The sequence below is a fragment of the Triticum urartu genome, chromosome 2A, assembly GCF_056163025.1.
Source record: "Triticum urartu cultivar PI428250 chromosome 2A, HENAU_Tu73, whole genome shotgun sequence".
Lineage (NCBI taxonomy): Eukaryota > Viridiplantae > Streptophyta > Magnoliopsida > Poales > Poaceae > Triticum > Triticum urartu.
Genome location: NC_141874.1, coordinates 515,152,441 through 515,224,529, shown reverse-complemented (window position 1 = coordinate 515,224,529; position 72,089 = coordinate 515,152,441). Strand labels below are relative to the sequence as shown.

Genomic DNA, 72,089 nt, shown 5'->3' with positions numbered 1-72,089 from the left:
TTTACCTACTATGCTAGTCCACATGATTAGTTTAATCTCTGTTATAGTCGTCATGATTTATTTTGTGCTTATTCGGACTAAATCTCATAGTAACTTGCTCATATATTCAACTGGCGGAACGTCCCCAACAGCCACTCCCATTTCATGGACGGCCTGGTCGATGCCTCCAAGGAGCCCTTCGTCTACTGCTATGAGTGCCCAATGCCATTTTGGGGCTCACGGCAGACATCTTGCATCACCTCACGCAGGCGTGCGACGATCACTACTGGCCCTTGGTGGAGAACATCAAGTATGAGACGTGCTACCCGTTCACCGTGCCGGAGTCGCTGGAGGATCACCGCCGCCTGCTAGTCTTGGAGGAGGACGGCAGCGTCTTCCTCTTGATCGTGGGCACCAGTGAGGCCCGCGCAGGCCGCTGCCCCGTCTCTGTAGTGTGCGTTAGGGGCGATGCCGCTGACGCTGACACTGACACGAGGCCGATGTATGGGTGCGTGCTCACTATTACTACCCCTCGGAGGTACGTGGGCGGCGACACTGGCTATGTCGAGCTGACATGGACTCTGCCGAGCCGGGACCTTCCCGTCGATGTGGACATGGAAGACGCATGGTATGATTTGACCCCCAACAATGTGCACGGGGACTCCAACGAGGTTCACCTGGACATCTGCATTACCAAGTTAAATGTTGATCATTAGTATTTGCTCAATGTAATCTGCTGTCTAAGGATGTGGAGACTTCCATGCATGATCTTGCTCTATTGGAGTGTCGCGCATGAATAAAAGTGTATCCATTTATGGTTTAGTCTAGAATCTTCCATGTACGAATTTTTACTACAGTACTGGTGAAATACTTATGATGAACCATTTCTTACATCTCCTCTGCCCCCTTCCAAGTCATCCTGATTTAATCCCTCTGTCTAGGTGTATAAGGGCATGGTTAATACTTAAATAGTATAGCCAACTGTTGACTATAAAAAAGTGCCATGTCATCTGTAGCCAACATGTATAACAATGGATACTCAAAAAATAATTCTTGAAGATCATTTCTTGCAAAGCACAATAAGTGTTATTTCTTCACAAGTTTTGGATGAAGGTTGAACAGTTGAACGCTTTTGTTTGCAAAAGATACTTTTTATCTATTTTACCCGGATGTTTGTGAGCTCTAGAGATGAAATAATATCCGAAGAAACCTATCGATACCCATTACACATGCGATGACCCCCACATCCTTTGTCAAAATAAACAACTTCCCGATCAATGTATTTCACTCTTCCATGCAACGCACGGGCACCTTACTATAGATTAGTATTACCAAAAATTGAACTAACATTATATATAGTACGATAAATGCTGATGCATGTCACCTAAAATTATATCATTGAAAACTATGTTCAAATACGAATCCAACGATATTGTTTTTGTTGACATGCACTAACATTTTGTGAGTTAAATCTTCAGTCAAATTCAATGGGGGATAAACCACGACTGATGTAGTACTAGTGTAGAGGGCGGCGCTGCACAGGAGTCTCACCCCGCTCGTGGCGCGGCAGTAAAGCCGTCATATCACAAAACCCAACCACTCCCAGTAATAAGTGGCCTGGTAAAATAAACGGACAAGCAACCATCACATCCCTCCGCCTTTTTTGCATTTCATCTCTCTGCATTTACTTTCTCCGGTTCATCTCGCACACTCGATCCCTAGCTAATACTCCTAGTATCCCTAGCTACTACTCCTAGGGCCAGTTCTTTTGGCGGCTTAAAAATAAGCCGTCTCTTCCCCAGCTTTTCCCATAAGACTAGTCACAGTGGAGAGTAACATTAAGGCGCCTCACTCATTTATTTGGGCTTCACAACTTGTTAGGCAAAAAAATTCGATACATGGTGTAGGAAGCGGTTTGGGAATTTGCATGCCTTTCCGACCAGTGAGATACTCCGTACAAAGTACGACAGAGAAATAACCACAGAGAAGGAATATAAAGGTAAACAATCAAACGAGCATTTTTGCATTGAATCATTTCACAAGCTTGACTAGTGCTATTTTCTACTTTTACAAAAACCGCATCGTAATGTTAAAACGTGCATTTGCATGTACATAAGTAATAGTAGTACTCCCTCCGTCTAGGTGTATAAAGTCTTCCCTCCTTCTTGGTCACGGTGCACAACCAAAGATGACTTATTCACCTAGACGGAGGGAGTGGCAGAGTCTGCAAGCATATATAGAGAGAGACGTGTAGTGCGATAGTATATAGTAAAGTTTGTGCTATATGCACCTACTTACAAAATGCGTACGGATACACAAGGTTTCCAAACTTTCCCTCTTACATACTTAATTAAGGATGCTAATAATTCCCAAACGTTCGGGATTTATCATTTGCGTCCCAAAACTAATGAGATCACCTTACGAAACTAAATTATACTCCTACTAAAAGCAACAACGCTCGCAGGAGCGCTTGCGGCGCGCCAGGAGTGCCCTGGTGCGCGGCCGTTTCCTAGCGCGCCGACACAATGCCTCTTCCTCAGCCTCACAACTCGTGATGTGCTGATTGGCGGCTTGCCCGCGGGCGAGCGCGATCTCACCGGTGTGGTGATCCGGCGCCAACAGGTACTCCTCCTTGCTGGAAGCGTGCACCCGGTCCACGTACCGCCAAGCGTAGATGAGGCGCTTGGGCCCGACTGCACTCAGTGCTTTGGCACGGGCGTCCTCCGCCACCCTCACGACCCTTGCACGAGCCTTCTGCCAAAGAGCCAATTGCCTGACTCTCTCGGACGCGTCATAGACCAGCCAGGCAGCTTGCCCCGCGGCGCGCTTCTCTTCCTCGGCCTTCTTCTCCGCCTCTATTTTGGCTTTCTTTGCCGGCGGCAAAGCCTCCCACATGGCGACATCCATTTCTTTCCAAAGCTCCTCAAGGCTGGGGGGGCGGTGGGCGACACGACGTTCTCCTCGTAGCGGGGAGCCGACGCGAACTCCGACGCGTGTGCTGGCGAGATTGGGAACGCAGAGGCATACACCTTGATGCGTCGCAGCGAGGAGTGGAATGCCCACGCGCCCTCCTCGATTAGTGGCGACGAGGAACGGAACGGCGACGCCTGACCGTCCAGGCGGTGCAGCAAGGGGCACCTAGGGCTTGGGAGGGGTGATGCCATGGTGGTCGACGTGAGAGGGAGGGGGAGGAGATAGCGATGAACGTGAGCGTTCTTCTGAATGCCATGGGAGGCATAGTATTTATAGCGAGCAATGGCACACCTACGCAAGATATGGACTGAGCTGCAATGACTTAACTGCAGGTCCAGTTGCGTCAGTGACATGTGGGCCAGACCCCTGGTGGGCCCATATGTCAGTGACCCAATGCACCTGCAGCTAAGTAACTGAAGCAGTGTCCCGGAAGATATGTTGTGTGATTAACGTAACAGCTACTCCCATCACATGCTCAGATTTCAAGGTGCATTAATTCATCGCATGCGAGGATTATGAGAAACTTGACCAATGCATGTACTTCATGTATGCATGCATTACACTTAATGCATTGGTAAACACAATTCTTTGAGAAAAACAAGCGCATTAATTGAGTGCTTTTACAAACTATGAAAATTATTCCACCACTCAGCATCTACCTTGGTTGGTGAGATTTTTGAATTGAGCCCTATAAACCGGAAAGGAGGTAGTATGTGGGCATATTTGTTGGAGTAAATTACGGGGGAGGGAAGGGGTGGAAATATTGCTGGTCACAACGGATTGGACGAGCGCGGGGGGAGGAGAGTCATGCATGTAGATTTTTTCCACATGGGGTGGAGTGGTGGGACCGCCGGAGGGAGAAGGAGAGTCTGGCAGGCATATTGTTTCCACACATGGAGAGGAAAAGATTTGGAGACGAATGGGCTTCCTGCATGTATGGGGAACGGTGCATAATAAGTCTCATCTTGCATGTTGGGCTAGGTATAGTCTCAAGTCATTACAAACATACACGCCCCACACATGTTCATATTTCAAGGTGCACTAAATTATTGCATGCGATGATTAAGGCTGGCCATAATGGTGGTATCTTAGCTGGTATCATGCACACGGGAATAACAAACATGCTGATGTGGCAAAGAATTAAAGAAGAGAGGGGGGTTAGAGTAACTAGTGTTCATGCATGCATTGGTAAACACATTTTTTTGTGAAGAACAACAACATTAGTTGAGTACTTTTGCAGACTACAAAAACTATTCCATCGCCTCTATCTTGCTAAGAGTAGGTGAAAATTTTGAATCGAGCCCTTTAAACTAGAAGGGAGGTAGTAGTACTCTAATAGCTCTTGTTGTGATGACAAGATAGGACATGGCACACACTTGGACAGAGGAACTAGTAGTCTGCATTGTGCATTTAAGTTTTGTCTGAAGTCAATGTACCTCTACTTTGACCAAACTTATAGAAAAATGTATCAACATTCACAATGTCAAATCAATATTTTTATACTCATTATAAAACGTAGTTCTTATACTCATTATAATAAGTATTGTAGATATTGATATTTTTAGTATAAATTTGGTCAAACACTTTGCAAACGGTTGACGGAAGTAAAAAGGACCAGAGGGAGTATCATGCATGCGGAGTAGGAAAAAAATTGCTCATTTATAGCCGGTTGAAGTCTCAAAGGGCGCGACCGCGCGAGGGAGGCGAAGGTCGTGGGAGGCGCGACGGTTGACGGAATTCAGTGAAGTTACCCACGCGCCAGCATGGCGTGCGAACATGCAGAAGCTATACCGTTAGGCCTACGATATGGGTCTAGTAGACATGACATCTAGTGGGTCCCGCATAGTTCTCGAGAACTCTTTGGGGGCTTGCAGCCATTTATCCATCGGGCAAGCCAGCAACCCCACGTTGTTCGCACGCCCTACTCGTCCCCACCTTCTACTAGTACAGTACCTTACAACAGTTCGCTCCCAGTCGTCCTGTCCTTTCACATTACACTAGTTCAACTTCTCCTAACCCTCCTCCAAAATCCATGGCCTCCCAAATCTCCATGGTCGCCGCTGAGTACTAGGTTAGAGCCATCACCGGCGATGAGTTCATCGTCATCTACACACGTGGATCCGTGACGGTGAAAGCATGCTTTGCTCACTTCCTACGCATGTTCAACAGTTCAACGGATGAGTGGGTCGCTGGGCTAGATGTTGAGTACACCACAGTCCTGCAAGGAGAGAAGATTCTAAAGGAGGCAGAGAAGAAGAAGCCCGCCGTGATCCAGGTTTGCGTACATAATGTGTGCTTGGTCTACCACATATGCCATGCTGACGTTGAGTGCCAGGATTTTAAGAACTTCCTCAAGGATGAAAGAATGAAATTCCTTACTATAGACTTTAGGAACGATAGGGATGTCCTGGGTCGGATAGGCCTCGTTGTAAGCCAGCCTTCGATCTCTAGAAGGCAAGCCTGGTGTCCTCCTCTCAGCCTTCAATGCTGACCCTGACAGCAGCAAATTTAATCCTTCATACGCTAAACTGAAGAAACCTCACCACGAGTTTCATCATGCATGGGAGTGTAACGACCCGACCTTAGACGGTCAAGTATCTGTGCTTAAGTGTCATCCCTGGATCGGTATGCTGACACACACAGTACTCGACGATTTATAACAAAGGTAAATCACATGTATAAGATAACGTAAATACTATTACCTCAATCCAAATAGCGGAAGTAACAACATGGTTGTGGATTCCCATCAACACCAACGACAAAGTTGAGTGTAGAAATCGTAACCCTAACGTATCACTTGCTCGTCGTAAGATTCCTGCAACATGAGACGTTGCAGCCACAAAGGGTCAGTACATTGAATGTACTGGCAAATTCACACCACAGGATAATGATGAATAATGACTATCACTATATGCATATATGGCTGGTGGAGGCTCTATGGTTATAATGTTTTTGCGAAAAGCCAATGTTTCCCTACTGCAAAGTAATATATTTTATTTAACTACAAAGTTGGTTGAAAACATTGAGTATTGTGAACCCCATCTCAATCCCAATTAAAAGGTAATTAATAACCCAACAAAATTAATTTAGAGTGATGAGATAAACATGATAATCCAAGAACCAGATACTCAAGATGTCCATAACTGGGGACACGGCTAATCATGATTAGTTTGTACACTCTGCAGAGGTTTGTGCACTTTTCCCCACAAGACTCGATCTCCTCCATTGGATTTCTCGCACTACATGATGTTTGAGAAATAGATGACCGAGACACAGTCTTTCCGAAGAGGTCCCCTTAACCGATAGATAGGCCGGTACACCTATAATCCCCTACATCTGCTAGCCCATCATGGAAAGGTTTCCCACAACTTACTCAACTATGCCAGAGCCCATAATGGCATGTGGCAGCACACAGAAATTTCCAGCATGAATAATCTTATGATCCCTTTGAGCCTGGGTGGCGGTCCATAGGAAAATCACACGGTACCCCGGGATTTCCAAAAATACAGGCAATCACTGGGTTCCCAAGGTGCCTCAATCCACCCAGATGTGTATTAAAGTTGCCACCTTAAGTTAACCATTAATTAACAACTCACATCTGTCATGGACACTCTTAAACCCAATCCACGTCTACGAGCATAGCATGGCAATATAAGCATAACGTAGAAGTAACTTGCAAGGTTTGATAATAAAACAGGTGAATAGGTACTACCTCAATCTACTTCCCAACCCACAATTTATTCAGACCCTAACCATGCAATTGTTTGAGGGTTGATCTAATGCAATAAAACTGGGTAGTAAAGAGGTATGATCAAAGTATGAACTTGCCTTGTACTGTTGATGAAGATGATTCACACTCATAACTCTTGATAGTTCTACTCGTCATACTCCGTTCAATCTATCGTGAGCAAGCAATAGTAACCACACATAAGCAATCACTCAAAAGATCGGGAAGAACGAAGAAGACAGTTCGGAAAACATCAAAACCAAGCAAATAACTCTTGCAACATAAAACAATTTCTAACAGTACCAAAATTATGTGAATTTGGCCTTATCAGATAGTTTAGGTCAAGAGCTTCGATTTGCAAAAAGAATCAACTAAATCGGAGTTACAAAACTCAAGTTATGTTCAAAAGAAGTTCGAATACAAATCTGTTTGAATTCAAATTTGAAAACTTTCAAAAACATATTTAAGTTGATTTACTGGATAGAGGGGTTCGTAATGAAGAAGTGGGCGTTGGTTTCATTGGATTTGGACAAACGAGTAAGAAGTAGCGTAGGTTTGAAGAACAGGGACTAGCGTGTAAAGAAAATAATCACAGATAGGTCATTGACCGAAATTAAAAGAAAAAGAAAAAAAAACTATCGAGCGAACACTCGCTAATAGAACCTAAATGATGAAACCGTTTGCTCTAGAGGTTTAGAAAACGAACGTTCTCTAAATAGAAAAAAATGCTTAGAGAAAAAAATGGATCTGGATCCTTAGATCCAGATTGGACGGACGAGGAGGGGCGGCGGTTACCGCGGCGATTGGAGTCGCCGGCGACGGAGAAGACGGCGGCGGCGGCGTCTTCGGACGAGACGGCGACTTCGGGGCTCGGCGGCGCCGGGCAGAGGCACCAGGAGGAGCGGCGCGTCGCGGCGAGGATGATGGCGGCGTCGGCGGCGGTCCACGGCGACGGGACGGAGCGGGGTGGAGGCGGCTCCAACGAGATGTGTGGCGGCGGTGGCGGCGCAAGATACGGCGCAAAGCAAGGAGAGAGAGGGGTCGGCGGCGCGCGGTATTTAAGGAGGGCGGGGCGACTCCGTGGCGTGGGTGAGGGGGCAGAGGAGGCCGGGGCGGGCACGACCTCCCATGGCGACGCGGCGTGCGTGCAGTGGAGTCCGGCTGGAGCTCAAGGACGCGCTACGTTGGGCTGGGCTGGGCCTGCTAGCTGGGCCGGCCCAGTCGGAGGGAAAGGGTTTTTTTAAAACATTTTTCCAAACAAACAAAAATAACAAAACCAAAATAAATAAAAATATTATATAGGCATATAATATATCAAAAAAATTAGAAAAAGATTTTCTACAACGTGAACATTTTTCTTGCATCAAATAAAATCCACAAAAAGTTAAATAAAGCAAAGAGTGCTACTAGTCTAATAAAATCTAATAAAAATCATTTTAAAAATACCTAAATTAATTAAAAAAAATTCCAATTTTCTGATGTAGGGAATCATGTTACCCTATTTTCCATATATTTTTGTTTTGGAGAAAAATAATTTGAATAAAACTCAAATAACTCCAAATTGAAAATAATTTCAAATGGACTTTAAATTTGAGTTCTTTGAAACTTCCAACTCATATTTGATATGTTCTGAAGAAGTCATTTTATCTTCTCTCATGAAAATCATTGAGTTGCTTAAAGTTTCTGAATTGGAAAATATTTCCAAAAAATATTCAAATCTCTTCAAAACCCTTTTCATTTATTCAAATGGAGGAAGTCATGTCATCTTCTCTCTAGGGTTTTATATTTGAAAAGAATTTGAATTCACGGAGATCATAAATGCAAAATGAAAGTTTGGGAAAGTCCTTTTATTCCCTCTCATTTAACTTCCAAAAAGTTTCGAATTACACTCAATTTCACTCAAGCAATCACACCACAATCAAATATATCTATTTATTATAACATTCCAAAATTTATAATTTTGGGATGTTACAAACCTACCACCCTTAAAATGAATCTCATCCTCGAGATTCGGAGAGGCTAGAAAGAAATAGGTTAGGGTCGGGGTCTTCTCAAAATCCATCGATCGTCTCCAGGGGTATGGAGTGCTACCACCCTTAGAAACATGGTAACGGTTCCAGGTAAACTCATATACTCCATCCTTATTCTTGACGGGGCCGGTCTTCTTAGATTTTTGGGAAAACTCCTTCTCTGGGCTCTTCCGGTAGCGGCATAACCTTTTCCACAATTCTTCTGTCCTTTCATCTTGGTAAGGTTATTCCAAGACTGGGTCTTCTTAGCTGACGGGTCTGGCGCCAATACTAAACAACTATCGATATCTCATGGTGGTCATCAATTTATGGTTTCTCCTGCAGGGAATGAGTCTGGGCTTCATTCTCACCGTATATCCTACGTGTGGCAAAAGCTGCCTTGTACAAGGGAAAAAATTGCTATACCATTCTAAGGTTTAAAAAAGGTTTAATATCGTCGTCTCTCTACTATAGGTAAGTCACTCAGATTTACCATCCCATATAGCAAGGCGAATAATAAGAGTAAGTCGGTATGGTGATCAATCCATCCCGCACCCAAATCATTACCTTGTATACGGTTTAGCGAATCTCGCATTCTAACACTCAGTCATCCTCACAAGCATTGCAGAATTTTTCTTGTCGACGAACTAGGTTCGGATAAATCCATTGATTCTGCAATCCAAACAAACATCTATCGTTCCTTCGCAACTCCCAGGTTTTGCGTAAACTCCTATAAAAATCGTCTATTGCTAAAATCGTAACTTCTTCCAGGGTTTTTCCTTCAGCAAGGGTGTGCTTGCTTCTTGGCAGGTCCTGGGGCCTGTGGGTTATGGCTCATCTCATCACTTGTAAACCTTTAACTCATCATCAGGGCAACTGATCACTACTCCAACATCCAACCTCCCAGCATTCTTAAATCCATCCGATTCTACTATCTTTCTTTCTTCTATTGGCACCAAACTAAGACGTGATTACTCCGTCTCATCATGGAGTTACAATTGCTCCATATTACCAACATCATACCTCCTTTATATCAAATAGTACTTCCTCCCTTCATACTCTCGAGGTATCGCACATATCGAGATAAAACTCGTACTTAATTTTGTCCAAAATCCACTTCGTGGAATATCCTCATCCTTTCCAGGGGTCAAGTGTCCTCACAGGGTACTACCACCCTTAAAATGCACAAATCTTCCATAGAACATATTTCTCATATCCTCGAAAATGGTCAAAATCTTTCTTCACAGAGTAACAACTCATAAAATCCATCAGTACTGACGATGCTAACTTTATTGATCCTCAAATTACTACAATCTCCTGCATATCCATTACATGCCTCAACTCAACACCTCAATACTGAAAACGAAATGTTCTCACTACTACTACTATATTCCTTTTTCATCACAACTATTTACCATGAGTCTCCTTCTCATTGGGACAATCTCTGGCAAAGTGCCCTGCTTTATTGCAGCAGAAACATATTACTTCTGACAAGTCTCTAGGTTTCCTTTTTGGGCAACTGTTGCAGTAGTGCCCTGACTCCCTGCACCTGAAACAGGTGATATGACCCAGGTCCTTCCTGGATTCCAATCTATTTCTCTTCCTGGACCTTTCCGTTCCAATCAGGGCTTCTATTTCCTATGGGTCATACTCTACTTCCTCTGTCGGGAATTCTACTAGATCCCCATTCAAACAATTCTGGGAGATGTGTCCTTCTTCTCCACATGAATAGCATGACTTGGTGCAGGGTTTAATTGGGCCTTCTTCGGGTGTGTCCTCCACCTCTTCCTTCATCACAGGTTCTTCTAAAATTTCCATTAAGGCTCCTTTCATTGCTTCTTTCTTCTGCTGGATGGTTCTTTGTACCATGGGGTAAATGCGACACTGAGCAGGGTAGTGGGTAGTCCCTTCACACAAGAAACAAGTGATCTGCCTAGTTGGGCATTCTTCAGTTGGGTGACTTCCTTCACAATGAGGGCATTCATCCCTGTGTTCCTTATGGTTGTGTCCTATTTCTCCACAAATCTTGCATGCACAAGGTTTCTTCATATCCTTTCCATAAGGCTTCAACTTCCGGGACACAAGACGAGATCTTTGCAGAGTCAACTTAAATTCTTTCCAAGTGGTTACTCCTTGACATCCATTGATGGTTTGGTACATCCTCCACCTAATAGCATCACCTCTTTCAAAGCACTGAAGAGCATGCTGGGTCATATCCTTTCCGGCTACAGAGTTATTCTCCATATGATCCTCCATGTTCTGAATCCATCGGTCTGTCTCCAATTGACTCATCGGTCCAGAAAATATGGTTTCATCTCCGTTCATCCTCTATTGGGTCCATGGGTTTTGGGGGTGAGATGAGAGAGATGGAGAGGGATACACACAATACAAACAATAGTTTTGAAAAGACAAATTTTATTTTGTGGCTGTCGAAAAAACATCAAACAAATGACATCTCACAATCGTTGCATCTAACGTAGGTATATAACAGGGGTTTGGTCTTCTAAAGGCCAATAAATCTTCAAGGTCGTCTAACTCTTCAAGTCTTGTTCATGCCTCCAATGGCTTCTTCCGATCATGCTTGTCTTTCTCAAATTTTTTTGCCAGATCCTATTTGTTGACAAAAAGTTTCTCGTGACATCCTTAAATATTCTTGGTGTTGCGTTCCAAACTTCTGGGTTTCAACATCCTTGGCATTAACCATGGCCCTACTGTCCTTCAGTTCCCGACGAATCTCCGGTATCTTGAGGTTTTGCTCCTCCAGCTTGGCTACTTTCAGCTTCTGGGTCCCGAGTTTTTCACGAAACACTTCTTTGTCAAAATACGGCTTCCTGAAGGTCCATCAAAAATTTCTTCATGTAATACTCCAGATCCTGGCGATACACCAACTAAGGTTAAAACTGCATACTTTGCTAATAGATGCCCCATCAGCCTTCTTGTCATCCAATCCTTCCAAAGAAATGCATGCTTACTCAGCGCGGTGGCAATAGCATAAGCGGCCGATATAGCCGTGTTTCTGCTCTTGTCATTTCCATGAGCTATCATTCCATAGTTGATATCTCTTGCCTTAGGGTTTTCTTGACAAAATCTTTGAGTTCTAATGCTCTATGTTCTGGTCTTTCTTCGACACACCTTGATCTTGGGTATTGACAGCTCCAATAGTCTGCCAAGTTCCATAAGGGTAATCTTCCTAGGTCATACAAATCTGGAAAATTCTATAGGGTCTTCAAATTCTCCTAGTCTTCGGAGTCTTCAACCGTTGTAGTTTCCATTATTATAATGCACGGTAAAATCCTCTTCATTCCGAAATGATCTTACTTGTCCGATATCTTGTCCTTCTCGGAGTGGTCTCATCAGCTGAATCTTCGCATGGTCAAAAGGGGAAAAGGGGGGTATGGTCTCACTACAAGGGAATATTTGAATAAGCTCAGAAGAGAACAGAGATAAAAGATCTTTTAAAAAAAAGTTGTAGAGAAAAATCTTTCCCTATGGGCTTGCCAGTTTCTAGGGGTCACGTCCTACAGTCAACATGTGCTCTGATACCATCTTGTAGAGACCCGACCTCAGACGGTCAAGTCTCTATGCTTAAGTGTCATCCCTGGATCGGTATGCTGACACACACAGTACTTGAGGATTTATAACAGAGGTAAATCACATGAATAAAATAACGTAAATACTATTACCTCAATCCAAATAGGGGAAGTAACAACATGGTTGTGGATTCCCATCAACACCAATGGCAAAATTGAGTGTAGAAATCGTAACCCTAACGTATCACTTACTCGTTGTAAGATTCCTGCAACATGAGACGTTGCAGCCACAAAGGGTCAGTGCATTGAATGTACTGGCAAATTCACACCAGAGGATAATGATGAATAATGACTATCACTACATGCATATATGGCTGGTGGACGCTCTATGGTTATAATGTTTTTGCGAAAAGCCAATTTTTCCCTACTGCAAAGGAATATATTCTATTTAACTACAAAGTTGGTTGAAAACATTGAGAATGGTAAACCCCATCTCAATTCCAAATTAAAAGGTAATTAATAACCCAACAAAATTAATTTAGAGTGATGAGATCAACATGATAATCCAAGAACCAGATACTCAAGATGTCCATAACTGGGGACACGGCTAATCATGATTAGTTTGTACACTTAGTAGAGGTTTGTGCACTTTTCCCCACAAGACTCGATCTCCTTCGTTGGATTTCTCGCACTACATGATGTTTGAGAAAGGGATGACCGAGACACAGTCTTTCCGAAGAGGTCCCCTTAACCGATAGATAGGTCGGTACACCTACAATCCCCTACATCTGCTAGCCCATCATGGAAAGGTTTTCCACAACTTACTTGATGAGGACATCAATACCATTGTTACACCCATAGCCCCTACTGTTACATATACTGGACCAATTACTAGAGCTCACGCACGCCAATTAAATTACCAGGTACTTTCGTTTCTTGGTAATGATTCTAATGTTCATGAGATTATGATGCTTCCTAAATTAGATACATTTGTTTTGCTTACAAATGAAGGGCCTAGCTTGGAGAAGGATGAACATTGGAGCAAGAACACGCATGGAGTTGATGGCATGCGCAAGGGGATCAAGAACGGAGTTACAAGTGATGATTTCAGGACTTTGAAGCCGCCATAAGGAGTGCATGAAGCCTTGGACGAAATATACAAGATGCCACTTCATAATATTCGTCCATAGGCTATTGTAGGTGCTGCGTCACCTTATTAATGGGCCAGGCCCATGTAATTTCAAAATACTTAAGTATAGGCTATTTTTAGAGTCCGTATGTGTGGGGAAACAAGAGTTAGGGTTGGTTTCGGACCCCACCCTCAAGGGCCACGAAATTCCCCCCTCTTCCTCCATATATACAGCCCTTAGGGCGTCGTTTAGACTGTGGGGTTTTGTTTAGATTAAAAGTTCGCCATAGCTGCAACTTCGCGTACTTCGTTTGTGTCGAACGACCAGACCAAGACGTCACAGAACCCCACCTTGATCAATAAAGCTTTCATCTTATATTCGCAATATCCCGATTGCAATCTCAGTTTCTTGCTTGTTCTTCGTTTGCTCGCAGGAAACAGACCCTCGTGGTCAGGTTGATCGTGCTCCGGCGTGGTCAATAACCCTCGGAAGTTGGTTTAGCGATTGCTAAGGCGCGACGTCTTGCACGTTCGTAGTCGGATCGTCAAGGTCGACTCCCACAGAAAACGATAGCCACCATCTCATCGAAACATCGGGACACCTTATCCTCTATCAAGTGGTATCAGATTTCCAGGTTGCTCGGTGAGATTTTACAGTTTTTCATAGATTAGATCGAGTCTGTTCTTCATACCTACAGTCCACGAAAAAGCCAAAAAAAATTAGGGTTAGTTCATCATATCCGAACCAATCTGAGCCTTTGCATAATCTTTTTAGGGTTTTTGCTTTGTTGAATTTGCGGTTGCATCGTCGTGTCAAGTTGCTGGTCTTAGAGTCTAGTCTTTTAGAGTTTCGAGTTCTGGTCATAAGTTGTCACGCCGCCGCCGCACCATCATCATCGCCCATCTACCACTTTTGCTTATCCGCCACCGATCTGAATCCATATCCATATACCACCACCAATCCGTATCCATATACCACCACCAATCTGTATCCATATACCACCACCAATCTGTATCCATATACCACCACCGCTACCATATACCACCATCGCTGCCATATACCACAACCATATATCCACCACCAATCCGAGTTCTTCTCATATTAGGTTTGTTCTTGAGATCAATCTAAATTCTGATTCGTGTTTCCTTGCCTGCGTAGGTCTCGAAAAAAAAGAGTTTGGAGACCCCCGGGCAGTTTTTAGGCCAAAATTTTCACGGGCAATTTTTTTTTCCCTATCCTATTTTTAGGCTTTTCTGAGTTTTTTGAGCCACGTGCCATCATAGTGATTTTTTGTCGCACTTTTTCGTCGTCGCTCCCCTGATTTCCGAAAAAAAGTGAAAAAAAATTTCATGCCCATCCTATCAGTTTGACGAGGGAAGTGTTTTGAGACACTCGCCATTATAGTGATTTTTCGCAAAAAAAAGAGGAGCGCAAAAAAAAGAGCGAAAAAAAAGAGTTCCAGAGTGTGCTTTTTCCTTATTTACGTGCAGCGCCGTGATTTTGTTAGTGTTCTAGGCTCGCGTCTCTAGCACGGTCTAGCCTAGGACCAGCACAGTACCGTCGTTGAGCGTTTATTCAACTTTGCATCTCTGAATTGATTATTGCTGACCCTTTTTGCTACCATACTATAAGCCTTCCCAGCTCCACATACATCTACGTCGTGCGTTTGACTCTCCCTGGAAATCGCTCTATCCAAGCTTTTGAGAGTTTTGACTACAACGGTTGCCGATCACCGCCTGCTGCTGGGTAAGAACTGGTAAGAATTTGAGATTTGCTTGACGGATTTGTGACACCCGCCACCACCACCACTTGTTAGTAGTCTGTAGGATCATATTCTTGTGTGTTTCTATTGCTGCTAACCATGCCAGGATCACAAGCCGACGAGACTGACTGGGAGAACTTGACGAACAAGGAGCTTCATGATACGTTTCAACAAATGATGAGTGGACAGGTGCAAGATGTGATAAACAGATTTGAAGAGGCCATGGAGAAGATAGATGGCATGGAGAAGACGTTTGAAACAAAGCTCGATAACAAGTTTGCTGAATTGCTTTCGCGTTTTCCACCACCACCACCGGCTGCTCCTGCCGCACCTCTGCAACAACAGCAACAACATCGACTACCTCCACGTCGGGAAACAGCCCTCCGCCAAGCGAGCCGTGTCCCTCTTCAGTCGGGCCAAACTGCTGGTGCTGCTGTTGATACTTCTGTGGCTCCTACTGCTGCTGTGGAGGAGGATGATTATGTGGGAGATTATGAGGATGAGGTTGATCAAAATCAGAACTACGTGCCACCAGCAGCACAACAACCACCAGGTCGTCCACATGCAAATAATGGCAATGGTAGGGCTCACCCTCAGGTACGAGATCATGACCATCTCCCTAAACCAAAATTGAATATTCCACCATTTGAGGGTAGATATGTTCCTGATATATATCTTACTTGGGAGTTAGAAACTGAACAACGATTTACATGTTTACAATATCCCGAGGAGAGACGTGTTCCTGCTGTTGTTTGTGCATTCACTAGTTTTGCATGTGTTTGGTGGTCTGAGCATTGTAGATTATATCCTATTCCGGCTACTTGGGCTGCTTTGAAAACTGCTATGCGTACTCGTTGGGTTCCACCATATTATCAACGTGAATTACTTCAAAAATTGCAGCGCTTAAGACAGGGAAAAAAATTCTGTAGAAGAATATTATCAGGAATTACAAACTGGCATGATTAGATGTGGTATTGTTGAGGAGAATGAAGCTATGCTTGCATGTTTTATGGGTGGATTAAATAGAGAGATTCAGACGATTCTAGAGTATAAGGAGTATACTAATATCACTCGTTTATTCCATCTTTCTTGTAAAGCTGAACGTGAAGTGCAGGATCGACAGGCATTGGCGCGGACTAACTTTTCTGCAGGTCGACCTTCATCATGGACACCACGTGCATCATCTACTTCCACATGTTCTGCTACACCGGCGCCTCCGTCGGCTGCCACCTCCAACCGTGATACAATAAAGCAGGCACAATCACCACTATCTGCCAAGAGCACACCTTCTGGGCCTGCAAAGAGCTCTTCTTCATCCATGGCATCAACAGGGCAAACACATGATATTATTTGTCGACGTTGCAAGGGTGGAGGTCATTATGCGAGAGAATGCCCATCTAAGCGTGTGATGATTGTTACTGAGGATGGTGGGTATGAGTCCGCTAGTGACTATGATGAGGAGACTTTGGCTCTTATTACACGTGAAGAACACGGTGGAGACGATTCTGATCATGAGACGCAATACATGGCTCCTGAAGATGCTGACAGGTATGAATGTTTAGTTGCTCAACGTGTTTTGAGTGTGCAGGTTACACAAGCTGAGCAAAATCAGAGGCATAATTTGTTCCATACAAAGGGAGTTGTGAAGGAACGTTCTGTTCGTGTGATCATAGATGGAGGGAGCTGCAATAACTTGGCTAGCATGGAGATGGTGGAGAAGCTATCTCTCACCACAAGACCACATCCACATCCTTACTACATCCAATGGTTCAACAACAGCGGCAAGGTTAAGGTAACACGTACTGTTCGTGTGCATTTTAGTATCTCTACATATGCTGATTATGTTGATTGTGATGTGGTACCTATGCAAGCATGTTCCTTATTACTTGGTAGACCATGGCAATTTGATAAAAATTCTGTACACCATGGTAGAAACAATCAGTATACTCTTGTTCATAACGATAAAAATATTACTTTGCTTCCTATGACTCCTGATTCCATTTTGAAAGATGATATTAATAGAGCTAATAAAGCAAAACAGGAGACAAATAAGAGTGAAAATCAGATTGTGGCAAAAGAATTTGAGCACCAAATGAAGCCTAATAATAAACCATCTACTGTTGTTTCTGAAATTAAATTGAAAAGTGCATGTTTACTTGCCACCAAATCTGATATTGATGAGCTAGATTTTAGCAAATTTGTTTGCTATGCTTTTGTGTGCAAAGAGGCATTATTTTCATTCGAGGACGTGCCTTCCTCTTTGCCCCCTGCTGTCACTAACATTTTGCAGGAGTTCGCTGACGTCTTTCCACAAGACGTGCCACCGGGATTACCACCTATTCGAGGGATTGAGCATCAAATTGACTTAATTCCCGGTGCTTCGCTACCCAACCGTGCACCATACCGTACCAATCCAGAGGAGACGAAGGAGATTATGCGTCAAGTACAAGAACTGCTCGACAAAGGTTATATACGCGAATCCCTTAGTCCTTGTGCTGTTCCTATCATTTTAGTGCCGAAAAAGGATGGTACGTCGCGTATGTGCGTTGATTGTAGAGGCATTAATAATATTACTATTTGTTATCGTTATCCTATTCCTAGGCTAGATGATATGCTTGATGAATTGAGTGGCTCTACAATATTCTCCAAAGTTGATTTGCGTAGTGGATACCATCAAATTCGTATGAAATTGGGTGATGAATGGAAAATAGCATTTAAAACTAAGTTTGGATTATATGGGTGGTCAGTCATGCCTTTTGGGTTAACTAATGCACCTAGTACTTTCATGAGGTTAATGAACGAAGTTTTACGTGCTTTCATTGGACGATTTGTGGTAGTTTACTTTGATGACATATTGATTTATAGCAAATCTTTGGAGGAACATTTGGAACATTTACGTGCTGTTTTTATTGCTCTACGTGATGCACGTTTGTTTGGAAACCTTGGAAAGTGCACCTTTTGCACCGACCGAGTATCTTTTCTTGGCTATGTTGTTACTCCACAGGGAATTGAAGTTGATAAAGCCAAGATTGAAGCTATTGAGAGTTGGCCGCAGCCCAAAACGGTCACACAAGTGAGGAGTTTCCTTGGCCTCGCTGGTTTCTATAGGCGTTTTGTGAGAGATTTCAGCACCATTGCTGCACCTCTCAACGAGCTTACAAAGAAGGATGTGCCTTTTGTTTGGGGTACCGCACAGGAAGAAGCCTTCACAGTATTGAAAGATAAGTTGACACATGCTCCTTTACTCCAACTTCCTAATTTCAATAAGACTTTTGAGCTTGAATGTGATGCTAGTGGAATTGGATTAGGAGGTGTGTTATTACAAGATGGAAAACCTGTTGCATACTTTTCTGAAAAATTGAGTGGGCCTAGTCTGAACTATTCTACTTATGATAAAGAATTATATGCTCTTGTTCGGACCTTAGAAACATGGCAACATTATTTATGGCCCAAGGAATTTGTTATACATTCTGATCATGAATCTTTGAAACACATTAAAAGTCAAGCAAAACTGAACCGTAGACATGCTAAATGGGTTGAATTCATTGAGACTTTCCCTTATGTCATTAAACACAAGAAGGGTAAAGAAAATGTTATTGCTGATGCCTTGTCTCGTCGTTATACTATGCTTTCACAACTTGACTTTAAAATATTTGGTTTGGAGACCATCAAAGATCAATATGTTCATGATGCTGAATTTAAAGATGTATTGCAGAATTGTAAGGAAGGGAGAACTTGGAACAAGTTCGTTCTTAACATGGATTTGTGTTTCGTGCTAACAAGCTATGCATTCCAGCTAGCTCTGTTCGTCTTTTGTTGTTGCAGGAGGCGCATGGAGGATGATTAATGGGACACTTTGGCGTCAAGAAGATGGAGGATATACTTGCTACACATTTCTTTTGGCCAAAGATGAGACGGGATGTTGAGCGTTTTGTTGCTCGCTGCACTACATGTCAAAGAGCTAAGTCACGACTCAATCCTCATGGTTTATATATGCCTTTGCCTGTACCTAGTGTTCCTTGGGAGGATATATCTATGGACTTTGTTTTAGGTTTACCTCGAACAAAGAAGGGGAGGGATAGCATATTTGTTGTCGTGGATAGGTTCTCGAAAATGGCACACTTTATACCATGTCATAAAAGCGATGATGCTGTTAATGTTGCTGATTTGTTCTTTCATGAAATTATTCGCTTACATGGTGTGCCAAATACTATTGTTTCAGATCGTGATACTAAATTTCTTAGCCACTTTTGGAGATGTTTATGGGCTAAGTTGGGGACTAAGCTGCTTTTTAGTACTACTTGTCACCCCCAAACTGATGGACAAACTGAAGTAGTCAATAGAACATTGTCTACTATGCTTAGGGCTGTTTTGAAGAATAACAAGAAAATGTGGGAAGAATGCTTGCCTCATATTGAATTTGCTTATAATCGTTCATTGCATTCTACTACTAAGATGTGCCCTTTTGAAATTGTGTATGGTTTCCTACCTCGTGCACCTATTGATTTGTTGCCTCTTCCATCTTCAGAGAAGGTTAATTTTGATGCTAAAGAACGTTCTGAATTGATTTTAAAAATGCATGAGTTAACTAAGGAAAACATTGAGCTTATGAATGCTAAATATAAACTTGCTGGAGATAAGGGTAGAAAACATGTTGTGTTTGCGCCTGGAGATCTTGTTTGGTTACATTTGCGTAAAGATAGATTTCCTAATCTGCGCAAATCAAAGCTAATGCCACGTGCTGATGGTCCTTTTAAGGTGTTAGAGAAAATAAATGATAATGCATATAAACTTGAGCTACCTGTAGATTTTGGGGTTAGTCCCACTTTTAACATTGCAGATTTGAAGCCTTATTTGGGTGAGGAAGATGCGCTTCCGTCGAGGATGACTTCATTTCAAGAAGGGGAGGATGATGAGGACATCAATACCATTGTTACACCCACAGCCCCTACTGTTACATATACTGGACCAATTACTAGAGCTCGCGCATGCCAATTAAATTACCAGGTACTTTCGTTTCTTGGTAATGATTCTAATGTTCATGAGATTATGATGCTGCCTAAATTAGATACATTTGTTTTGCTTACAAATGAAGGGCCTAGCTTGGAGAAGGATGAACATTGGAGCAAGAACACGCATGGAGTTGATGGCATGCGCAAGGGGATCAAGAACGGAGTTACAAGTGATGATTTCAGGACTTTGAAGCCGCCATAAGGAGTGCATGAAGCCTTGGACGAAATATACAAGATGCCACTTCATAATATTCGTCCACAGGCTATTGTAGGTGTTGCGTCACCTTATTAATGGGCCAGGCCCATGTAATTTCAAAATACTTAAGTATAGGCTATTTTTAGAGTCCGTATGTGTGGGGAAACAAGAGTTAGGGTTGGTTTCGGACCCCACCCTCAAGGGCCACGAAATTCCCCCCTCTTCCTCCATATATACAGCCCTTAGGGCGTCGTTTAGACTGTGGGGTTTTGTTTAGATTAAAAGTTCGCCATAGCTGCAACTTCGCGTACTTCGTTTGTGTCCAACGACCAGACCAAGACGTCACAGAACCCCACCTTGATCAATAAAGCTTTCATCTTATATTCGCAATATTCCGATTGCAATCTCAGTTTCTTGCTTGTTCTTCGTTTGCTCGTAGGAAACAGACCCTCGTGGTCAGGTTGATCGTGCTCCGGCGTGGTCAATAACCCTCGGAAGTTGGTTTAGCGATTGCTAAGGCACGACGTCTCGCACGTTCGTAGTCGGATCGTCAAGGTTGACTCCCATAGAAAACGATAGCCACCATCTCATCGAAACATCGGGACACCTTAGCCTCTATCATTACTCAACTATGCCAGAGCCCATAATGGCATGTGGCTGCACATGGAAGTTTCCAGCATGAATAATCTTATGATCCCTTTGAGCCTGGGTGGCGGTCCATAGGAAAATCACACGATACCCTGGGATTTCCAAAAATACAGGCAATCACCGGGTTCCCCAGGTGCCTCAATCCACCCAGATGTGTATTAAAGTTGCCACCTTAAGTTAACCATTAATTAACAACTCACATCTGTCATGCACACTGTTAAACCCAATCCACGTCTACGAGCATAGCATGGCAATATAAGCATGACGTAGAAGTAACTCCCAAGGTTTGATAATAAAACGGGTGAATAGGTACTACCTCAATCTACTTCCCAACCCATAATTTATTTAGATCCTAACCATGCAATTGTTTGAGGGTTGATCTAATGCAATAAAACTGGGTAGTAAAGAGGTATGATCAAAGTGTGAACTTGCCTTGTACTGTTGATGAAGATGATTCGCACTCATAACTCTTGATAGTTCTACTCGTCACACTCTGTTCAATCTACCATGAGCAAGCAATAGTAACCACACATAAGCAATCACTCAAAAGATCGGGAAGAACAAAGAAGACAGTTTGGAAAACATCAAAACCAAGCAAATAACTCTTGCAACACAAAACAATTTCTAATAGTACCAAAATTATGCGAATTTGGCCTTATCAGAAATTTTAGGTCAAGAGCTTCGATTTGCAAAAAGAATCAACTAAATCGGAGTTACAAAACTCAAGTTATGTTTAAAAGAAGTTCAAATACAAATCTGTTTGAATTCAAAATTTAAAACTTTCAAAAACATGTTTAAGTTGATTTACTGGATAGAGGGTTCGTAACGAAGAAGTGGGCATTGATTTCGTTGGATTTGGACAAACGAGTAAGAAGTAGCGAAGGTTTGAAGAACAGGGACTAGCTTGCAAAGAAAATAATCACAGATAGGTCCCTGGTCGAAATTAAAAGAAAACTAAAAACACGAACGCTCGCTAACAGAACCTAAATGATGAAACTGTTCGCTCTAGAAGTTTATAAAATGAACATTCTCTAAATAGAAAAAAACACTTAGAGAAAAAAAAATGGATCTGGTTCCTTAGATCCAGATCGGACAAACGAGGAGGGGCGACGGTTACCGCAGCGGTTGGAGTCGCCGGCGATGGAGGAGACGGCGGCGGCGGCGGCTCCAGGGCTCGGCGCTGCCCGGCAGAGGCACCGGGAGGAGCGGCGCGTCGCGTCGCGGCGAGGATGTTGGCGGCATCGGCGGCGGTCCACGGCGACGGGACGGAGCGGGGTGGAGGCGGCTCCGGCGAGATGCGTGGCGGCGGTGCAAGATGCGGCGCGAAGCGAGGAGAGAGAGGGGTCGGTGGCGCGCGGTATTTAAGGAGGGCGGGGTGACTCCGTGGTGTGGGCGAGGGGGCAGAGGAGGCCGGGGCGGGCACGGCCTCCCATGGCGGCGCGGCGGCGTGGCGTGCGCGCGGTTGAGTCCGGCTGGAGCTCGGGGACACACTGCGTTGGGCTGGGCTGGGCCTGCTAGCTCGGAAAGGGTTTTAAAAAAAACATTTTTCCAGACGAACAAAAATAACAAAACCAAATAAATAAAAATATTATATAGGCATATAATATATCAAAATTTTCAGAAAAAGATTTTCTACAATGCGAACATTTTTCTTGCATCAAATAAAATCCACAAAAATTTAAATAAAGCAAAGAGTTCTACTGGTATAATAAAATCTAATAAAAATCATTTTAAAAATACCTAAATTTATTCAAATTTATTTTTCTCCAATTTTCTGATGTAGGGAATCATGTTACCCTATTTTCCATATATTTTTATTTTGGATAAAAATAAGTTGAATAAAACTCAAATAACTCCAAATTGAAAATAATTTCAAATGGACTTTAAATTTGAGTTCTTTGAAACTTCCAACTCATATTTCATATGTTTTGAAGAAGTCATTTTATCTTCTCTCATGAAAATCATTGAGTTGCTTAAAGTTTCTGAATTAGAAAATATTCCAAAAAAAATTCAAATCTCTTCAAAACCCATTTCATTTATTCAAATGGAAGAAGTCATGTCATCTTCTCTCTAGGGTTTTGTATTTGAAAAGAATTTGAATTCACGGAGATCATAAATGCAAAATGAAAGTTTGGGAAAGTCATTTTATTCCCTCTCATTTAACTTCCAAAAAGTTTCGAATTACACTCAATTTCACTCAAGCAATCACATCACAATTAAACAATCAATCAAATCCATCTATTTATTATAATTTATAACATTCCAAAATTTAGAATTTTGGGATGTTATAGGGAGTCGAAGACATTAGATGAAGATCACATCCTGTATGCAGCAATGGATGCCTAACTTTGTTTAAATATCTACAAGGGTTGGATGAAGAAATAGAGCCCAGTGTCCAGTTCAAGCAAAGAAGCGTCGGCGAAGAGGAAGAGGAAGAGGGACGAGAACGAAGTCGAGGACGTGGACTCGGACTCGGAGTACGTGGAAGTGCCGTCGCTTATGCTGGTTCTACTGCAGTGTTAAGCGGACTAATTGCTTAGTTTATTTTCAATGGTGTGTTGTGCTGAGGACCCAGCAGAACTATGTTTATGTTCTTTCTCGTTATTTGAACTCTTTAGTACGTACAGTAGTACTAGTACTACGTCTCCCTCTGTTCCTATATGTAGTGTGTATACATTTTTTAGAAAAATTCTGATTTATAGTGCGCATTAGCAGCCATCCTGTACGTTGGACCCAAATAGCCTTGCACAGCAGCGCACATGCAGCCTCCTCGCTTGCCGCTTCTGCTGAACTGCAACAGCACATGCCCTGGGTGGGGGTATTCAGCGTCCAAGATGCAACCTCCAGCTCACGTGTTGGTATGTGTGCCTATAACTATGCGCACTAGATATTGGAATGGAGGGAGTACTACTGTTCTTCTTGCAGTTGGTACTACTGCTCATATCTTCGTGTTCCTACTGTACTTAATACGTTCGTACTAGTAGTATAATTTGGGTTAGTCGATTTGTGAAAGAAGTTCGATGGAGCGAAGGAAGAAGACGGCAGAGAAGCTACCCCAATATCTATATTAGGGTGGCAGGGTGCACATGATCTATCTTATGAGTGTTGGGTGTGGAATGCAGTCCGTCGGAAAAAAATGGATCGTGCCCGGGGTTAAACGGATGGCGGGGGTGGGGGGAGCATGGCGGCGGCAGGCGGTTAGGCGTGTGGCGGGCTGAGAAGATGAACCGTGCATCAATTTCGGAGGTTGAAGAAGCCCTTCTAGCCATCCATGTTGCATCAAACGGCTCACAAGAGTCGACTAACCCAAATTGCTCCTTCAGATTGCAGGATCCACGTGGCATTCAAGGTCTCGAAGGTAGATTCCGCGTCCGCACCCGGTTTGCGAGCTCAACGCGCGCGCGACCAGCTTCCGCCGCGACAGCCACCATGCGCGCCTCCTCCGCGCGGGCGGAGACGACAATGACACGCTAGTTCCTCCTCGCCGGCGTGCTGGAGCACGCGCTTGTCCTCCTCTTCGTACGTTGCGTGCATAGACACGGCTCCACCAGCTGGTCGCATGCTTGGCAGCGCGGCATCATGAGGAGGGACTGCAGACGACATGAGAGGGCGAGCCTTCGGCTTCATGGCACATGGATGGCGGCGACACGGCGGTGATGGGCGAGAAATTGTTGGCCGGAGCAGGCGGGCGCCGGCATGCGCAACGACGGCGGCGGCATATTGATGAGTGCGCATATGAGAGCTTAGTTTAGTTTGATATAGGGTTGGTCAAACTTAAAAGAAAACCGCACTAGTACACGTAAACATTAGACTTAGGCCCCCTTTGGTTTTGCTTTTTCAGCCGGATTCCGCTTGCTCGCAGCTAAATTGTAGCCAAAGAGCAAACCGACGCATGCCGCCATCGCAGCGCATCCAAAAATACACGCACGAGCGGCAGCTGCCTAGGAGGTGCTTTCCCGGATTCCGCTGCGTGCCTCTTCGAACCCACCCCTAATAGATGGGTGGAATTAACCACCTTTGCCACTGGGGATGGGTCGATCCACCCCGATTCCAGAACCCACCGAGAGCATACATCGGCCCCTCTTTTATCCTTTCCCCTTCTGGCCACTAGGGTTCGTCCCGCCGTCGCCCTTGCTGGTGGACACCGGCCCGCTCCTCCACCGCGATGGCTTGGCGCCGCCGTCCACCGACCGCCTCCAGATCTGTCCCCGTCCGCCCGAAGATCCCCTCCACTCTGCCGCCAGGGACTCTTCTCCTGCCGCTGCCGCTACATGGGGAGAGGAGCGCCGGCTAGCCACCACTGCCGGACGCCTCCATCCCCCTTCCTCCTTCGCCCGACGAGCCTCTTCACTCCGGGAACTTGCTGCTGCTGCTAATCCGAGCTGCACCACCTACCTCGCTGAAGCTCTGTCCCGGCAGCTCTCTGTGAGGTAAAAAATCTACTTTTGTGATGTACAAACCCCTGTTTGTTCTTGCTTCCATATGTGAGATAGATACAATGTTGCTGATGTGTTTGTGTGAATTCTTGTTGCCATATTTGTGTGAATTATTGCTGCCATAATACAAAGTGTGTTGATGTATGTCAAATACTATGGTCAGATTAGCCTATATTAGTATATGTGTTGATTGATTAAAGTGTTATGGCAGCAATGCATGACCGCAGTATGTGCATGAAGTGCTTGACAATTAACCTTAATATTTATCTTGTGAAATAGATGGAAAAGGAAAAGGCTAATTGGGATGCACATCACATAACTATCTTCTATGAGATATGCAAGGACGAGGTCGATGCTGGAAATAGGCCAAAGGGATGTTTGAACCGTAGAGGGTACACACATCTTGAAGATAAGTTCTTTGATAGGACTCGAAAAAGATGTTCACAGAATCAATTTAAAAACAAATGGGACATGTTGAAGATACAATATGTACAATTCATGTTGTTGAAAAATGCGGCAACTGGGCTAGGTTGGGATGATGTGAACAAAACCATTATAGCCGATGATGATTGGTGGAAAATACATCTTAAGGTATGTACTATCATTTATTTTGTTAGCAGCGTTTATTTGGTAGCATCATTTTGTTTGTGGAATTGCTAACTCTTATGCTATATTTCAGAAAAATCCTAAGCATGCAAAGTACAAGAAGAAGGGGCTGGCCAACTTGGAAGAAATTCATGTCATGTTCGCCAACGCACATGTCACCAGGGCTACATCATCTATTCCTGGGGAGATGTCAGACAGCACAAATGATGATGATATGCCTGATGTTGGAGAAGAGTCCGAGGAGGATGGAAATGCATTGAAGGAGGTCAAGGTTTCACCTAAGGATGGAAAGGCGGCAAAGGAGGTCAAGGTCTCACCTAAGGATGGAAAGGCGGCAAAATATCTGAAGCGCAAGGCCAAGTTTATTGACGAGTCAGCTAAGGAGGACAAGAATCCTTTTCTACGTGAGTAGAAGGCCACACTTGGGAATATAAACTCAGAGATAGCAGCAACTCATGCTCCAGCAAGTGTTGTTCCTACCATGAAGGAAGTTTTGACTTTGACGAAGTATTGTGGGGCCGAGGAGGGAACTCCTTTGTATTTCACAGCCACTGACCTTGTCCTCCAACCCAACTATAGAGAGTTGTTCATGCTGATCGAAACAAAAAAGGGGAGACTTGATTGGCTCAATAGGAAACATGATCAAATGAACAAATAGAACCACAAAACCTTGTCCTCCAACCCAACTATGTTTGAACTATTTGTATAACTATTTGTTTTAGTACTTATGAACACGTGTCTTCGTGATGTAATGAACCATATCTATGTTATTGCTGCCTTGTTTGTGACAAACCATATCTATCTTATTGCTACCTTGTTTGTGATGAACCATATCTATCTTATTGTTGTCCAGTTTTTGAAAATGTTGTTGCTGCCACATATTAGCAATGTTCATGTCCAGTTTTTGTAAATATTGTTATACATGTTGTTGCTGCCATATTTGACAATGTTACTGCCCAAATTTTTTGTAGATGAATGGAGTGGATCAGGATATCAATGATGGCCTAGGAAAAGGAGGAAAAAGCTCAAGCGGTTGGCGACTTTGGCATATCAAGTTGGGTGTATGGGTGACATGGGTAATCACTACACCAAAACCTATCTACTAAAAGAACCATATAGGATTCCAGAACAAACTGGTTATGAATGGGTTATGGAAACTCTTGGTCATAAAAGGAGTTGTTATAGGATGTTTTGGATGAGTCGAAGAGTATTTGAGTCATTGCACAATATCCTAGTGTCTCATTATGGATTGAAGTCAAGCAGAGAAGTGACATCGTAAGAGTCTTTAGCTATGTTCTTGTGGATGGTTGGTGGCCCCCAATCATTCTCTCATGTTGAGAATCGTTTTTCGAGATCAACGGAAACGGTCCATCGAAAGTTCAAAGAGGTCTTGAATTGCTTGTGCAAGTTAGCAGGACATAACATAACACCTCGAGATGATACTTTCACAACCGTGCATGCAAGAATTCAAGATGAGAGATTTTGGCCTCATTTCAAAGGTGCGATCGGTGCAATAGATGGCTGCCACATCCCAGTTACACTGCCATCGGATGAGGTTGTTAACCACACAGGTCGCCATGGATTTCCATCACAAAATGTTATGGCGGTTTGCGACTTTGACAAGAGGTTTACTTTTGTTGTGGCTGGTTGGCCCGGTTCAGCACATGACACAAGGATCTTAAATGATAGCTTGGTAAAGTATGCACATCGCTTCCCTACACCACCACCAGGTACTAATATGTGTTGTTGCCATTACGTACTATCCTCTTTTATATTGCTGCCATTACTTGCTCCTCAACAACCATGCATAACAATGTTGCCTTTTTTATAGGAAAATATTACCTCATCGATTCGGGATATCCAAACCGTGAAGGATATCTTGCTCCTTACAAAGGCCAAATATACCACATACCAGAATTTCGTAATGGACGAAAACCGGTGGGCAAATATGAGGTGTATAATCGCCACTCTTCACTTAGAAATGTTGTTGAGCGAACATCTGGAGTGCTCAAAGCTAAATGGCGCATCTTGAAGGGTGTACCTAGTTTCAAACCTCGTACACAGAAAAAGATTATTATTGCTTGTATGGCGTTGCACAACTATATTCCTGAGACCAAGTTGCCCGACGAGGAGTTTGACAAATGTGATGAAGATGAGGATTATATTCCTGATGAGGACTTGGAAGTAGTGCCAGTCAAAGGAGATAGTGTTCCGGCGAGACTTAACATCGTCGACATGAACATAGTCCGTGATAGAATTGCTAACTCATCATAGAGTTCTTTTATCTGCTCATGGGTGAACTACTATTCTATTTTGTGATATGTGTAGAAGTGTATATAATATTTTGGGTCGTGATGTCTACTACACAACCTTCTTCTTGTAGACGTGTTGGGCTTCCAAGAGCAGAGGTTTGTAGGACAGTAGCAAACTTCCCTCAAGTGGATGACCTAAAGTTTATCAATCCGTGGGAGGCGTAGGATGAAGATGGTCTCTCTCAAGAAACCCTGCAACCAAATAACAAAGAGTCTCTTGTGTCCCGAACACACCCAATACAATGGTAAATTGTATAGGTGCACTAGTTCGGCGAAGAGATGGTGATACAAGTGGTATATGGATAGTAGATAATAGTTCTTGTAATCTGAAAATATAAAAACAGCAAGGTAACCAATGATAAAAGTGAGCGTAAACGGTATTGCAATGTGTTGAAACAAGGCCTAGGGTTCATACTTTCGCTAGTGTAAGTTCCCTCAACAATACTAACATAATTGGATCATATAACTATCCCTCAACACGCAACAAAGAGTCACTCCAAAGTCACTAATAGCGGAGAACGAACGAAGAGATTATGGTAGGGTACGAAACCACCTCAAAGTTATTCTTTCCAATCAATCCGTTGGGCTATTCCTATAAGTGTCACAAACAGCCCTAGAGTTCATACTAGAATAACACCTTAAGACACAAATCAACCAAAACCCTAATGTCACCTAGATACTCCAATGTAACCTCAAGTATCCGTGGGTATGATTATACGATATGCATCACACAATCTCAGATTCATCAATTCAACCAACACAAAGGACCTCAAAGAGTGCCCCAAAGTTATACCAGAGAATCACGACGAAAACGTATGCCAACCCCTATGCATAGGTTCATGGGCGGAACCCGCAAGTTGATCACCAAAACATAAATCAAGTGAATCACGTGGTATCCCATTGTCACCACAGGTACGCACGGCAAGACATACATCAAGTGTTCTCAAATCTTTAAAGACTCAATCCGATAAGATAACTTCAAAGGAGAAACTCAATCCATTACAAGAGAGTAGAGGGGGAAAGAAACATAATAGGATCTAAATATAATAGCAAAGCTCACGATACATCAAGATCTTATCACCTCAAGAACACGAGAGAGAGAGAGAGATCAAACACATAGCTACTGGTACATACCCTCAGCCCCGAGGGAGAACTACTCCCTCCTCGTCATGGAGAGCACCGGGATGATGAAGATGGCCACCGGAGAAGGATTGCCCCCTCCGGCAGGGTGCCGGAACGGGTCTAGATTGGCTTTCGGTGGCTACGGAGGCTTCTGGCGGTGGAACTCCCGATCTATTGTGCGTTCTGGAAGTTTTAGGATACGTAGGTATATATGGGTGAAAGAAGCACGTCGGTGGACCGAAGGGGGGGGCACGAGGCAGGGGGTGGGCGCGCCCCCCACCCTCGTGGGCACCTCCCTTCTTTCCTGACGTGCACTCCAAGCTTTTCCGGTAGCTTTCCTTCCAAAAATAACTTCTCTAGTTGATTTCGTTCCATTTCGACTCCGTTTGATATTCCTTTTCTTCAAAACACTGAAATAGGAAAAAAATAGCAATTTTGGGCTGGGCCTCCGGTTAATAGGTTAGTCCCAAAAATAATATAAAAGTGGATAATAAAGCCCAATATTGCCAAAACAGTAGATAACATAGCATGGAGCAATCAAAAATTATAGATATGTTGGAGATGTATCAAGCATCCCCAAGCTTAATTCCTGCTCGTCCTCGAGTAGGTAAATGATAGAAGCAGAATTTTTGATGCGGAGTGCTACTTGGCATAATTTCAATGTAATTCTTCTTAACTGTGGTATGAATATTCAGATCCGAAAGATTCAAGACAAAAGTTCATATTGACATAAAAATGATAATACTTCAAGCATACTAACTAAGCAATTATGTCTTCTCAAAATAACATGGCCAAAGAAAGTTCATCCCTACAAAATCATATAGTTTAGTCATGCTCCATTTTTGTCACACAAGAATGCTCTCATCATGCACAACCCCGATGACAAGCCAAGCAATTGTTTCATACTTTAGTAATCTCAAACCTATAAACTTTCACGCAATACATGAGCGCGAGCCATGGATATAGCACTATGGGTGGAATAGAATAATGAGGGGGTTATGTGGAGAAGACAAAAAGGAGAAAGTCTCACATCAACGAGGCTAATCAATGAGCTATGGAGATGCCCATCGATTGATGTTAATGCAAGGAGTAGGGATTGCCATGCAACGGATGCACTAGAGCTATAAATGTATGAAAGCTCAATAAAAGAAACTAGTGGGTGTGCATCCAACTTGCTTGCTCACGAAGACCTAGGGCACTTGAGGAGGCCCATTGTTGGAATATACAAGCCAAGTTCTGTAATGAAAATTTCCCACTAGTATATGAAAGTGATAACATGAGAGACTCTCTACTAAGATCATGGTGCTAGTTTGAAGCACAAGTGTGGTAAAAGGATAGTAACATTGTCCCTTCTCTCTTTTTCTCTCATTTTTTTGGGCCTTCTCTTTTTTATGGCCTTTCTCTTTTTTTATGGCCTTTCTTTTTTTATTCCTCACTTGGGACAATGCTCTAATAATGATGATCGTCACACTTCTATTTATTTACAACTCAATGATTACAACTCGATACTAGAACAAGGTATAACTCTATATGAATGCCTCCGGCGGTGTACCGGGATATGCAATGACTCAAGTGTGACATGTATGAAATAATTATGAATGGTGGCTTTGCCACAAATACTATGTCAACTACATGATCATGCTAAGCAATATGACAATGATGAATGTGTCATGATGAACGGAATGATGGAAAGTTGCATGGCAATATATCTCGAAATGGCTATGGAAATGCCATAATAGGTAGGTATGGCGGCTGTTTTGAGGAAGATATAAGGAGGTTTATGTGTGAAAGAGCGTATCATATCACGGGATTTGGATGCACCGGCGAAGTTTGCGCCAACTCTCAATGTGAGAAAGGGCAATGCATGGTACCGAAGAGCCTAGCAATGATGAAAGGGTGAGAGTGCGTATAATCCATGGACTCAACATTAGTCATAAAGAACTCACATACTTATTGCAAAAATCTACAAGTCATCAAAAACCTCGGTACTACGCGCATGCTCCTAGGGGGATAGATTGGTAGGAAAAGACCATCGATCGTCCCCGACCGCCACTCATAAGGAGGACAATCAAATAACACCTCATGTTTCAAATTTGTTACATAAAGTTTACCATACATGCATGCTACGGGACTTGCAAACTTCAACGCAAGCATTTCTCAATTTCACAACTACTCAACTAGCATGACTTTGATATTATTACCTCCATATCTCAAAACAATCATCAAGCATCAAACTTTTCTTAGTATTCAACACACTCATAAGAAAATTTTACTAATCTTGAATACCTAGCATATTAGGATTTTAAGCAAATTACCATGCTATTTAAGACTCTCAAAATAATATAAGTGAAGCATGAGAGATCAATAGTTTCTATAAAACAAATTCACCACCGTGCTCTAAAAGATATAAGTGAAGCACTAGAGCAAAATTATAAAGCTCAAAAGATATAAGTGAAGCACATAGAGTATTCTATCAAATTCCAAATCATGTATGGCTCTCTCAAAAGGTTTGTACAGCAAGGATGATTGTGGTAAACTAACAAGCAAAGACTCAAATCATAAAATACGCTCCAAGCAAAACACATACCATGTGGTGAATAAAAACATAGCTCCAAGTAAAGTGACCGATAGAAGTAGACGAAAAAGAGGGGATGCCTTTCGGGGAATCCCCGAGCTTTGGCTTTTAGGTGTCCTTAGATTATCTTGGGGGTGCTATGGGCATACGCAAGCTTAGGGTCTTGCCACTCCTTGTTCCATAATCCATCAAATCTTTACCCAAAACTTGAAAACTTCACAACACAAAACTTAAAGTAGAAAATCTCGTGAGCTCCGTTAGCGAAAGAAAACAAAAGAACACTTCAAGGTATTGTAATGAACTCATTCTTTATTTATATTGGTGTTATACGCATTTTGATTGTCATTTGACTGGGATTATGTGAGTTTGAGCATGTTGTGAAGTACTATAGACCTCGTATACATCTTGGAATTCGACAATGATTGTAACTATTGAATTGTATAGACCATATACATTCGAAGTCAGTAGCCTAATATATTTATTTCACAATTTCAACAAATGATTAATTCACTACATACTAAGAAAACAAATGTGTACACCCTCTGTTTTTATTTAAGTCCGCGTATTAGCATTGGTCAAAGTCAAGTTTTGTAAACTCTTAGAAAGTTTATAACAAAAAATATTAACATATACAATAACAAATAAATACCATTAGATTCATTATTGAATGTACTTTCACATCATACATATCTGTTATGGTAAATGTTTATATTTTTCTATAAACTTGGTCAAACTTTAGGAAGTTTGACTTCGGTCAAACCTAATATGCAGAGTTTACTAGTACTACTCGCTAGTTGCTTAGCCGAATCACCCAACACGCCACACGGGGAGTTCAGTGTCACAAAATTTTGAGGTCGGCGGGAAAATCTCCCGCGACCCTGATTCGAGCAGTGGGAAGTTACCATCATAGCCTTCAGAACAGGCCTATGGATGACGGTTGGTAGGGGGCTATTTTCGTAACTTCAGGTTCACCCTACCCAGCCAACCCCACCCCGGCACCAATAGTAGTACACCTGAATACTCCCCATTTTCTATCCCCACCGCAAAATAGACTTCTCCACGGCACCGCAGCCTTCGTGCTCCTCCCCTTCTACATAGGCGCACTCGTCCACCGCAGCGCATCTGCCTCATCGACGACCTCGTACGATGCACTGGAGCCAGTCCACCATCGTCGTCATACACGAAGCCTCTTCCCCAGCACCGTCTTACACGGTCTCGGATCTGCCTCCCGGAAGACGACGCCAAGCGCAGAAGCACCACCATCGTGGACAATGAACGGACTCCCGTTGCCGACCATGACTCACAGAGGCCGCTGCGACCATCGTTCTCCTCCTCGATTGGTAATGTGTGTATTGAATCACTTAGCAGTACATGTGCAGTTCCAATTTTGTTCATACCTACCCTTCAAATTTCCTGGGTGCTATTGTTCCCGTAAAAGTAATTGGTTATAGCCTCCATTGTCCAACAGAATATCAACTTGTAATTGTGCGTCGCTCCTGTATCGCGCTGTGCTTTGGTAGGTTTTTCATCTGCAACCAGTAGTGTGGCAAATGATGGAAAGTTTTTTAGAACTAGCAAGATGCACATGCGTTGCATGCATCAAGATGCATTTGTATGAGTAGTTTATCTTGTGGGAGAAAAGGATGAACAAGGGAAGGCCTTATTTGCAAATCTGGAGAGGGGTGTGGGTATCTTTTTGCAAAATTGCCATTGTTTCCTTCCTATCTGTCAGATATAAATCGAACGGCCTATATTGCAGGATGGCAGGCACACCATCATCACCAACTCTGTTTTTTTGTAAGAAAAAGAAAAAAAGTAGAGAGTAGAGAAGTAGAGATAAATATTAAATATTAAATAAATATAATAGTAGAGAAGAGAGTAGAGATAACAGAGACATCGGGAAAGGATTGCGCGCGCGGGGGAAAAAGCGGCCGGGTGTGCGCTAGTTTTGGCGCGCGGCGTCCGGCGCGCTTTATAAAATCCAACACCCTCCCACCTCTTTGTGCCTTGCCACCGCTCTCTCCCTACTCTGTGCCATGCCACTGCTCTCTCCCCGCTCTTTCTTGCCTCAGCACCACCGCGCCACCATGCCACCGCGTCGCCGGGAAACTTGGGGATACCGTGGCGTCCGCGCGCGCCCCTCCGGCAGCTTCTCCGTCGAGATCCGGTTCCGCAGGGTGTGCCTCGGCCTCGGCAATTTCGACACCGCCAACGAGGCCGCCCGCGCATACGACGCGGTGGCGTGGTGCCTCTGGTGGCCTCATAGAACATTGAACTTCCCCAATGTGCCGATGCGCACTACAAAAAAAGACACATCAGTGACATTTTGGGCCGAACAAAAAAATAATTCTGTCATACATATGACACTTCTATGACGATAATTGTGACAAACCCCGGTATCATCATAGATGTGGTGGGATCCTACTTCTATGACAAAAAATCATGACAGAAAATGGGCTTTTCATCCTGGGCGGGCCGGAGACGCAGCTGCATGACATTCTTTGGGCCGTCCATGACGGAAAAAACCGTGGTAGAAGCGAGGGCGAGGAAAATTTCGGGGAGTTCCCGGTTACGGTGGGAGGTCGGGGGCTGAGCGATGCGCGTTTCTCTCATACACGTACGCGCGTGTGTGCGAGGCGTTGGCTCTAACTGAACCCGAACGAGGTGTTGGGCTCTAACTGAACCCAAGTGATTGCACTGCAGGCTACGCGTTACTGAACCCGAGCGATCGATCGATGACTGTTAACTGAACCCGATCGAGCGATTCCTTCGCTACTGCTGCTAACTGAAGTCGATCGATGGGATGAACAGTGAGCGTTGCGGGGGGGGGGGGGTTGGATGAACAGTGAGCGGTGGCGTTGCCTCTGGATGAACAGGACCCCGTGGTGTGGTGGAGGGCTGGATGAACAGTAGATGGTGGAGGGGTGCCCGTGGAGGGCTGGATGAACAGGACCCCGTGTTGTGGAGGGCTGGATGAACAGTAGACGGTGGAAGGGTGGTTGAACAGGACCCCGTGGTGTGGAGGGCTGGATGAACAATAGACGGTGGAGGGGTGCCCGTGGAGGGATGGTTGAACAGGACCCCGTGGTGTGGAGGGCTGGATGAACAGTAGACGGTGGAGGGGTGGTTGAACAGTAGCCGGTGGAGTAGCGCGCGGTGGAGGCTGGATGAACAGGAGCCCGTGGAGGCTGGATGAACAGGAGCCCGTGGAGGCTGGAGGAGGTCGACGGTGGAGATGAACAGTATCCCGTGGAGTCCCGTTTTGCGGTACGCCACACCCCTCCCGATGAACAGGACCCCCGTTTCAACCGTAGCGCTCCAACACAAGTCCGTTTCCTCTGTTTTGCCGTACGCCACACCCCTCCCGATCAACAGGACCCCCGTTTCGACCGTAGGAGGTCCGTTTCCTCCGTTTTGCGGTACGCCACACCCCTCCCGATGAACAGGATCCCATTTCGAATGTGGCTGGTCGAACACAAGGCTGTTTCTCCGTTCCGCGGTATGCTAGGCCTCGTTTCCATCGCCTGTTCCGTCCAAGCCCTCCCGATGAACACGACCCATTCCGTTGCCTCCCCATGAACACGACGCATTCCGTTGCCTCCCCATGAACACGACGACGATGTTGTTTCTCCGTTCCGACCCAGCCATGTACACGAGCCCTCGTCGTACGTATGCGTGAGTAGGCGTTCGAGACCCCGCCCGTATGTACACACATGTGGCCGTATTTTCTTTCTTGCACCCTGACCGCTGTACGTACGTGTACATGCTACGTGCGCGCCTCTACATCGACCAGTATATATGTACGTACACGTTCGCGACCAGAATGACAATGCTACGTATGCTTCGACCAGGTGGGTCCCGACTGTCAGGCACTTCCTTGCGTGCGAAGATGTAGTTGGTGGGTCCCAGCAGTCAGGGGGGCGAATCATTTTGTTTTTTTGCCCGGGCGCACTTCCTTGCATGCGAAGGTGTAGCTGGTGGGTCCCAGCAGTCAGGGGGAAACATTTTTTTTGCAAAATACGGTGGCCCGTCCGGTGGGTCCCCGCTGTCAGGTGGAGGAATAATTATTTTGCACGTAATAAGGAGGCACTTCCATGCTGCGGCCGTGGACCCAGCTGTCAGCCTCTCCACGTACAGTCCACGTCTGATGGAAGTCGTTCCTTGACCACGTTGACCACGCCGCACCGAGAGCACCAGGGCGGTGGACGACAGCGAGGCCTAGGAAGGGGACGACAGGGAGCCGGGGAAGACGCGGCAGTGGAAGCCCGCGCGGAGAGGAGTACGAGGGTTCACTGGTTCGGCTGCGGTGTGAGGCTGTCGTCGCCGCAGGGCCTGGCCAGTGGTGGGAATAGTAGGGGCGGTGAGGCCTCCGCGGCAGCACAGCCGGCCACGGGAGGCAGGAGCATGCGACACGACCGGCGCTGCTTTGGGCGGCTGGAGCAAGAAGACCAGAGGTTGAAGAAGCACTACGGCCGTTGGATGGACATCGTACGGTCACTGGAGCTAGAATCGTTCATATTGACTAAAGTTGACAAAGGCCCCCGTCCCAGTCAACTTAGTAGGCCCACAAGTCAGCCTCCCACCATGGTGGGTCCCAGCTAGCAGGGGGAGTGTTCATTTTTTTTGTGCGTAATAAGGAGGCACTTCCGGTGGGTCCGAGCTGACAGCGGGGGGAACATTTTTTTCGCGAAATACGCCGGCCCGTCCGGTGGGTCCGAGCAGTTAGGGGGGAAACGTTTTTTTGCGAAATAAGGTGGCCCGTCCGGTGGGTCCCTGCTGTAAGGTGGAGGAATAATTATTTTGCGCGTAATAAGGAGACACTTCCTTGCGGCCGCGTGGACCCAGCTGTCAGCCTCTCCACGTACAATACTCTTCCGATGGAAGTCGGTCGTTGACCACGTTGACCACGCCACGCCGAGAGCACCAGGGCGGTGGTCTGGACGATGGCGAGGCCTAGGAAGGGGACGACGCGGAGCAGGGGAATACGCAGCAGTGGAAGCCCGCGCGGAGAGGAGTACGAGGGTTCACTGGTTCGGCTGCGGTGTGAGGCTGCCGTCGCCGCAGAATAACAGGGGGTGTGGGTGAGTGGAGGGATGGCCTGGCCAGCGGTGGGAGTAGTATGGGGCGGTGAGGCCTCCGCGGCAGCACAGTCGGCCGTGGGAGGCAGGAGCAGACGGCACGACCGGCGCTGCTTTGGGCGGCTGGACCAAGAAGACCAGAGGTTGAAGAAGCACTACGGCCGTTGGATGGACATCGTACGGTCACTGAAGCTAGAAACGTTTATTATTGACTAAGTTGACAAAGCCCTTGGTACGCTCCAACTTAGTAGGCCCAGAGGTCAGCCTCTGAAATGGTGCGCCCCAGATGTCAGGTGGAGGAATCATTTTTTGGGCGGCTGAAGCTAAGAATATCCGAGATTGAAGAAGAAGCACGACATCCGTTGGATAGACATCCAACGGCCACTGCTGCTAGAACCGTGTGTTGACTATAATAAGTTGGCAAAGCCTTGCATACGCGTCAACTTATTTTTTTAGGGGACGCGTCACTTAGTAGGCCCAAAAGTGTGTGGCAGAGAACTTACAGCCCATTTGCGTTTTGTAATAATGTATAGCCCATTTTGGAATTCTAATGGAATTTACAACAGCCTATTTACAGTTTGTTAAAAGTACAGCCCATTTTCTAGCTTGGATAATGATTAATAATTTCAACCAACCGTTGAAGACAGAATTCAATAAAACTTCCCACATTTTGATGGGCTCCAAAATATTTTTATCCCGAAATTTCTAGTCAGATTAAATATAAATTTGTATTACGTAAAAATCCAACGAAACATTGCGCGCGCAACAATGAAAATTTAAGATTTTCAAAATCCATAAATAATATTTTATAAACTAATTTCGTGTTTGGTGAAATTTTTTATAGTTACTGCCCAGTTTTTATAATTACATCCCATTTATTATTTTTTAAAGCTCATTTTCCTGTTAAGCCTAATGCATCCCTCCTAGGAAAGATTTACAGCCGAGCGGGGCGGAGAATAACAGGTTGACCTTGCCTGGGTATTCCTCAAAAAGACGTATAGCTGGGCTAGCCATTTTCATCTTGAAAAAAAATAGTATTTGGGTTGGATATCTGGCCTGGGCTAGACGGGCCACAGACCGCCCAGTTAATACCCTAGTCTCCTCTGAACAACAACGAAATCATCGCCAAGAAAAACTCTGCAGTGCTCATGCCTCAAAAACACAAATACTGCTCGAGCTGCTTGGTCCCAGCTGTTGGCCGCACCTTGTGCAATTCTCTCGTTTATATTGACTACATAGGTTGACAATGGTGTGGGACCGTGATGTCAGGAAACTAGGAGAAAGCAAAAAAAATATAGTTGTACATAATAAGGAGGCACTTGCGTACGTACGGCTATGGCCCTAGTGGGTCCCTAGTGTCATCTTGTCAAAATAAAGTCATCTCCTGAATCCTCATGTTCGTTGACGATGTTAACAACGCTCGGCGCCACGACGAGCGCAACAACTCGAAGGACAACGGAGAGGGCCTCGCAGGCCCTACGGATGGTCTGATACAGCGCCCGCTACTCATTCAAGAAGCCAGGATCATCGGACACCTATGAGCACCTTCGAGAAACTGAGACGGCATGAAACGGTAAGGCCGCGCTTGGGAGCTCTGGTTTATTTCAAACCTGTATTAACATACAAGTGTAATTTACTCATCATCGAAAACAACGCGTAAAATACAGGCGTAATGAAAAACCGAGGGCCCGAGGTCTATAAGTAAAACCGGCGGGTTACGCGTGTAATTTTGAGAGATCGGTGTATATTTTACGAGCACTGCTATATGGACAACATTACCAGACGATACATGCACGACGTGCGTATCATGCCATCCATGGGCAAGGTTGAAACGGCAGCTAACGGCTGGATTAGCAATCGTCCGAGTGTCGTTCAGCGTTTTTATCATGTGTTAAGTACTTCCGATATTTTACTAGTCAAAATCGACCAACCAAGCACCTTCGCCCGAGACCATCTACTTTAATTTACAAGCGTCGGTTTTACAAGCGGTTTTGGTTGGAAAACGACGATCCAATCATGGCCTAATATCATGAGTTGGTCGGAAGATCATATGGTTTCACGTCTAACCTACCCGACTTGTCGTATAGGCTATGAGTGAAACATCAGACGATGAACTTCTTGAGCACGGAAACAACAGAAGAGGATGATCTTCTTAACAAGAAAATCATTGGCATTAGATTGACATGCAAAACAATACGAATCATTATTCTCAGGAGGCACAGTGAACAGCTCGTGATGCCGCATGCCACAACATTCCAAGCTCAACTTTGCAATCAAACACAAGGCCTGTCATTACATAGACAATATTCAGAACAAACTCTTAACATAGGAATATCTCAGTAGAGTAACTATTTACTTCTAAACTGAACACAGGAATAGGAAAAAACACTCGACGCTGCTCACAGCAAGGGCGTCCCACTCAAAAATATCAAATGCATGTCTTCTGGCTAACATCAATGAGCAAATTTTGACAAGGTTTTCCAATTCCAATATATTAAACTAACATCTTCTTGCTAACATCAATGATTAAACTTTGACAAGCTTTTCCCATTCAAAATATGTAATGCCTATGATCGTGGAGTCCTGTCGTAGCTTTTATACTTGTTTGGGCACTTTTTCCCAGGGCACTCCACGTATTGTTAAATTGCCAATGGTCTCTGCAGACTAGTCATGTCACCGGTGTCTAATAATACTCTGTAAAGCTTCTCGGTCATTCCTTCTGTAATGTAGCACAAACAGTGACTGCTTCTTTCTGCAAAGTGGAACGACCAACTAGACCCAGTAATACAGCAGTTTGCCTTACACATTGGCTCCTTTTGTGCAGTTCAACTAAAAACGAAGTCGGAATAAAACCGAGCTTTAATTTTGATATCCCTGTAAGCAACAATAGGTATAAGGGAAACAATTACTAAGAAATAACGGTTGATGACTTGTACTCCCAGAAGAAAAGCATCTACTGATCTACTTTATCTTAATGGGAAACAAAGCAGGAGAGTAGCAATTCTCCATCAGTGTGATTCATTCATATTGACTGAGACATTATCTTAACAATGCCTTGTTTCAACATGTATAAAGAACGACAAAGCTTATAAAGGGGGTGATGCTGAATTTGTTGTAACAAAGCAACAAGCATCATGTCTGGGTTGGTCCCATTTTTGTTCACTACTTAATGGGAAAAGATAGCAATACAATAGCTTCAATTCATCATTTATTTAAAACAGTACCAATACAAGTAGCACAACATCTCAAAACACACTGCACGATCATGTGGATGAAGGCAAGTACCAACCTGTCATGACGCACACAAGATCACGTACGAATCTGCCAACACGAATAGGAAATCCAATCTCGTTTTGTGCATTTGCACTGAAATCAAGCAAAGTGTTTCGCGTAGCGAAGCAAAATGTCACAATAGCAACAAGTTGAATAGATATCCCTGTATAAACAGAGGCAAAAAAGGAATCAATTACTGGCTAATAAAGGAGGATGAAACATGCGGCCACAAAAATGGTAATCCCGCCAATCCCTAACAAGTGTTGTAGTTTTGAAATAAGATTCAGTAGTTAATTCTGAGAGTGGCATCAATTACTGGCTTATAAAGGGGGTGATGCTGAATTTGTTGTAACAAAGCAACAAGCATCATGTCTGGGTTGGTCCCATTTTTTTCACTACTTAATGGGAAAAGACAGCAATACAATAGCTTCAATTCATCATTTATTTAAAACAGTACCAATACAAGTAGCACAGCATCTCAAAGCACACTGCACAATCATGTGGATGAAGGCCTGTACTGACCTTTCATGAGACGACCAACATAAAATACGAATCTACCAACACAAAAAGGAAATCCAATCAAGTTTTGTGCAGTTGCACTGAAATCAAGCAAAGTTGTCGGTGTGACATTTAAGTTTTCTATAGCAACAAGTTGAATAGATATCCCTGTTTTAAGAGGCAAAAAAGAAAACAATTACCAGCCAATAAAGGAGGATGAAACATGCGGCCACAAAAAGAAGCATCTACCTTATCTTGATGGAAAACAAAGTATAGGACAGTAGCATTTCTAAAACGGTTGCATTGATTCATATTAATAGAGAAATTCTTTTAAAACAGATCAGCAGTTAATTCTGAGATTAACAACAACAAAATAGCTGCATGGGACATGCCAGCACCATGTGCATCCACACGTATAAATGGGTGATGCATTGTATGTAGCCAAGCAGCATATATGCGCTGGTCCCATATTTGTTCTCTTTGAACCTTCTTACTATGTGAGGGCAGCAAATCTAGTCATGCACAAACTACCCGACCCCCCAGTTTCTTTCCCTTTTCAACAAAGAGATCGGTTCCTTACAGATGTGTGTACTAGGTTACCCCCTTTTTCCCTTTTCGACCTACAAAGCGGCTGGATAGCCAGTCTATACTACTTTCCGCCCCTCCTTTCCTCATTGAACCACGTCCTAGATTCTTGCTCCAGCCCACCGCACCCTTCTTTCCTCTTTGAACCAAGACCTAGATTCGACTACAGATCGAAAAAGATCCACATGCAGCTAGAGCAACGACGGTTTCAAAGAAACTTATACCTTAGGGTCGTCGGGATGTGGCAAGGTGTGCGGCGGGAGGCCGGATCTGCCCACACTAAGTACGGCAGCGAGGAAGAAGGGGTCGGTGGCCCTCCCGCATAGGCACTGGGTGAAAGAGAACAGCGCAGCTGGCAGTGGATTGCCTCCCTTGCCGAAGGCGATAGAGTGAACGCTGCACCTCCTCCCCTTCCCGATGCAACGGGATATGGACGCCTCCTTCACCAGCTGTGAGGGGGGAGAGAGACAAGAGGCCAACGCAATCTTGTTTAGATCTGGTGAAGAGAGGGTGAGAGACTGTGAATATAGCAAACCTTAGCAAATGTATCTAGACTCATTTTAGTGCTAGATACCTCCGTATCTAGACAAATCTAAGACAAGTACTCCCTCCGTTCCGAATTACTTGTCTTGGATTTGTCTAGATACAGATGTATGTAGACTCATTTTAGTGCTAGATACCTCCGTATCTAGACAAATCTAAGACAAGTAATTTGGAACGGATGGAGTAATTCGGAACGGAGGGAGTAACATATATGTAGTGCAGCGAGTGTGTGGAGAGTGCAAACCCTAGCAAACAAGCGCTGAGGCTCCCGCTTATATATATACTACTGTAGTACGGACTGAGCTCCGGTGCCTTCACTGCACCTGCTTTTGGCTGTATGACAGGTGAGCCAGCCACATTTTGGGCCCACCTGTCGTTAAACCCTAGCGAAAATTGCACCAACGTGAAAGACGACTGCGTCTCCAACGCAACCAAGGTGAACTAACGAAGGATATCATCTTTGTGCGTAACAAGCAAAGAGCACTGATGGAAGACAGCTTGTTTTTCATCGAAAATCGACCAGCTTCACCAGCCGATGCAACCATGAGGCACAACCATGAGCATCGATAGGTCATCGTGGTGATGCATCATCCATTTGGCATCAAGTTTGGGTGAGGCACCTAAGAAGTTCGACAAATCCTCACTGTGGTCTGTTTCTTCTCAGTAATCATGCTCGAGGAAGGAAGAACCACGTGGCAGAGGACAGTGAGGCGGAACAACAATGGCCATCCAATTTTGTGTAGTTCCACTAAAATTGAGGAAGACATGCCCGGGTATGGAGACACGCATCGCTGTTTCCAAAAATATAAAAAAGGGTTAGCAACGACATCTCAATTGTCAATAAGAATTAATGAAAAGTACACCAACAAACAGAAGCATCATAATTATCTTGATGGGAACTAAACCAGGATACCCGAGAAAAAAGCATTTCTTCATTTAACCAGTGATAGTACTACCACCATATGGACAATGACTGCACAACCACCATGTACTTTTTGTCGAAACAACATGTATACCTCCACCGAGGAATAAATCAGGACAACTTTTTGAGTGGCATTTCCTCTATAATAGTACTAGTAGGTGATGTTGGACCAGCCGACGAACCCTAGCTACTATGCAATGGGAGCTGGGGAGTAGTCGCATAGAAGAAAACCCGCACACAGCGACCTGGGGAGCTGGACCAGTACAAGAAGTTATACCTCAGGTGGGCGAGATGTCGTTTAGGCGGGCGGGCGGGATCTGCCCACATGACGGCAGCGAACAAGGGCGCGGAGGATCTTCGTCCGCGCCAGCGCCGGCTCTGAGAGGACGGTGCGCATCGGCTTCCTCCGTCACCGACGGCGACAACGTCAACGCTGCACCTCCTCACCTCCCGCAGCGGACGGGATTCGGCCGGATCTGTGACCACCGGTGAGGAGAGAGATAGAGTGGACACTGTCATCTTGTTTTGATATGGAGAGGGTGAGAGAGCGAGACGCGAGAAACTCTATCAAACAAGAGGCTATAATGGAGTAAAAAAATCTCTCCATAGCAGTGGTTTTAAATAGAATACGTGTGTTCCCGGAAAAAAGAAACGAAAACTGGCGGACAATTTTTTAAGGGTCTGTCTAGGACACATCTAGATGTGACATAGTTATGTCACATATAAGTTGATGTCCACTCTGTTTGTGGTCTTTTCCTAGTTTTTTTTGTTTCTTGTTTCCACATTATATACTTGTGGGAGCTTAGATGTGATATCCTTAAATAACATCTAGATGTGAATTAGACAAACTGATTTTCTAACGTACCAAGAAAGAAAACTCGATCAAAAACACGCCCCCGCTTCCAGGTCGCGAGAGTCGTCGCGCACACACACATACACATAGACATGCATATCCGTGTTTACGTAAAATTCCATTTCCATCTCCATCTCCAATCATATTTGTCCAACTGGCACATTATTTACGTTGTTAATTATATACGCAGCAATATTAACGTACAGCATCTCTTGTTTGCGCACGTCCGGACCGCTGCCACGGCCGGTCCTGACCAACCCGAACCCTCTTCATCACCCGCGCATGCTTCCCGCCCGAAACGGTCGGTGCCGCATTCATGCCCGGCCAGAGCGGATGTGAACTCTCACTGGCTCCGGCATTGATTGCGGCGCGCCAGCCGAGAGAGCGTCGCCCGCGCCGCTTCCGGGTGCACGCGGCTGCTCCGCGTTCAATGGTCGCAATAGCCGGCTACAACATGCGCGATCTCTTCCAGTAGTAACTTCTTGGGAGTCCGTGCTACAACTAGCTGTCCTCCCCCAACTCGTCAATCTCTTCCAGTAGTGCTAGTACTCCATGGCGCGATCCATCGACAAGCAGGCGGGAAAGTTATGGTATACTACTCGGTTTGCGGTGAGTGGCATGCCGAGTGACCGTGTGGGGTCGAGCCGTGGAGGAGGATGAGACACAAACACGACAGACGTGATTTAAACGTTGGTTTTGCTCGATGGCGTGATCTAACAAAATGAAACGTTGGTTTCTCTCCGTTTCCATTTTTTCTCCGGAAAATTGGAAACTTTTTCACTCCATTTTCATTCCTATGCCAAGGTTGCCCCGTTACAACATTCCATCAAATACAATAGAAAACTAACATGCATGCTGATGCATCTCAATGATTCACAGATCATAACCAATATTTACTTCACAACTAAAGAAAAAAGTTGTGAGAGCGTGTACGATAGAAAAACTACTGATGGGGTCACTACGGCTTAAACCCTAAACCCTAAACATGATTTAATTTCCTGGCCAGGTAGAACCTGTCGAAGGAATGTGCTAGAGGGAGATTCTTTAGTGAGAATGTCAACAACAATAGAAGCAGCACTCTTTGGTTCTCCACCTTCTGGTACCTCTTGTTCCATAGCACTTTCCATGTCGGGAAGGAAAGACGGCTGGCACCCTCGGATCATACGATGCTTTTGTGCAGTTCCACTAAAATCGACCTGAGCATCCCTAATGGCAAAGATATTGAAGAAGTGTGATTAGAATAATAGTACTGGCACTAGTTCATGAGACATAGACTCATCACAAATAGAAGCCGGTAGAAGTAGAGAAAGATCGACATGGAGATGGAGCTACGGCAGTGGAGCAAGCCGGCTCTAAAAGGAAGATGGACTACCTGGGACGTCGGGCTGTAGCTAGAAGGGTGGTTGGGACGCGGCATCGGCCCATACTGCAGTGACCCCCGATTGGGACGCACCGACTGTGGGTTTTCTCCCTCGTCGATGTCGACCGCGTCTACATAGAACATTGTTCCCTTCCCCCAGCTGCGGGATCAGGCCCGTCGTCCTATGCTTGTGAAGAGAGCAACCTAAGCAAGCAGGCTTGTAGCTTAGGCTCCTGCTAGTGTATATATAGTGGCTTTCTTTTTCTCTCCATATCAACCATTTTATATTGCGTATGTGTCATTCAAGAGTGAAATGATGGTTGCTTCTTCTGACTAACTTACTGTGTGATTTAACTGCTCCTTAGTGGCCCCTACACGTACTCCCCCTACGTCTATGCAACAATCACACGTACACATGGACGTAAAAACGCGCGCGACGCCCTAGTGCATGCATGTCCGAGCACACGATGGAACACAGACGGTCAGGCTCAAGTGCTCAACCTACACGTGCATGCACACACATAGTCAGTCAGGGTGAGCTAGTGACCGTATGAACACCAGAAAATATATATATATATATATATATTGAGCGCAATGAGTGTATTATGAAGTCCACTGACCATATTTTTACAAATATACAGTGACAGACAGTGTATTTTATCTCGTTTGAAATTAAGCCATATTAACTGGAGAGGAGGCAGCATGGACTGGAATTACTTTGCTGTGTCCCGTCAACTTGCCGAACAAGGAGAAGGTTGCAGGGCGGGAGAAGCTTGCGCGCGGTGGCTCGCAGGACAAGGAGAAACTTTTGACTAATGCAAGCTCTCCCTCGCTCAGGCAGTGAACGTGCAACAATTAATTCGGTGTCAGATTGCCAGAAGCATACACTATACTACTAGTGCTATTATTGTTCGACTTCCCGAACAGCCAAGCGCAAAGTTTACTAGTACTACTACTATAGTCCATAAAGGTACGTACTATACTAGTACTAGGAACCGGATGGAGGAGGGTCTGCACTCTTATTATAATTTTAAAATGTGATAAAGCAATCTTCAACACATTTGGTTCTCTTCGAGGGTTCTCGCATGTGATAATGGAAGTTGATTGCATGGAACACTCTCCACAATTCTCGCTTAATTCTGGCTCATATCCTGTTACAAATAGTAGCGCTCAGTAATATTTCCTCTTTTTTTGTTATTCAGCATGTAAACAGGTCAGCAAACCTTGCGGCGCATCTTCGTGCGAACCGTGCTTGCTGCACTTTGAATGTGGCCGAGAGCTGGCTTGATGAAACACCTCGCTTCGGGGTACCTCGCTTCCTAGTGACCAGTGTCTTGGCTGATCGTCCTAAGAATGCTTATACATGAATAAAGCTCTCTCATTTACCCGCAAAAAAGATTAAGCCATATTAACTGGAAAGGAGGGAGTATGGACTAGCACTACTTTTTGGTGTGTCCCGTCAACTCGCAGAACGAGGAGAAGTTTGCAGGACAAGGTGAAGCTCGCTTACGCCTTTTGACTAATGCAACCTACCCTCGGTGGACATGCATCAGTCCATTCGGTGTCAGATTGTCAGAGGCATACACTGTAGTACCCAACATGCGGAGTACCATCATTGTTCGACTTCACGAAGGGGCGAAGAGCCAAGCGCAGTAGTACGCGTACTTGGTTTTGCACCTTCATACTACTCCACCCTCCGTCATAGTTTACAGGACGCGCTTCATTATGATGCATTTCTCTCAATGCATTTCCACCACCAGAGAGACTTTAGACGCGTTTGGTATAATGCTCAATTAATTAGTGCGTGGTAACCGCAATCAAGTCCACAATTTTCTCTCCATGTACTGTACTACTACGGAGTGCATGCATGTGTGTACCCGGGGTGGAAGCACTACATGCATGTGTGTATGCATTATTCCCTCCAGTAATAGATGCCGTGCTATAACTACCAATGCTATTTTTCAGGCCGATCGCTAGTCGCCTTGGTCCCACAATTTTTTTTCTTTTTTCTGAAGCGTGCTGTATAAACAGTGACGGATGGAGTAGTATGAGCGGATTCAACGAAGAGTGTATTGATGGTTGCTTCTTCAGAGCAACTTACAGTGGGAAAGGTGGGCTTATGATTTGACTGCTCATTACTCACTATTAATGTGGCGCAACGATCGGGCTGAGTCTCCCATGCGGTTGTGCACTACCCCCTCGGTTCTTAAATATGCTCCAGAGTATTTGTCTTTCTAGAGATTTCAACAAGTGACTACTCAAATATTTGTCTTTTTAGAGATTTCAAATGGTCTGGCACATACGGATGTATATAGACATATTTTAGAGTGTAGATTCACTCATTTTGCTCCGTATGTAGTCACTTGTTGAAATCTCTGTTAAGACGAATAGAATATTTAGGAACGGAGGGAGTACACATACGAAGCAAAATGAGTGAATCTACACTCTAAAATATGCCCATTTGAAATTTGTAAAAAGACAAATATTTAGGAACAAAGGAGTATAATTTTGTGCATGGCACATGGACCCGGATGATGAAGAGGCTTCTGGCAATGCTATCAAGCTTCCATCATTTGTTTACATAATTGACGTACTATACAACTAATTTTCCAGCGACATGAAATTGTACAATGGTGTGAGCTTTCAGCTTTTGTTTCACATGTCTTGCCATCGATGCTTTTTCGAAAACAATAAAAAACTAACTTCCTTGATAATGCATGTCAATTATTAGCAGATCAGAGCTAATAATTACATCACAACTGAAGACAAAGTTGTGAGAAGGTGTTAAATTAAAATTGATCCATGCTTTCATTGGCAGCAACGTCCCCCCAGCTCTGTCTAAATCAACAAGGCATGTTGGGGGAAAAAGTAGCTGTCTGGAGCATGCAACATTCCAATCATTTTGTGCAGTTCCACTAAAATAGAGCTGAGCGTCCCTGTTCCAAAGATATCAAGTGTAATTACGATAATAGAGGACTGCTGATGAAACAATAAACACACAAATAGAAGTCGGTCACCTTTGCAGTCTCTCTTAAGACTAACTAGTTGGAGAAGATTAGGCTCGGAGTTGGATGAGGAGGATAGAGCAAAACCAATCTTCCTTTGTGCAGTCGCATTGAAATGTAGAGGCGTTGCCCGTGTGACATTTTAGTACAACTGCACAAAACACTCTTAAGAAAAGTGATTTGTGCAGTTCACCAAAAGGTCGCAATAGCAACGACGTGAAATGGATAGCCCTGTTTGCAAAAAAGAGGTAGAAAGGAAACAATTACTGGCCAATAACAGTTGATGACACTTGCGACGACAAAAAAGAAGCATATTCCTTGTCCTAAGGGAAGATAAAAACACGGGTGTGTTTGTCTAAAACGGTGTGAGGACGAGAATGCAATATGGAAAGTACGTCGGACGAGCTATGTTTTGAGCAAAGAACTATGGAAGATCCACATGCAGCGACATGGGAAAACGGGCAGTGGAGCAAGGCCGGAGGGGATACCTAGAGGTCGTCGGGATGTAACTAGGTGAGCGGCGGCGGGCGGAATCTGTGAGCAGGCGGCGTAGGCCCTGCCGCGCCGGAGCTTGGTCAGAGAGAACGGCGTGTACCGCAGATCGAGACGTGCTGCCTCGGCGCCATCGAACGGAGAAACGATGCACTTCCTCCCTTTCCTCCGGCGGACGGGATGCGGCCGGATCAGTGACCAACAGTGAGAGAGAGAGAGGCCACAGCACTCCCTTTCCCCCGGCGGACGGGATGCGGCCAGATCACTGACCAACGGTGAGAGAGAGAGATAGGCCACCACACTCCCTTTCCCTCGGCGGACGGGATGCGGCCGGATCAGTGACCAACGGTGAGAGAGAGAGAGGCCACCGGAGCCTTGTGTGAGATACTCTGAAGAGCGGACTACCTTTTCCTCCATAAAAATCATTTTATATTCTGTGTACGTGCCATTGAGTGCTATAACTTTATTTAAAAATAACGCGGCAACGCGTCAAGTCGAACTTTGTTTCGTGCACGCGTGGTACACGACCTCCCTAGGTAAATAACCGCTACAGGCGTTCAAATTAGCACGTGGGCTGCCATTTCGTAAAGAAATGAGCTCCACCGTGTACCCGCGCGGGTGTGGCTGGGCATGAAGCGTGAGTACGTGCACGGTGCACCTATTCTCTTCTTGTATACGTACACCACCTGCGTGGGGTTGTGTGAGAGAGATACAAACCTAGAGAGATATAGTGTGTGGGTTCTTGAGAGTTTTTTTGGGGGGGGGGTCAATCAAAAAATTTAACATATGCAATGTGTGTGAAATAGAGTCCTGGATATAACATATATATAGAGGGGGCGATCCACGAGAAAAAAGTGGAGGTATCATCAGCTTGAGGTGTCCATAGAATCGAAGAGAGGGATGATGTGTGTGTGTGTGTGTGCGCGCGCGCGGTCGATAAAGAGTGCCATCGAATTTGTGTGTGCCCACGTCAAAGATATAGAGTGGTTGGCCTGCTAGAATGTGAGATGGCACATGTGAAGTTTGTCTCTGTGGCATGGATACCTACCTGCAGCGCTCGACTATCGGTGTGTGGTGGGGGAAGAGGGAGGCCCAATTAACTATAGAGGTACAATGGCTGGTATATGTGTGGAGGAGGAGAGAGCCCTACCTCATGTATTAAGTAGATCGATCTGCCTCATGTATTAAGGGAGATCAATCGGCATCCATGCATATGTGCAGGAGATGAATAAGGTTGGGAGAGAGACATAGCTAGAGTGTTGGAGGGGGTGGTAGTGGAGTTGCTTCTAACAAATGGTGGGATAGGCTTGCTAGACAAACGGAGGGCACGCCCGCAATATCAATAAGAGAGGAGATGGCTGCTTGTTGTCTGTGCACGTGCGTGTGAGAGACGGGTCAGGAGGCATGCACGAATGATGAGGGGGGACGATGTGGCTGTGGTAAGCAGACGTAACTACATAGGAAGATCAATCGCCCTTTGTAAGAGAAATGAGAGACATAACTTGTGAGGTACGTCGATCGATGGGGGTAGTTAAAGTCGATCTAGGCATATGTTGGGAGATCGATCGGTATACATGCATGTGTGTGTTAGAAGCAAATGAGGCACGAGGAGAAGAATAGAGAGAGAGAGGGATGCATGTAGGAGGTGGTACGAGAGGCATACTATATCGAGGGGGAGGAGTGTGCGAGTACGAGAACGATGAAAAGAGTGGTGGGAGTGAGGCATGGACGGTGACAAGAGAAGAGGGGAAGCTTGTGTTTGTGCTAGGCACACCTGGCTAGAGAGGCATATTGATCGATGTGTGCTGTAAAGAAGGAGCTGGGGGGCCTACACACACCGTGGGTGAACGACCTAAAGTGAAAAGATGAATTTGCACGATGGAGCTAGAGAATGCTGAGGGAGGGTGAGAGGGATGCGGGCATGTGCATGCACAAGAGAAAGTTAGCGCTAGCTACAAAGATAAGAGGGTTGTGTGGGTGTAAAAGACGAATAGAGATCATATATACTTCATTATAAATAGCGAATTCGGATATTTGAAGAATTTATCATAGTGTTTCAAATCAACGGATGTGTGAATATATATAACGGTGATACACATGGTGTGGTTATGAACATGGTATACTACATTTAATAAATTTTATCTCTACTCTTATAAAAAAACGGAGTTGTTGATGATGGTATGCCTGCCATCCTGCATTATAGGTCGTCTGATTTATATCTGGCGGATAGCAAGGAAACTATGATGGTTGAAGTTGGCAACAATCATGATTGTAGATTCTTATTGAAATAGAGAAACGAATTCAAATTTAGTTCGAATTGCAGCGGTAGTATAGACATTTGGAATGCACTAAAATGTTGGTATGAGTAGGTTACATGCATTATACAACAAGCAAAAAAATTTAATTGGACATAACATGGATTCATACTCCCTCCTTCCATCTATATAGGGCATAATGAAAATTTTAAGACCGCCTTTGACTATTGACAAGATTAGTAGTACATGACATGCACACTGTGAAAATTATATCATTGAAAGAACCTTTCACAGACGAATTTAACAGTGTGCTTTGTGTAAGTTGCATGTCATATATCATTGCTCTAATATTTGGTCAAAGTTAGCATTGAAAAACGCATTAGGCTCTATATAGATGGAAGGAGGGGGTAGCTTTGAATAGCATTTGTATAGTAAAACGGGGTAAGACTCTCTCTTTGTGTGGTGTGAATAGTTTTATTTTTTTCGTTTTCTTTTTGGTTGAGGGAAGTGCGAATTGATTTGGTGTGTACAAGTACAATATTACTACACGTTAGGCTTGTCCCTAAAATTCAACCCGCGTCTTGTTATATCCCGAAAATTCAGATATCGTGCTCCCAAAACTGGCGCCTTCACAACCCGCGCCTTGCTATCCCGAAATTACAACGTGTGCGAAAACTCCCTCCAGCTGCCAAATCCCGACACGCGAAACCCCCCTTCTAACCCTGAGCCGAAAGGGCCACTAGTTCAAATCGGTGGGGGGTACTTTTGTAACACACCCTACATTTTGGACAAGCGCGTTCTTAAGTCATGCTTCACCCCCTTCCATCACCCCCTTTTCACCATTCAAAATCCCAGGCCGCCATAACCTCTCCGCTCCAGCCGCGAAACCCCACCCTCCTCCGTCCGCCACGTCACCGCTGCCCAGCCGGAGCCTCTTCCCCGACAATGTCGTCCACTGCAACAGCTCGACGTCCCTCGTCCACCTCCCCGGATGAGGATCCGTCGTCCATCTCATCATCCCGCCGGTTCAGCCGCCCCATCCTCCACCTCCAAGGAGCTGCTCCGACGATCGCCTCGTCTATCACGGCTGCTCCATCCCCATAGCACCGCCTTAACCTGCTCCACCCGAACCGCAGCATCCTCACCGACTCCTCGGACGAAGCCGAGGCCTACTCAGTGCCACCAAAGAGGTTGTACACTCATCGCATCGCACCTTCTCCTTAACTCGACCTCCCGGCGCCGATGGTGCTCCATCCCGCACCCCCATGGAGCGGCTACCTAGAAGCCGGCACCGCGGGCGACATCTCCATGGCGGCTCTCCCCCAGTGCGAGGCCCCTTCGGCGGCGGCGTCCATACCAGCCAGATCTACTGCTGCTGCTCCGGCTCGCGCTCGATCGCTCGCTCACCCAGTTGCTGCTGCTGCTCTCCCCCTCGCTTGTGTTGCTGCTCTGCTCCGATTAAGCCACACTTCAGTCGACTGAATCGACTTTTGGGTCAGTCGATTTTCAGGGGTTGGGGGGCTCGCCGGAGTTAAGGAAGAACCACCCGCAGCGGGGACGGGGGCTCGCCGGAGAGGTACCCCACTATCTATCTTAGGGTTCAGGGTGGGGGGCGGGGGGCCTAGAGGGCTGGCCGGGGCGGCGGTGGCGAGTTGTTTCGGGGCGGCGTGGCGGCGCTGGGGCCGGCGGTTCGGCCGGTGGTGGCTGGCGGCTCAGGGGGGTGCAGGTTGAAGATGAACTGCATGCCCTCCCTAAACTACATGTCAAGTGCCTCTCTGCTACCATTGCGTTTAGTTCCGACAGTAGCATTCAGATTCCACAGTAAATTTCAGTTTCGATAGTTAAGTTCAGAGTCAACAGTTTTTACCTCATCTGTTGTAGTCAGGTGGTTTTTGGTGATGTTAATTTTACATCCATTTTACATCATCTATTGGAGATGCTATTAGAATCCCACTTGAGATTGACGATGTCTGTCTTGTGCTGCTTCAGCCTTGACGTCTTACGGCTCACCGAAGCTGCTCCAACGATAGAACAATCCATCACAACAGAGCAGTGCCCTGTACGCCGTCTACATCGCCCTCAGATCTTCCTCCACACCTCCGACAGCCACCTCTGCCTCAACTGCTTCAGCGACCAACCCAATGATGCTGAGGTCGACACGGCTACGGCAAAGAGGTTGTACACTTGTTGCATCACTTATTACTATACATTCACGTTGATCCATTAGGGCTATTTTGGTTCAACGGAAAAACATAGATCCACTGGTTGTTACCATCACTCTAAATTTCTGCATGCTCTCCTTACATAATCTCACCATATTTTTTTCGTATGCATGTCAGATATTGTACACAGTCATGCTAAACATGTGGAGAAAAAGAGAAGAGTTTTGCACGGCAATACAATGTCATGCAGACATCGCTCCATGGTGGGTTCAATGGAAAACCCTCCCCACCCCTCTCCAAATTGTAATCCAGAGGAAGATATCTGTTTTGAGGTAGATTCGGACGCCGCTGACCACTCCAATTTACCCCCCAAGGTGTTTGCTCTACCTTGGCATGATGATGTTAGTCATATCATGCATATGTTGCCTTGCAGTGCCTACTTTTGATATCATATATGTCATCTGCTTAGTTTAGACATATTCTGTAATGCCACCTGTTTAGTTTCTATATCATATATGGGAATTATGCAGTCTCATGTCTTTTAGCCAGCCATAATATATGTGAAATGTGCAATGCCATACTGTTTAACCAGGCATCATATATTTCAATGATATCTTGCCCATAATTTTCTTCATTACATTTCCATTTGTTGACAATGTTTGTACATTAAACTACTCTTCCTGTGAATCAGCCATTTGGGTGGGAGATGGAAAAATCTGGAGTGAAAACAAGGCCTTCAGAGCAGACAGTGCTACCTGTCGAAGCAGATATCTTGTTGGGTCCCGATAGCTCCTCAGAGATGGATTCAGAGACAGATGACCAGTCCTATTCCCCCACTGAGGTGTATGCTCTAACTTGGCACGGTTATACTGCTCATATCATGCATACGGTGTCTTGCATTGCATAGTTTAGACACCATATACACAATATTCAACACCATGTTCTTAGTTCAGACATCATATTGAATGCCCACTGTTTAGCATATAAATCACATATGTGAATTAAATGATGCGATCCTGATTACTTAGATAACATGTAGGTGAATTATTTCATGCGATCCTGTTTAGTTATTCATCATATCTTTGAATTATGTTATGCTATGCTATCCAGTTTAGATAGACATCATATATGTGAAATTATGTCATGCTATCCGTTTTAGTTAAACAATATACATGTCAACTATTTCATGCCCTCTTTTTTCCACACTATCTATTGCATCTGTCTCTCATACAATGTCTGTACATTCAACTATGTTTCCTGTTTATCAGACATTTGAATTGGAGCAGGTGATGCCAGTATCTAGCAGACTAAAAATACGGTCTTCAAATAAAACAGTGCTACCTCTTGGTGGAGATAGCACCCCGGTTGTACATGCATAAGAACCAGCCCTACCACACATAGCCCAAACTCTCGCAGATTGTACCCCTACTACGATGGACAGAGAACCAACTTCACCAAATCTAACCCCAACCCCAGTCGATAGTAACCCAGTTCCTATTGACACAGCACCATCTCCACCACAGAGCTCCCAAATAAGAGCAGTTAGTAAGGCAGCTCCAGTGCCCAAAGGGCCAGTACTATCACGGTGAACCCCAACTCCACCAGTTAGTACGCCTATTCCTGTGGAGGAAGCACAACCAGCTAGTCGTAGTTTCGCATCTATCGCATTTGATGTTGTTAAATCCTATGTGCGTATCTTCCCATCTTGGAAATATTATACTGAAGATGAAGGAAAATGCTAGTTGCAGGTGTTTGTACAGGAGTTATGTGTAAGTAATGTTATTCATGGCAATTACTTTGCTTCGTCCCATACATCCTACCTCCATGATGGTTATAGTACAGCAAATTTTCCCATTTTTCTCTATAGAGAAGGACCAATTTGGAAACTCAGGATGAGATAACCTGTGCTAATACCTCTTCTATCTTCAAGAATGCTTGGTGGCAATATCGGAATTACATGAAGAAAACGTACTTCACTCGCAAAGAAACTCATCAAATTCCCTTACGTTCTCCTGAGACACATTTACTGGACGATGACTGGGAACGCCTTGTTCTGTACTGGACCCAAACCAAGAATGTGGTAAGGTCTATGAGCTCATTTTATATTTTTAAGTATTATATTCTTGCATCTTACTGTACTCTATTCATGTAGAACAAGTGCCTAAACCTGAAGAACAACTGTTCTAATTTAAGATTCCATTGCTACCATAGGACATAGATATATGTTTGTTTGATGCTTTTATTATGTACTAGTACTTGGCAATAGAAGACTTGGTAGTTTAATCATGTCCACCTTACTAATGAACTGGTTCACCGAAATGAGTTTCATATACTAGTACATGCTAAACTTATTATGTGTCTGCTTGTTTCTTCTTTTAGAATGCTGACAGAATATTGGGGAAGAGTGCCTTATTAAGCAATGGTAAAGGAAGTAATGCAGATAAGGTTCAGGATAGTGACACATCCTGTCTTTGTTTAGTGTTGGAGTTACTAGCCACTACCGCTTGCACAACTATTCAAATTCACTGTCTGAATCAGTTCGGTTTCTTGAGTCTCAACTACAAGCTGAAAGACATCGATCAGCTGTGTTGCGATAAGAAGCGGAAGGACTGCGGAAGTTTGGAGCATTCAGATGCATACTTTCTGGTGCAATAGCAAGCGTTGGAGGATTTTAGCGCCAAACAAGATAAAGCTCTTCTGAAGTTGTTTCAGTTATGCTCTTGTTTTGCTGCCGCGTTTATTTGCACTGGTGGCCAATTTTGATGGCCAGTGTATATGATATGCTGCTTTGTTCCCTATATTTGCACTGGTGGCGAACTTCGATGCCCAGTGGATGTAATATGTGTAATAGCCGTGATAGCCTAGCGTTAGTTGCTTGCTTATTTATTTCCTTGTTGTCTTGTTTATTTGTTTGCTTGTAGTCATTGCAGTTCTTTTTCCGCGGTTAACTAGTGGCTGCAATAACCTATTTTTTAAAACTAGGCCACAATAACCATGGGCTAATATTTACTGTAGTGACACTGGGCCTCCTACGGGCCGTAGAAACAATGGGCCTTCTATGGGCCGTAGAAACAGTAGGCCTTCTACGGGCCGTAGAAACAATGGGCCTTCTACAGGCCGTATCATCAATGGGCCTTATACGGGCCGTATGATGATTGGCCAAACATGGGCCAATAACAGGCCGCATTATGGCCGTAAACGGGCTAGAGTTGGAATAGTCCGTTCATGGGCCGACCGTAATGGGCCATCGTTAATAGGCCGTATTTTATGACGCTATGAAAACGACCCAATGTATTAACGGACCACAAACGGGCCAACTGTAACCACATGCTGAATTTGGCCCACAAGCAGAAAATGACAGTAATGGGCCGTAAGTAAATGAATGCTGGAAATGAGCCCAAGAATAAATGGGCTCTGAGAAGGCCAAAAGATAACATGGGCTGGAAACGGCCCAACGGAATAACGGACCGTTAATGGGTATAAAGTGATACACTGTTCATTACGGGCCAGTTTCACCATGGGTCGTTAATGGGTGTAAAGTGATACACTGTTCATTACGGGCCAGTTTCACCATGGGCCGTTAATAGGCCAAGAGTTACATAGGGCCTCATATGGGCCGAAAGACATCATGGGCCATACATGGGCCAGAAGTGAAAACGGGCTGGAATCATATTGGATGGCCCAGATGATGCTACTGGGCCTAATTTGGATAGGGTGTAATGGGCCTTGGGTTAGCGGGTTGTAAATGGGCTATATGAGAACATGTCGTTAACAAGCTTTCCATGGGCTGGCCCGCCACCTTTTGACCAAGTCAAGTGGGCTGGCCTTTTCACAGGAATGGGCCTCTGTTGGGCCGTGCCACATGTTGACGTATCATAGGCGCCTTCCATCCAATGAGTGGTTGACATCTATCCCAACGATGAGCCGACACGTGTTTCCTCCAGCCAATGATGATTTTACACGTGGAAAATCCCCATTGGTCGGGGCTGTTAACGGGTTACCGGATCCAAAACCCGACCCGATAGCTTAACGACGTTCCGTTACAGTGGATGCCACGTGTCGGTCACCCTTGACGAAAGCACTTCTGTGACGCGTGATTTATCGTCATGGAAGTGGACACTTCCGTGATGATAATTTTGGTAATGTCATGGAACACTTCTACGATAGCACAGGTATGACTATCTTGATTCTGTCATAAATTTGTCATGGATGTACATGCATGACAAAAAAAGTGACCCACTGTGACAAACACGTATCATCACGGAAGTGTATTTTTTTAGTGGCGGGAGCGGGCACAGGAGCTCGCGCCTCTGCCGCGACTTATCACCGACAAGGATCGTCGCGACAACCGGAGGCGAGAGCACCGTCTCGGCATCGCCGAGATGGACGAGGAAGCCATGGCGTTGTGGCGCCAACGTTTCCTGCAGGACATCATCAACGAGCGCGAGTTCTACACGCAAAGGAGGGTGGAGAGGGATAAGAGGATGGCGGAGCGAGCTGCCTATCGCGAGGACAAGCGTAGGCGAAAAGCGGACGCTCAATTCAACATGAGGCTAGGAGCAGCGTCGCCCTGGGAATCCGACGACGATCGGTATCTTCACACCTACAGTCAGACGTCGGAGGAGGACATCACCGAGGAGGAGTCAGACGACGAGGAGGACATCATCTATCTATGTTGAGAACTATCCTCTACTCTCTAGTCTCTACTCTCTATCTCTACTTCTCGATCTCAGCACTGTAAACGCTTTTTTAAAGCGCCGCGCATTGCAATTCTGTTGGAGATGCTCTAACATGGCAGACGAGTACTTTAATGTTGCCCACAAGATGCACGAGTATTACTAGTAGTATATTTTTCTTGCCATGTTGAGATTTTAAAACCACGAGTGCAAACATGCAGAGGAGCAATGAAGACCAAACACGGGATATTGGGGACATCTTCAAGGAGCATGGCAAGTTAAAGAGGAGCTGCACCGAACATGTAAAACGAGCTTTGGTAAGTAACACCCTTTCAATTACTTTCATTTAGCCTCGTGTTCTTCGATGTGTATATGTTGTAGTTTCTATTTCTCTTAAGCCTCGTGTTCTTCGATGTGTAATAAGAAGAGTCTTAATCGTCCTAATGCTTTCATTTTTAGCTTGATGTAGCAAGTGGGTGTTCTCACCTTGTAGTATGTTTTTATTTTTTCTCCTTTTGAATTCACTTCTCCCAGTTCTATTTATCTGGCTTCTACTAAATGGATATGGGTTGCTAATATTGATCTAAAAAATAAGTAACTTCATGTCAGGATGCAGTTCCTATGAGGAGGGAAGTATGGTCAACCTCGAGATCATGTTTCCAAAATGAGGCTGGATTACACACAAGGTGCCAGTTCCCTAATGATGCTGGATTAGACACAAGGTGCAAATTCCCAGATGATGCTGGATTACACACAAGCCAGGTGGAGTCGTCAGCTGTTCGTGACCTCATGGCTCTAGTAAAGGCTGAAAGAAAGCGTGGAGCAGCCCTTGAGAATGTAGCTGAGTTCCTGAAGAAGCGAAAAGAGCAATCAGATGCTCTCTTTACCCATGCCAAAGAAGAGATGGAAGAATCCAAAATTAAGCTAGTAGAGGCAGAGCAGGCTAGGCGTCTCCTGCTATCTAAAACTGTTGTCAATACAAAATTTCCTTCATAGTAGCTAGGTTCAAATGTTTATCCAGTCAGCATGCCTGTTGTGCGTGCATCTACTGATGTGGCACAATTTTTTTGGGTCATGTAATAACAGTAATTACTTTCCAAACAATAACAGACGAAGCATTGGACATGGTATAGTTCACGCGCAAGCCCGACATTCCAAGTTCAAATTCCACATCAAACTCATGTTCACAGATATCTGCACATTCATACATAATGTCCACAACCATGATTCACTTCAAAGCCAAAAAAAATGAGGACAGTTATGAATAAAGAAAAACCTCTAGTTCCTGCTACCAGTGCGAGCACACACTAGTAGAAAAACCCTCATTCGTCCCGGTTGATAAGGGCCTTTTGTCCCAGTTTGTGAACCGGGACTAAAGGGTCGTTACTAATGCCCTAACCCTTTAGTCCCGGTTCTTACACGAACCGGGACAGATGGGCCTCCACGTGGCCGGTGCGCCGAGCCCAGGCAGGAGGGCCTTTGGTCCTGGTTGGTGGCACCAACCGGGACCAATAGGCATCCATGCGTCAGCATTTCAGGGGCTGGGTTTTTTGTTTTTTTGAAGGGGGGGGGTTTGGGGGTTTTGGGGGTTTAATTTAGGTGTTTCATATATTGTGTTAGCTAGCTAATTAATAGAGAGAAGTGTCCTCTCTTATGTCCGTGCTTGGTCGATGCTATATATATGTATATATATAGAGGACTAGACACGCTAGCTAGTAAGCAAATAAAGGAAATAGAAGATCATCATGAACATATGCATACAAAGAGAAGTGATATCGACCACCTCTCCTTCTCCGAGAGATTGGTCGAACAACAAGTTCTCGTATATCTATCCGACACTACCGGCTATATATATACAATAATTATCTCTTATAATATAATCTCCTAATTATATATGAACACAGGGTCCACATAGTATTCTCCGTCTTCAGCGATCACGTGGTCAAGGAAGAATGCCGCCAATTCCTCTTGAATTGCTCGCATACGATCTGGTGCTAGGAGTTCATCCCGCATCCGAAACATCTAATTTGAACAAGGGGGTCAATACATATATATGTGAATAAATGAAACTCAACACAAATGATGGTAATAAAATAAAATTGTGAATATTATTGCTTACGCACTTCATATTATTCGTCAGAGTACCCTCGTTCACAGGTTGTGTGGCGGATGGAATCGCAAACGTAGTATCCACAGAAATCATTCCCTTGTTCCTTCCACAACCACTTTACAAGAAATAGAGGTCAATCAAACTGATAAGCAAGCATGCCAAATGGTATTGATGAAACTAGCGCTTGAATCACTAGGAGATGCGCGGAACATGTTACTATAGTACTTACTTTCGGGCGTCTAAATTGCAGCTTCTTCGGCAGTCCTGGAGCTTTTTTGGTGAATTTTCTCCAAACCCTGCCAGACAAAGAAAACAATTACTTGATATCAGGAAATGAAGAAAGTTGCTGATATGGTGGATAATGATCGATTTAACTTACTTCTCGAGCATTTGAGTCATGTCCGCATAGTCCTGGGGATCTTTTCGTCTCGAGTCTAAGACGGTTACTAGTCCCTGCTCAAGCTTAATCTCTAGGAGAATATAGTGGAACCTGTGCACACATGCATAACTCATCAATTACATTACTATAACCTGGACTAATAAGGGAAACCGAATATGCACAAGACGGTAACACTCACTTGAAGTTCTAAGGAAAGAGTATTATATCTTTGTTTTCATTTATTACCAACGATCGTAGCAAGTTGGCCTCGGTATCTTCGGCACGATATTTAACCTCAGTTGCATGTCTGAGATTTGTGTTAATGAACCCAATATCACCGATTTGTCTTTTCTTCAATTCGGCGATCTTCAATCTACATAATATAGTGAGGATAATTATAAATACATGCAATGAAAGAGCTGACCTATATAGAGAGACTTAATGACAGAAGTAGTACTACTTACAGACAGTAGCAAGTGACTGTTGCTTTATCGAGGGCCTTTTGATTGAAAAACTGGAAGAACTCCTCAAATGGAACATTCAACAGTTCAATTCCAACGAGGTCATGCTCCTCTCTAACTCTCAGCGTCAAAGTATTCCTCCCCCCAGACTCTCTGCAGGTTTTCATGTACCAATCATGGAATCTTCGCATCATCGTTGTTAGAGATCTTTCATCTTTGACGAGAAGCTTCCCGTACTAGTATTTGTGTTCCTCCATCTCCATGAAATCATAATGTACATCGTCGGGCAGGTAATATCCAAGATTGCTATAACCGGGCACCATCCTCGGATCATTAGTAGGCACCTTGAGCAGGGGGCATGATTGGTTCGCTTGTTCGCCGAGCTGGGCAATTTTTTTCCCAGCTCGTCATTCTTTTAACCTTTGATCACTGACAGTACTTCCCGACCGCTCCGCTTCGACAAATGACTTTGCAATAATGCGGTCATAGTTGCCTTTCGTCGGAGACCTTGCTGGGTTTTTCAGGGCAGCCAGAGTGCGCTTCGCTTTCACCGGATCTACCTTCTCCTCCGGAGGTGGATGTTTCTTTGCTTTCACCCCTTCAAAGAAGTTCATCACTTCGGCTCGCGCGATCTTGGCGTTCTCCTCCGGGGTCCTCTCGTATGGTAACTTCTCTGGAGTCTTCAGAGAAGGACCGAATCTGGATTGCCTCCCGCCTCTGGCTGTACTGCTAGACGCCGGCAGAGCAGACGGAGCGGCTGCGGCTGTCTTCTTTCCTTGCTTACGAGGCGGAGGAGAAGGACTACAACGCGCCGGAGCAGCCGGAGCGGCGGCGGGTCTCTTCCGCCCTTGCTGACGAGGCGGAGAAGGAGGAGGCTAGCTGCTTGGGCGCGCCGGCGCAGGCGGAGAAGGAGGCGGAGTGTCGCCACGCGCCGGAGAAGGAGGCTGAGTGCCCTGATCACTCGCCGGAGGAGGAGGCGGAGGAGGAGGTGGAGTGCCATGACTCGCCGGAGGAGGAGGAGGAGGTGGAGGCGTCCAGTTCAGAAGCTTGATGAGTTCCTTCTGCCATAGGCATGGAGTCAATAGACAAGAACCCAGCCGAGTCTCCCCTTCACCGGTAGGGTAGTCAAGCTGGAGGTCCTCAAATCCCTCTGTTATTTCGTCCACCGTAACCCTGGCATATCCTTCTGGAATCAGACTACAGTGAAAAGTTGCGTCGGGTTCAGTAGGTCGAACAGAGCCGACAGCCGCCTTGACTTTAAAGTTCTGCCATTGCGTCATAAGGTGGCAATGTTGAGACTCCGTGATAGCATCGACGGGGTAGCTAGCAGGAACCGTCAAGACATGCTCCGGCTGAAGCAGCTCGGTGGAAGCCACACTGCTTCTCCGCTGATATGGCGGGGTAGCTTCGGGGGTAGTTTCGGCAGGTCGCTTGCTGCGAGCTACTTCTCGTTCCTCTAGCGCTTGAACCCTTTCGTGCAGCGTCTAAATTTGGGCATGCTCCACTTTTTTCCTCCTCTCCTGGCATTTGTAACCGCCTGCGTCCGAAAAACCAGCCTTCCACAGAACGGAGCCTGGCGTGCCTCGTGTCTGTCCAGGGTGCTCAGGATTCCCGAGGGCCATTGTGAGCTCATCGTTTCCTCTGTCTGGAACGAACGTCCCTTGCTGCGCTGCATAGATATAGTGCTTAAGCTTCTTGACCGGTATGTTCATTTGCTCGTCTGTCCAAACGCATTTCCCTGATACAGGGTCCAAGGTTCCGCCAGCCCCGAAGAACCAAGTCCGGCAACGGTCTGGCCAGTTCATTGTCTCTGGTTCGATCCCTTTATCAAGCAGATTATTCTCAGCCTTGGCCCACTTAGGCCGGGCTTTGAGGTAGCCACCTGACCCCATGCGATGGTGAAGCTTCTTCTTTGTAGCATTTTTCTTGTTTGTCGCCGACATCTTCTTACTCTTTTTTGATGTCTTGTAGGCCACAAATGCGGGCTAGTGATCTCTGATCTTCTCATATCTGCCGATGAATTTTGGTGTCTCTTCTTTGTCAACAAACGTTTTCAGCTCATTCTTCCACCTCCTGAATAGGTCTGCCATCTTCTTAAGAGCATGAGACTTGATTAATTGCTCTTTAATTGGCTTCTCCGGATCCTCCTCTAGCGGTAGGGTGAAATTTGCCTTCAGCTCAGTCCAAAGATCATCTTTTTGCATATCATTGACATAAGACACCTCAGGGTCTTCGTTCTTAGGCTTATACCATTGCTGGATGCTGATCGGGATCTTGTCCCTAACAAGAACCCCGCACTGAGCAGCAAATGCTTCCTTTGTCCGGATGGGTTCAATCGGCATGCCATCGCGCGCGATTGCTGTGATCTCAAACCTTTCATCCGAGCGCCACTTTTTCTAGTCGTATTCAGGCCGTGGGGGCCCGGTAAGTGGCACTTTTTTTGTTTTCTTTGTTGCTTTATTTATTTTATTTTGTTTCTACTTAAAACAAAATACTTATTGTTGCTATTTTTATTTATTTTATTAAAGTTTATTTTTAATTATTTTTCTTTTAGGTCACAAAAATTATAAACTTTCTGTTAGTGCCATTAGTTTTCAATTTTTTTTTGTTTTTTTGTTGCTTTATTTATTTTATTTTTTTCTACTTACAACAAAATACTTATTGTTGCTATTTTTATTTATTTTATTAAAGTTTATTTTTAATTATTTTTCTTTTAGGTCACAAAAATTATAAACTTTCTGTTAGTGCCATTAGTTTTCAAATTTGTTTTTTTTGTTTTCTTTGTTGCTTTATTTTTTCTACTTACAACAAAATACTTATTGTTGCTATTTTTATTTATTTTATTAAAGTTTATTTTTAATTATTTTTCTTTTAGGTCACAAAAATTATAAACTTTCTGTTAGTGCCATTAGTTTTCAAATTTGTTTTTTTGTTTTCTTTGTTGCTTTATTTATTTTATTTTGTTTCTACTTACAACAAAATACTTATTATTGCTATTTTTATTTATTTTATTAAAGTTTATTTTTAATTATTTTTCTTTTAGGTCACAAAAATTATAAACTTTCTGTTAGTGCCATTAGTTTTCAATTTTTTTTTGTTTTTTTGTTGCTTTATTTATTTTATTTTTTTCTACTTACAACAAAATACTTATTGTTGCTATTTTTATTTATTTTATTAAAGTTTATTTTTAATTATTTTTCTTTTAGGTCACAAAAATTATAAACTTTCTGTTAGTGCCATTAGTTTTCAAATTTGTTTTTTTTGTTTTCTTTGTTGCTTTATTTTTTCTACTTACAACAAAATACTTATTGTTGCTATTTTTATTTATTTTATTAAAGTTTATTTTTAATTATTTTTCTTTTAGGTCACAAAAATTATAAACTTTCTGTTAGTGCCATTAGTTTTCAAATTTGTTTTTTTGTTTTCTTTGTTGCTTTATTTATTTTATTTTGTTTCTACTTACAACAAAATACTTATTATTGCTATTTTTATTTATTTTATTAAAGTTTATTTTTAATTCTTTTTGCTTTTAAGTCAGAAAAATTATAAACTTTCTGTTAGCGCCATTAGTTTTCAAATTTGAATAGTTAAAATTTGAATTCTTCGAAATTTGTGTGAATCACAAGTTTGTGATTAACTTTACTATAAAAATAGTTTTTTTTTTCATTTTTTTGTTTTGTTTTTTGCATTATTTATTTTCTTTTATTTTTTTCTTTATTTTTTAATTCTTTTTGCTTTTAGATCAGAAAAATTATAAACTTTCTGTTAGTGCCATTAGTTTTAGAAAAATTATAAACTTTCTGTTAGTGCCATTAGTTTTCAAATTTGAACTAGCGGGGCTATCCGCGCATTTGCGCGGCTAGACTATTTATTTATAATTAGATTTGCTTTGACTTTTGACTTACTTTGTGCATTTAACATTATGATGTGACATTTTAGCATTCATTAAATATTTTAATATGAATTATTTTTCTTTGTATGTTTTCAGTTTTTCCATTATATGTAAATTAAATATGATTGATTTACGGTAAAGATTTTTAATGTATTTGCGAGTGTGTTTTAGAAGGTATTAAGTATTGTTTTTTATCTTGCGAACCAACCTGTGGTTGGTGTGTGTTTAGTGGGAGCAAACGTACCGTCCACTACGAAGACGTTTGTGACAACTTTTTCAATCTCAAGATGATGTGCCGACTTGGTCTCTCAAAGATACTCATAGGTGTAGGGTGTGCGTGCCTGCATTCATAAGGGTGAATGTATATACGTATATATTAGCGTTTGTGTGTGTATTGTGTTACAAAAATATTGTCTTTTTATATAGAATTCAGAACGGAACCTATGACCATGTGAAGTTATGTTTCAGAGATATGCACATTTGTGTGGCTAGATTTTTTTAATTTATGTTTGGCTTTGTTTCGACACTTGACTTAATTTGGAAATTTAACATTATCATGTTATATTTTAACAATCATAAAAGACATTGGAAGGAAATGATTTTTCTTATGTGTTCTTTCTCCATTACATGAAAAATATGTATGATAGATTTAATTTATTTGACCCCTAAAAAAAGATTTGATTTATTTGTGAGTGTCTTTTAGAATGTTAGAAGTATTCCCTTTTTCATGTAGAACTGTACGTCTATCTAAAGTTTATAGGTTGATTCCATGTGTACTTTGTTCCTAGATTGGACGAAAATATCGTTTATAAACAAAAGACTGGACCAAAATTAGCATGTGCTTTGACCGTGCTAGTTTTGGTTGGTTTTTAAGCACACAGCCTTAATTTTGTAACTGGTCGAACCAATATTTCCCTAGGGGTCTCTAGCGCAGCTCTTCTCCCCTTCTTTTCTGAGACGGGCACCACCGCGCCGGAAGAAAAATTATGTGAGACCAGGTCTCATGATTAGCAGGTGAGACCCATCCTGATGGATGACACGTGGCATTCATAAATCATAAAACATCTAATCTTTCTTCCCCTTGATTTTAAGTAGGGGGTGGGAGATGCTTTAAGATTTGTGAATGCTACGTGTCATCTATTAGAATGGGTCTCGCGTGAGACCTGGTCTCGTAGTATTCTTTTCCGCATGCGCCCGTCACTGGCTGCCTCGCAGCGGCGTACCGCCGCCAACCATAGCTTAAGCGGAGGGAAGATGTACGCCGCAGCTTCTCTCCCGACCTCTATTGCCGAATGGATTTGGGGGAGCCTGCACAGGTAATTTTTTTTTTGCATCTCACATTGAGTTAAATTTCATCTCAGATTAGAAATTGTTGGGTAAAATCTCCATGCCACAACCACGCTCAAGATTTATTAAAGAAGATACTTAAATCTCCATGCTGCAGGCAATTTTTCATGGAGCTGAGATACAATAGAGATTGAGATTTGGGGACTATTCATTATAGGGATTAGAGATTGGATTGTGATCTTCTGGAAGTATGTGGCATGAGAGAGATGATGCTAGATTCAATAGAGCTCATATCCATTGCCAAATGAAGAAGGTACGATCTGTATTTTTTGCGGCCTCACCGCTTATTATCTTCTCAGACTTCATACCAATGGACTGTTTCCTCTTCCACACAGTTCTTTTAAAAGGATATTCTTCGGCATGAGCATATCGCTTCCGATTAGCTTGCGGCGGCCTGCTGGGCTAAGATTCTCGCTGGATCCGCTGAATATCTTGCGGCAAGGAGGGCACGCGGTGGCGCGGCCGGACGGAGAAGCCGGCACAGTTGAGCTGCCGCGAAGTGAACCAAGGAGCCGTCGACCTGCATGGAGCAGCGCGGCGCAACAAACACAAAGGAGCGGAAGACGGATTCATTAGTGCCGCAAGTAGCAGCGCAGGTTTGGCCTTCAACTATGTTGCCTAGTCTAGGACCTAGTGGAGCTAGCTATGCGTGTGGCCCAAATACATTTTTTCTAAAAAAAATAATTTTGGTCGGATCGGTTGAGAGTTAATGAGAAAAATAAATTAAGCTTTTGGTCTGTGACTCACCATCATATACTTGTTCGTGATATAATAATATACGCCCTGGAGGCTCAATCCTTCTTTCGGTCTTTTTAAATTTCATTGTGGCTTCATATGAATCAATTCGTAGTCAAGCTATGATTTTTTTTCATAGTATTCCAGATGGATTTCAAACTTAATCTTTCCAAATATTGTTGAGCATTTGTTTTCATATAATCTAGGCCATGCTAGTACATTTTAGTTTTAGCAAATGTTGTAGGCACATCAGAGCTTTGACCAACTACACAAATGCAATGCTAATTCTTATGAATGTTACTACTTAACACTTAAATTGATGAAGAACAAATGAATGTACTGCTCATTCTCTTCTGAATAGTATGCGGATTGTTTAAAAACAAAATGTCATATTGTTCATACATATTGATCATTTATAAAAATGCGATAAATCTTTCTGTTCTCCGATACATTAAAATAATGAATATGTTGTATACGCAAAGCTCACTAAGTAAACAACATCGACTCCTTGTTATGAGCATATACTCTTGCGTATTTCTGTGGATAAACTATTGTCACAAAAAGTTTCAGGAATAGGTCCTTCCTCTCTTGGGTCTTGTTTGGCGTACTTGATCTTCCAGTTGACCTGTGTCCTCAAATTTTACATCAGTACCTTTGGTCTTGGTGTTGTTAGACTTTTTAGTCAAACTTCATGTCATCCTTATGGCTACATAGATGATACTTTTATCTTTGGCGTTACAAACATCTGAGCCTTCATGTTCAACTTTTGTCCTTCTGTTTTTTGCATGAACACTTCGGATACTTTTGGGCACTGCTTTTTCTGTTTTTCAGATCTACTATTTTTATTTTCTTCATCTTCCGAGTCTGGTAATACAACAGATCTTCGCCTCCTTTTCCCTCCATCGACACTTCTTGATGAGCTTTTATATTGATGCTCCTTCTGATGTATTATACTCCCATTGCTTTTCTCTTCTGGCTCCTCTTTCACAGTGACCAACTCACATACGTTTTTGCTAAATTCACATTTACTTATTTGTACCTGCAAAAATCACATAAATGGATGAATTAAGGGACGAATTTATGTAAAGAAAAGTTTGTACGGTGAAGTATTCAGTCACCTTTTTAACTGGCTAATTCAGTTTCTTTGTTTCTTGTTTTAACATGTCGTCCACTTCATCGTCCATCAAATCCTGTTGAGCACAATGGATCAAGAATTGTAAATAGCTGCTTCAATAGTTCCATATAAAAGAGTATAATAATTGGTGTTTAAATATATTTGATAGTTTAATAGACCATTACCTCTTCAACTTTATCCTCTAAGTATCGCTTCTCAAGCTTTTCATTAGGCACGAATATTATTTTTACTGCATAGTTTTGCATGCCAGAGAGAGGTTCTTATTGTTGAGTTTGAATCGAAAGATAAGTCTTTGTCCACATAATTCTTGTATAATCTTTGGGACTTCTTCAAATTTTCCATCTAAGGAACCCAACAGGAATGAGACTGATGTATTGAGCATTCTTTCAGCCCCGCAAATGTGATAGTACATAATGATGGCCAAATCAAGAGAATATGCTTACCTAGGTGTTACACCTTCTGGATACGTATCATAATTCTTGCAATAATTATTATGTGATTCTTTCGTAGCAATTTTGTTGCAAACATCACATGACATGTACCACCATTGAATATTTTCTTGTCATCGATCAATTGTAGCTATTGTTGTGAACACAATGTCCTGCAAGTTGATGAAGAAAAGTATAGCTCTTTAAAGGATATTTAGCCACTCATACAAATATGTCAAACACATCTGTAGGTCTTGGAGGCTTCTACAATATCGTATCTTAGAAGATTTTCTGATTCATTAACTCATATGTTGGGTTGTCGTGCCTGATTCCAGTAAGTTCTCTTAAGGTTATCCTTCTGTAAAACATTTGATCTTCTAGTTACCATTGAGTACTTTTATCTATCTCCGTCATTTTTTGTGAAGTTTCTTCAATGGAGTGGCTATAAATAAATGTTAGTAAATGAAGATATATTATGAACTTCTATAGGACCAGTACCTACAAATTATGCTTAATACCTGCCACGAAGTTCCCAAGTCTTGGGTATATCTAGATTGGTATGTACTCTTGTGGCGCTAGTTGACTTTAGGCACAGACCTACTTAATGAACAATAAATCAGTTAGATTTATTATCTTGGTGGTATGAAAAAAAGGAGATGTAAACATATTCAACTTACCGTTGAATTTTTGCACCATTGTTGAGGTAACAATAATAATTGTTTGATTGCCAATTACATCCTCACTTAAATGATGAGCTAATCTTCCCCATAATGATACTCTGATTTTATCATGCCTGAATAATTCATTCGAAAGTAATTAATGGTAATAACAAATATAAGTGGAAGAAAATGTCTTTACCCTTCTGTGAAAAGTTGATGCAAGGATATACACTTACTCTTGCATTAGAATTTCAATTGCACATATATCTAAAGGTGTTTTCTTCTTTGTTATCCTTGATTCTATTGGCTTACTCTTGGTAAGTAAGCCAATAACATCTGCAAATTTGAAGATTAAAGACTTAAAAAGTTAGGAAGTTATTCATTTGGAATATATTAATACAACTACCAACAAATGGCTTCATAATTGAATTGACCACTTTGAAGTAAGAATATGACTATCAACATACCTGAGCATTGTTGGTCCTTTTCTAGCCGTTCTTGTAGGGTATCTTTGCTAGCAAACTTGAAGTAGTAATCTGGAAAATTATCCGATGCACCTTCCATCTCCTTTAATTTTGTATTGTATAAAAAAGTAATTTTAATTTCATTGTTGACTGGCCGATATTTTGTTGCATCTATAACTTTAAAATTGCTAAAAGCATATATAGAACCCTCGTTGATCTTTGCTCTGTTAGTGTCAATACGATTCTTCCAGATAGTAGCATGAACCGTATGACCCTTCAAAATTTAATGAAAGAAAATCTTAGTAGTAATTTTAAAAGTAGAACAATCCCATTGTTAATTATGTGAAGAAAATACCTGCTCATCCATCAAAATCATATCGATGCTTATAAGTTTATCAGTTGAAGGGTTGATCGAGTCCCACATTCTCATTACTTTGTCTTTAATATTCCATATCTGTCGTCTTGTGGTTAACTCACTCAACTTCGTGTACGCCATACAGATGTTGCCTTCAAAACAATTTTAAAAGGAGTGGTTCATATGATAATGCACTAATGAAATTTGGTTAGAAAGAAGTGTTCTAAGTAATGATCAATGAAGAGGAAAACATGGTGTTCATACGCAGGTTGTGAAGACATGCAAGGACGGAAAGATCTAAACAGACCTCAAGATTTCAGTTATATATTACCCAAAATTGATGATGTTCCTGTCGATTTCTTCTTCCGTCGTTCGATGTGTTGGGTGTCCTGCCGTATGTCGCCCCTTAGATTCGTATGACATATGTCGCACCTTCGATTCGTTCCTGGCGTGTGTCGATATGTCGTTGTGTGGATCTCCCTTCTATCCTCATACGTGTGCTGTTGGTTGCTCTGGCGTCTGTTAATTCCCTGGATGTTCTGGTGTGTGTCCCAACCTTTATATTAGTCCAAATGTTGTTCAGTTTGAATTGGACATGGACGGGTGTCCGCTGGAAACTATTCTGTGTGCAATAGTATACGTCCATTCGTTGCCTAATATGTATCAATCCGTTTAGTTTCCTTCACGTGCAATAGTACACATCCCATCTGTGTGCAATAGTATATATCCGTCCACGCGAATTTTTATGTGTGTCAGGACTCTTGCTAGCCTTTTTTACCTGATGGGTCTTGCTTCCTTTTTATTAACTAGCAAACATGCCCGTGCGTTGCAATGGTAGAACAAAAAAGTTCACGCCTTCTTTTGTACTCCCTCCAGTCCTTTTTAGTTTACATATGAGATTTTTCTAAAGTCAAACCTCGTAAAGTTTGACCAACTTTATAGAAAAAAATATGAACATTCACAATGTGAAATCATTATCATTAGATGCATCGTGACTTAAATTTTCATATTGTATAACTTTAACATTGTAGATGTTGATATTTTTCATATAAAATATGGTCAAACTTTACGAAGTTTGACTTTAAACAATTCTTATATGCAAACTAAGAAGGACCGGAGGGAGTAAAACAACGTCCCATCAATATTACCGCTTGTCCTTCTTTTCCACCCTCCTCGTGGTGTCAACCTAATCATAACTTGTCAGAATGTGGTAAATCACAAGGCGATGAGCTTTGCCACCTTATGAGACACCTCTCATTGAACCTTAATGGACCTAAATAACTCAACAGTCAATGCTGTCACATTAATACTTTCATTGCTTAGAAGTTAGAACAATTGAAAAGGATACAAACAAAACGAAGACTTAGTTGGACGCCTTGCAATTGTAACAGGGTGCAATTTTCAGTTTAGCCGCTATCAACTACCCAAGAATTTAGACGACCAATACCAACATCGGAAATTACAATATTCTAAAAGCTCGTTGTGCTTTGGTAAACTGTTTCACTAAAAGCATACACCAGAGTAGGTTGTCTTACCCCTAAGAAAATGAATATACTATTACATAATATTCTTTGTAGTTAATCCTAGAAATATATATTTGCAATTAATTCTAGAATTCCTATAAATATTTACAGTTAATCCGAAAAAAAATACAGTCAATCACCCCACCCACCCCATCATGCTTCGTTTTGATGGGAAAAAAATCATAATACAACAAATAGCAAATTCCACCAAAACAAAAGAAAAGAGGAGATTATGAGACCATTAGATGAAACGAGCAGGTGCTCCAGCTTGAAAGAGCTCCTCTTAGTTGACCAACCTTTGTTCCTTCAACGATCAAGCTATCAGATCAACAAAAGAACATAACCATGAAATACCCATCGACCGGTCGATTTCTATCCAATGAAAATATTTGGTTGGTGATAAATCCCAAGTTGACCAAAACTGGTGTGGAATCGGTCAAAAACCAAGGCGTATACTTATGTGGGTTGTAGGAAGTGCTAGATTGAACGACATGTTCCCTCAAAATAAATTTTGAACGAGAGGTTTCCGATATTAATTTTGCATGAATTTTTTATGCTTCTCTTATCTTCCTGAACCTCTTATCCTCCTCCTCGTCTTTGTCTACCTCATTCTAGATGGTTTAGGATTTTCGTGATCAAGATGGTTTGTGCCTTTTGACGTGTCTTTATCCATTAAGTGCTAGTACATCTTTTATGAAATTCTCCACATTGCAAACAATATTCTCGAATAGAATAGAAAAAGGAGAGTTGACCTAAGCACAGATGCTCAACTACATGTACAAAATTCTATAACCTGCAAGCCCCGACCACAAATATCCCTTCATGTACTGTGCATATAAATACATGAACATATGAGACTCGCGGCAGCTTCGGACTCGGTGC

General features: G+C 43.6%; 3 protein-coding genes and 2 pseudogenes across 4 annotated transcripts; 3 read left to right on the top strand and 2 right to left on the bottom strand.

Annotated features, from left to right (window-relative positions):
- The first annotated feature begins 25,110 nt into the window (after positions 1 to 25,110).
- Positions 25,111 to 26,800, top strand: LOC147985695 (uncharacterized; annotated as a pseudogene). Its single transcript, XR_015616832.1, has 3 exons — positions 25,111 to 25,396; positions 25,682 to 25,993; positions 26,082 to 26,800. The product of XR_015616832.1 is annotated as an uncharacterized LOC147985695 (transcript).
- LOC125538358 (uncharacterized) lies at positions 25,144 to 28,390 on the top strand. Its single transcript, XM_048701618.2, has 3 exons — positions 25,144 to 25,396; positions 26,980 to 27,738; positions 27,840 to 28,390. Exons 2-3 carry the CDS (start codon positions 27,300 to 27,302, stop codon positions 28,280 to 28,282), a joined length of 882 nt encoding a protein of 293 aa, XP_048557575.2. The 5' UTR covers positions 25,144 to 25,396; positions 26,980 to 27,299; the 3' UTR covers positions 28,283 to 28,390.
- Positions 28,391 to 34,104: 5,714 nt separating this feature from the next.
- On the top strand, positions 34,105 to 57,722 carry LOC125537168 (uncharacterized). Its single transcript, XM_048700478.2, has 2 exons — positions 34,105 to 34,335; positions 57,324 to 57,722. Exons 1-2 carry the CDS (start codon positions 34,105 to 34,107, stop codon positions 57,720 to 57,722), a joined length of 630 nt encoding a protein of 209 aa, XP_048556435.2.
- Positions 57,723 to 60,668: 2,946 nt separating this feature from the next.
- Positions 60,669 to 62,873, bottom strand: LOC147985694 (uncharacterized; annotated as a pseudogene).
- A 5,112-nt stretch (positions 62,874 to 67,985) lies between these two features.
- Positions 67,986 to 69,825, bottom strand: LOC147985693 (uncharacterized). The gene is made up of 4 exons (XM_087541704.1): positions 69,685 to 69,825; positions 69,333 to 69,603; positions 69,164 to 69,201; positions 67,986 to 68,072 (listed from the first exon to the last, which is right to left on the bottom strand). Exons 1-4 carry the CDS (start codon positions 69,823 to 69,825, stop codon positions 67,986 to 67,988), a joined length of 537 nt encoding a protein of 178 aa, XP_087397830.1.
- Positions 69,826 to 72,089: the final 2,264 nt, after the last annotated feature.

Coding starts and splice junctions, on each gene's coding strand:
- LOC147985693 (XM_087541704.1), bottom strand. CDS start 69,825: ATGGCGTACACGAAGTTGAGTGAGTTAACCACAAGACGACAGATATGG. Junction 69,604..69,684: donor TGATTTTGATGGATGAGCAG/GTATTTTCTTCA, acceptor TAAATTTTGAAG/GGTCATACGGTTCATGCTAC. Junction 69,202..69,332: donor AAAGGACCAACAATGCTCAG/GTATGTTGATAG, acceptor TCAAATTTGCAG/ATGTTATTGGCTTACTTACC.
- LOC125537168 (XM_048700478.2), top strand. CDS start 34,105: ATGCCACCGCGTCGCCGGGAAACTTGGGGATACCGTGGCGTCCGCGCG. Junction 34,336..57,323: donor CTACAAAAAAAGACACATCA/GTGACATTTTGG, acceptor GTATTTTTTTAG/TGGCGGGAGCGGGCACAGGA.
- LOC125538358 (XM_048701618.2), top strand. CDS start 27,300: ATGTTCTTGTGGATGGTTGGTGGCCCCCAATCATTCTCTCATGTTGAG. Junction 27,739..27,839: donor CTTCCCTACACCACCACCAG/GTACTAATATGT, acceptor CCTTTTTTATAG/GAAAATATTACCTCATCGAT.